This window comes from Nerophis ophidion, unplaced genomic scaffold (genome assembly GCF_033978795.1).
Source record: "Nerophis ophidion isolate RoL-2023_Sa unplaced genomic scaffold, RoL_Noph_v1.0 HiC_scaffold_58, whole genome shotgun sequence".
NCBI classification, from domain to species: domain Eukaryota; kingdom Metazoa; phylum Chordata; class Actinopteri; order Syngnathiformes; family Syngnathidae; genus Nerophis; species Nerophis ophidion.
The window spans coordinates 167996-240084 of NW_026906980.1; the positions used below are offsets into that span (position 1 = coordinate 167996).

General features: G+C 40.2%; 1 protein-coding gene across 7 annotated transcripts; it reads right to left on the reverse strand.

Moving 5' to 3' along the window:
* Positions 1-11326: 11326 nt before the first annotated feature.
* LOC133547075 (histone deacetylase 9-B-like) lies at positions 11327-57491 on the reverse strand. 7 transcript variants are annotated; one of them, XM_061892867.1, is made up of 12 exons: positions 57083-57482; positions 56864-56993; positions 47707-47948; positions 47291-47485; positions 44313-44443; positions 44100-44221; positions 26427-26558; positions 23838-23953; positions 20751-20873; positions 20182-20359; positions 19885-20102; positions 11327-14564 (listed from the first exon to the last, which is right to left on the reverse strand). In XM_061892867.1, the coding sequence occupies exons 3-12, from the start codon at positions 47875-47877 to the stop codon at positions 14247-14249; spliced, it is 1704 nt and encodes a 567-aa protein (XP_061748851.1). In that variant the 5' UTR covers positions 47878-47948; positions 56864-56993; positions 57083-57482; the 3' UTR covers positions 11327-14246. The 7 variants fall into 7 exon arrangements, with proteins under 7 accessions (XP_061748851.1, XP_061748852.1, XP_061748850.1 ...); XM_061892868.1 differs by having other exon boundaries at positions 56833-56993; XM_061892866.1 differs by lacking the exon at positions 56864-56993 and having other exon boundaries at positions 19885-20093; positions 44313-44436; positions 47293-47485; positions 57083-57491.
* Positions 57492-72089: the final 14598 nt, after the last annotated feature.

Below are 72089 nucleotides of genomic sequence, written 5' to 3' on the forward strand. Positions count from 1 at the left end.
TCTAATAGTCATCAATGTCACTGTCACCGATGTCCTACTGGGGTGAGTTTTCCTTGCCTTTATGTGGGCTCTACCGAGGATGTTGTTGTGGTTTGTGTTGTGGTTTGTGCAGCCCTTTGAGACACTGGTGATTTAGGGCTATATAAATAAACATTGATTGATTGATTGATTGATTGATTGATTGATAGTTTGAACACACCTTCCAGTCCCCCTTCTTAAAGAGAGGGACCACCACCCCGAGTATCCTCGAACTCCTCCCATGTCCGAGTTTTTGCCTCTGTGACCGCTGAAGCTGCACCCCGTTTGGCCTGTCGGTACCTGTCCACTGCCTCTGGAGTCCTATAAGCCAAAAGAACCCGATAGGATTCCTTTTTCAGCTTGACGGCATCCCTCACCGCTGGTGTCCACCAACGGGTTCTAGTATTACAGCCCCGACAGGCACCAACTACCTTACGGCCACAGCTCCAATCAGCCGCCCCGACAATAGAGGTGCGGAACATGGTCCACTCGGACTAAATGTCCAGCACCTCCCTCGTGACATGTTCAAAGTTCTTCCGGAGGTGGGAATTGAAACTTTCTCTGCCAGGAGACTCTGCCAGACATTCCCAGCAAACCCTCACAATGCGTTTGGGCCTGCCAGGTCTGTCCGGCATCCTCCCCCACCATCGCAGCCAACTCACCACCAGCTGGTGATCGGTAGAAAGCTCCGCCCCTCTCTTCACACGAGTGTCCAAAACATGAGGCCGCAAATCCGATGACACAACTACAAAGTCGATCATGGAACTGCGGCCTAGGGTTTCCTGGTGCCAAGTGCACATATGGACACCCTTATGTTTGAACATGATGTTCGTTATGGACTAACTGTGACGAGCACAAAAGTCCAATATCAAAACACCACTGGGGTTCAGATCTGGGCGGCCATTCTTCCCAATCACGCCTCTCCAGGTTTCACTGCCATTGCCAACATTAGCGTTGAAGTACCTGAGCAGAACAAACGAATCACCCGAGGGAGCACTCTCCAGTACTCCCTCGAGGGTACCCAAAAATGGTGGCTACTCTGAATTGTTGTTTGGTGCGTAAGCACAAGCAACAGTCAGGACCTGTACCCCCACCCGGAGGCAGAGGGAAGCTACCCTTTCGTCCACTGGGTTGAACTCGAACGTGCAGGCTTTGAGCCCCATGGTTATCAGTATTACCGTCAATCGTTCCATTCCCTAATCAGGGGTATTCAAAGTGTAGCCGGGGGAGCAGTTTTGGACTGAAGCTGTTTTTTTTTTTTATTGGACCCGTTGCACATTGTCCATCCATCCATCCATTTTTTACCGCTTATTCCGTTTGGGGTCGGGGTGGCGCTAGTGCCCATCTCAGCTACAATCAGGCGGAAGGCGGTGTACACCCTGGACAAGTCGCCACCTCATCGCAGGGCCAACACAGACAAACAGACAACATTCGCACTCACATTCACACACTAGGGCCAATTTAGTGTTGTCAATCAACCTATCCCCAGGTGCATGTCTTTGGAGGTGGGAGGGAGCCGGAGTACCCGGAGGGAACCCACACATTCACGGGAAGGACATGCAAACTCCACACAGAAAGATCCCGAGCCCGGGATTGAACCCCAGACTACTCAGGACCTTCGTATTGTGAAGCCCCCGTTGCAGATTGTAGAAAAGAAAAGAAAAAAACCCCTGCAAAAATAGAGAAAAACAAGAACAAGCTGAAATGCAAGTAACACCCATATTTGTCAGAGCAGAATGTTCTTAGCATTTTTAAAAAGTTACATGCACATGCGTCATGGCCAGTCAGGACAGTGCAGAATACGCAATTTTAGGTATCCATTTGTGTTAAAAATAGCTCAATCAATTACTAGTTTGGACACTTAATTAGTGCAAATGTGCTCCTTTAGGGGTCTTTGTTTTGACGCAAGGCCCTGCCTCATTACATGATTGTCATGTCCATGCATCTCAAGGGTGTGTCAGAAAGAAGCGAGACCAGCAGAGCTTCAGCGATGAAGCCAACAATGTACGAGTGCCGTTTGCAAATTGAGAACTGTCATTCTCTGGCAAAGAGTTCTTGAACTGCACGCTGCAGCGAAGCAGATCTCCAACCCTGTGGTCCTTGGGACCCAGAGAAACATTCCACGTCTTTCTTTTGTAGCTCGCACCATGGCTGGGAATGCACAGGATTTATTTGGGAGGCTCCGCTATCAATCAGTAGTCTCCAATGACGAGCGCGGTGTGGTGTCAGTCCAATCATCTGATGGACGTGTTCAAGGGGCCAAATGCTGGAATTCGACATTCTTCCCGACAGACGGCTTCAAAAGCAAGCGTACGTCAGAGATAGAACATTAAGAACCAAGCTTGACGTTTGTGGTTTCAGCTAATAGCTTTGATTTGTCTCAGTAGGAACAAGTCTAAACTGGAGCTTTCTCTAAGAGTTTATTTTCCTCTTTTTTCACTCAAGCGCCTTTGATCTTTTAGTTCATGTATTTGTTTTTTTGGCAAACCTTATTAAATACATGCTTTCATGCATTATTGTTCATGCACATGTCAGTCCCCATGGGAATTTATTGATCATACAACACATTTGTCATCCGTTGGCGTTGATCAGATCTACTTCCTGGTTCTGTCAACAGCCCTAAGCCTTCTGGGTAATGTCCTGTGTAAATAAGTACTTAACCAAGTTTATATGGATTTAATAGGGGTGTACAAAAAGTTGATTTACATCCGAATCGCGATTCTCATTCATCCCGATTTTAAATTGATATCTAGTATTCAAAAATCTTTAAAAAAAATAATATCACCATTTTGTATTTAATTATAATTTATATATTAGAAAAATTTGCTTTCAGGCCATCTTTATGCGACCAGAAGGAGTATTTCTTACCTGTAACCTGTTTTGAAAAAGTTTAATTTTACTGTATTTTCCGGACTATAAGCCGCTAGTTTTTTCCCAAGCTTTAAACCCTGTGGCTTATATGAAGGGGCAGCCAATCAATGGATTTGTTTCCACTAATGGCTAAATAATGAATGGATTAAGCAAAGAAGTCAAACAATGTTCTAAAAAGTTCCACTTTAAGAAATGGTTCAAACTCAAAATTTTGAGTAAGTACTAGGAAGAAGAATTTTTAAAAACATATTGAACCTTTTTAATAAAGGAGAAAATCTTATTCATGTCATAGTGGATGTTTAAAGACATTATTTCCTTTTTTGTTTTGTTTGGCCAGCCGTTTTACTGCCGTGTTACAGGCACAATTTGGAAACAATAAAAGGTATCAAATTAAATATTTTCAAAATCTTTCTATGTGAATAAGTATTACACAATGTACTGGTATATATCAGCGGCTTATAGTCCGGTGCAGTTTATGGCCTCCAAAATACAGTAAGAACTACTATATTTTTCGGACTATAAGTCGCAGTTTTTTTCATAGTTTGGCCAGGGGTGCGACTTTTACACAGGAGCGACTTATGTGTGGAATTACTAACATATTACTGTACAATATCAAATAATATTATTTAGCTCATTAACTTAAAAGACTAGACGTATAAGATTTCATGGGATTTATCGATTAGGAGTGACAGATTGTTTGGTAAATGTATCGCATGTTCTATACGTTATAGTTATTTGAATGACTCTTACCATAATATGTTACGTTAACATACTCAGTTGGTTATTTATGCGTCATATAACATACACTTATCCAGCCTGTGTTTCACTATTCTTTATTTATTTAAAATTGCCTTTCAAATGTATATTCTTGGTGTTGGGTTTTATCAAATACATTTCCCCCAAAAAGGCGACTTATACTCCAGTGCGACTTATAGATGTTTTTTCCTTCTTTATTATGCATTTTCGGCAGGTGCGACTTATTATCCGGAGTGACTTATACTCTGAAAAATGCGGTATACTAAATAATATATTGTGAGAATAAGTTTGAATCGAGAATCGTGTTGAATCGAAAATTGATTGTGAATCGAGAATCGAATCCAAATAAAGCGTCATCCCTTAAATCTGAACTGGATCGAATCGTTAGGGAGCCAAATATTCCCATGACGAGTATTTACATATTCATTCAATCTTTTTTTTTATTATTTAGGGTCAGACGATTTGGGACGTCACAGGTTACATGTTGGAGATGTTGATGTGTGATGATAATCTCTCGCCGTCTCTCATTTACCACCAAATATTAACGCGATAGATGGATCTCAACATTTCACACATGATTGTAATGTGTCGGGGTAATCGTGTTGGAACATAAAATAATGTTTAAGATGGATAAACACTTTTCAAGTGTGAAACAGAGAATGTCTGCAACTTGTGAATGGCAGAACAAAATGGACAATAGGAAGGCCTTTGGTGGTGTTTCTTTCTGTAATTATGATCATTAAAACAGGACAGTAATATAACAATGAGCTCTGAGTGTGTGCTTTTACTGCCATGTCATGTCTCTGTGTTATGATCCGCTGTGCAAATCATATTCTGTTTGGGTTTTTTGGGTCACTTGTGTTTTTCTGTTAGTCTTGGACTCCATTTAGTTCCTGTTTATGCACCTCTGAGTTTGTTACCATAGCAACTTATTACTTTCACCTGCCGCTTGTGCTCCCGACGCTCACCTGTTTGTCATCACTGACATTATTATTTAAGCCTGCCTTTGCCGTTCAGTCGGTCTGGCTTCTTTGTTTTTGCATCACGCGACTGCCACGTAAGTTTGTCTTGTCTCCTAGCCCCTGCTACTTGTCTTAGTCTGTGCTAAGTGTTAGCCTTAGGTTCTGATGCGCTCTGCACCTCATCCAGTCGGTTTGTTTTCTGTTTTTGTACCAGTGTTGTTAATTTTACCATTAAATCAAGTCCTTACCTGCAAGTCCTGTCCGGATTTTCCTTTGCATCCCTGGGAGAAGAAAATCCCGCATCACCATGCGACCCACACGTGACGCTCAGTGTGGTACAAAAAGAGTAAAACATTATCTCTATGTCTTGTGTGTAGTGACAAATAGACAATAAGTGATGTACAATATTTGTTTTCCAATTTATGTTGAAATTCCTGAGTTTTTGCAGTTACAAGGAACACTTAAAACAATGACATCAAATTCTTAGTTTTTCCTAAAATGATTTTATCTATTTTTATGTCTTGATTTTAGTTATTTTAAATCTATTTTTGAATGTATGTTTTTGCTGCATTGCACTTCTGCACTTTGACACATTCATTCTTGTTGTAGATGGCAAATGTTGCAACGACAATAAACATCTATCTATCGATCTAAAAACACAAGTTGATTCAATGTTATTGACAAACAATTAAGCCTAAAAATTAAGCCTTTGTAACTTTTGCCGCAACTTTCCAAAGAAGCACTTTGCATTGAATTGAATAATAATCAAAACACATTAATCAAAAAAAAAAATCCAGACGGGCCGGACATTTCGTCATGAACATTCACCTCCTTCAAGGGCACATTTGGGTCCATTTGGGGGCCCTAAAGACACTGAAGATGGATGTGGTTTTATCAATTAATCTTTGTGAACAAATTATCAGTAGTAAGACATGATGGGTGTTTGTAATTTCCTTACACAGGGACAAAAACACACATGGCCACCTTTCTTCTAGGTGCTGAAGGTTGTAAACTATATTTTATTTATACACCATTGACTTCTCATTAGTGATCATGACTTCTTATCATAGACAGTGTGGATGAAGGATTGTAAAACTGTTCTTTTGATCACTTTATTGCCTTAAACCTTTTGGACATGGAGGTCTTCACAGGTTGTGATAAAAAAAATCCTCTTCAGCCCCTCCATGATGACACCACAGGTGCATGTCAGACCCCTTACACTCTTGCTTCCTCCTCCTTGGAGACGCTCACTTCATTTTCCTCAACTGGACGACTGTCGTCATTATCTTGTCTTCTTGGAGGTTTGTGTTTGACCTCGTTATCATGTTGTAAAACTGACCTGTGGTCCAGTTTTCCAAGAGAGGGTAATCATTGCTTCACTTCTTCAGAATGTCACAGCTGTAGTCATGTTCCCCTCACAAACCATAGCTCCATGATGCTGACCGCACTCATGCAGCCCCAATACCACAGCACGACCACCACTGTGCTTCACTGTAGGTAAGGCACAATAATGGGCCCTTCCACCAAAGCACTGATTGTTTTGCCCAAGAAAATAAAATGTATAAATGCAAAAGATATCATCTGTAAAATATGATTTTTATTAGGCAAGTGTCCTGCCCATTAATGTAATTGCATATTTAATAAATACAATTTAAACTACCATGGATACTGAAAAATAGCATATGCTGCCTGTCCCCACTTCTTAAAATTTGATGAAATATTATTTAAACTTTTTTTTACATACTCTCTATATATATATATATATATATATATATATATATATATATATATATATAGATATAGATATATATATATATATATATACAAATATATATATATTTGTATATATATATTTGTATATATATATATATATATATATATTATATATATATATATTTATTTATATATACATATATATATTTATATATATATATATATACATATATATATATATATATATATATATATAAAATTACAAATCAAACATCAACTCTATATTCTTACTTCAAAAGAAAGAGATTAGAATTGTAAATTATGCGAATTATCATGACCATACCAATGCTCTGTTTATTAAATTAAAAACATTAAAACTGCACTATCTTGTTGACCTCAATACTACTATTGTGACTTACATAGCTCATAAACACATGCTGCCTGCCTGGGTGTCTGCAGGTGAGGTTCAAACCCAGAGAAAATCCCTATGACCTCAGAGGTTCAGCTTTCTTTCAGAAAACAAGAATAAGAACAAGCTTAAAAAGTAGTTGCTGTTAGGGGAGTTCAACTGTGGAACAGCTTGGATGATTCCTTAAAATGTTCCAGTTCCATTCACACATTTTAAATACACTTTAAGACCAATGTCTTGAAAAAATATATCACTCTTGAATCATCATTGTAGTTAATACTATGATTAATGTTAATTAAAAACAAAACGTGGGATATAAATAATAATGGAAGTATAATTGGATATATAGTATATAATTGGTGCAAAGGTTTATTACGTGTGCAAAGATATTTCACATGCCTTTACTGTGTATATAATTGAACTACGTTCATGTTGTGTATAATGTTTATTCATAATATGTTGTGCAAAGGACATTTCATAATTTTCGGAAGGTTTTTTTGTACTCGACATTGTTTATAGGGTTAGGCGCAATAAGTGTTCAACTTCAGCCTAAACCCTTTCAGTCTGCAACATTTTCATTTTCAATCTGCGAATGTACAACTGTTTGTTTGTTTTGTTGACCATTGACCGAAGAACAAAAAACTAAACTAAACTAAACATGGGCTCAGGAACACTTCAGGAAACCACTGTCACTAAATACAGTTTGTCGCTACATCTGTAAGTGCAAGTTAAAGCTCTACTATGCAAAGCGAAAGCCATTTATCAACAACATCCAGAAACGCCGCCGGCTTCTCTGGGCCCGAGATCATCTAAGGTGGACTGATGCAAAGTGAAAAAGTGTTCTGTGGTCTGACGAGTCCACATTTTCAAACTGTTTTTGGAAATATTCGACATCATGTCATCCGGACCAAAGGGGAAGCGAACCATCCAGACTGTTATCGACGCAAAGTTCAAAAGCCAGCATCTGTGATGCTATGGGGGTGCATTAGTGTCCAAGGCATGGGTAATATACACATCTGTGAAGGCACCATTAATGCTGAAAGGTACATACAGGTTTTGGAACAACATATGCTGACATCTAACCGCCGGCTTTTTTATAGACGCCCCTGCTTATTTCAGCAAGACAATGAATGCCAAGCCACATTTAGCACGTGTTACAACAGCGTGGCTTTGTAAAAAAAAGAGTGCGGGTCCTTTCCTGGCCCGCCTGCAGTCCAGACATTAGATTAGATTAGATAGTACTTTATGTACTATCTGTACATAAAGTTTTATTATATTATTTTATATTAGTACTATATGAGACACGTCTCCCATCGAAAATGTGTGGCGCGTTATGAAGCGTAAAACTGTTGAATGACTGAAGCTCTGCATTAAAAAACAAGAATGGGACATAATTCCTCTTTCAAAGCTTCAACATTTAGTTTCTTCAGTTCCCAAACGTTTATTGAGTGTTGTTAAAAGAAAAGGTGATGTAACACAGTGGTGAACATGCCCTTTCCCAACTACTTTGGCACGTGTTGCAGCCATGAAATTCTAAGTTAATTTTTATTTGCAAAAAAAAAATAAAGTTTATGTGTTTGAACATCAAATATCTTGTGTTTTTAGTGCATTCAACTGAATATGGGTTGAAAAGGGTTTGCAAATCATTGTATTTCGTTTATATTTACATCTAACACAATTTCCCAACTCATATGTCAATGGGGTTTGTATATATATATATGTATATATATATATATATATATATTTATACATATATATATATACATACACACTCACACACACACACACACACACACACACACACACACACACCCCTGTAGCCCAGTGCAGCCCACAAGTCAAAAAGTTTTATAGCCTCAATGAGTACTTAGAAAAAATGTATGAAAAAATATTTTATATATATATATATATATATATATATATATATATATATATATATATATATATATATATATCAACAAAAAAATTTAAATCAATACATTTCTGCTGTTTGCTGCGTATTCAAAGTTCCCGCCCCGATTTTTTTAATCCAAATTAGTTACACCCATTAAACGATTAGTCGAAGCAACATTATATAAATCAAAGCTATTTCCAAAAGTTTAATTAGTGTAGTCAAAATATTAATTTTCCAAAAACATTTTGATATGTGGGTTAATCATGATTCATGAAGAAGATCCCCAACGACTACCAGTTGGCTTCCAGATAAACTGGACTCACACAATATGTACAAATCATAATGTTGTCGTTTTTGTTTTTTTCGTTTTACAATTACCTATTGCAGTTAATAGTATATATACTTTATTTGTCGTTATTTATATTTTTAGAATACATTATGTGATAATGTTCATCAGTCAACTCATTGGTGTTCATTTTCAATCTATCAGTATAAAAAAATATATACCAAAATAAAATTAGAGGATGTTATTTATGTAGTTTGATCATTTTCCTCGATTGATGTACACTAACATCCTGTGGTTTATTTTGTAAATATGTAGCATCATCTACAAAGATACAAAGAACTGCTATTGCGACATCCAGTGGACACATTTAGAACAGCTGTTTCTTTCATTAAAAAAATTCTGGTTAATTTTTATACTTGGCAAACTCATCCTGCGGGCCAGATAAAACCTGTTCACGGGCTTGATCTGGCCCTCGGGCCGTACGTTTGACACCCCTCGATTGAGGACTACATAAATACATTCTGATTGAATGATCAATCAAAGTTAATTACTGGCTTATATAATTTAAATTAACAACAAAAACAATATTTAGACACAAATGCAGCTGTATTGTCATTCAGGAACATTTTAAACTGTTTTCCTTGAATGCATGTTATTTATTCCAATGATAAACTTGGTTTTATCTTGTCAATGATATAACAACCTGGGCCACAATTCAGGTTACCTTTAAAGGAGCATGTACGGTCAAAATAAATAGTGTGAATAATTTGTGTTCAAACATTATTATTGCGTTATTTTTATTTATTAATCATCTTGTTATTTTTGACAGCTTTAGAGTTAATCGATTTTCTGCAGCCCTGATTTAAAGAAATTATCCTCTGCATTTGACCCATCCCCATGTTCACCCCCTGGGAGATGAGGGGAGCAGTGAGCAGCAGCGGTGGCCACACTCAGGAATCATTTTGTTGATTTAACCCCCAATTCCAACCCTTGATGCCAAGCGGGGAAACAATGGGTCGCATTTTTATAAGCCTATTACTATTTACCAGAAGTGTGGATGGAACCACAACAGAAAGTAACCATATATTAAAAGTTAATCAATGAGTAGATAATAATAATATTGAGAAAACAATGCAACAATTCATCAGCACCTAAATTAGGAGCCTTTGTAAACTGTTTAGAAATGGGTCTATTATCATTTACATACAATCGTAATATGTGTCTTTAATGCAGGAGGCTGCAATACATATCGCAATTTACAGTTTTGGCCATATTGCCCATCATTATTTTGTTGCTGTCAAAATGTGAGCGTAATGTTAGCACCGGATCGAAATACTATAGCTATGCTAGTGTCGCTAATGTCAGCGTCTTTCCATCCCAATCGTTAACGTTACATTGTTTTATGTTAAAGTTAAAGTACCAATGATTGTCACACACTCACTAGATGTGGTGAGATTATCCTCTGCATTTGCCCCATCACCCTCACCCCCTGAAAGGGGACGGGAGCAGTGAGCAGCAGCGGTGGCTGCGCCCGGGGATAATTTTGGGTGATTTAACCCCCAATTTCAACCCCTTGATGATGACTGCCTCGCAGGGAGGTAATGGGTCCCATTTTTATAGTCTTTGGTATGACTCGGCCGGGGTTTGAATTTACGACCTACCGATCTCGGGGCGGACACACTAACTAACCACTAGGCCTGTGGTTCTCAACCTCTTTTCATTGATGTACCCCCTATGGACATTTTTTTAATTCAAGTACCCCCTAATGAGAGCAAAGCATTTTTAGTTCGAAAAAAAGAGATAAAGAAGTAAAATACAGCACTATGTCATCAGTTTCTGATTTATTAAATTGTATAACAGTGCAAAATATTGCTCATTTGTAGTGGTCTTTCTTGAACTATTTAGAAAAAACGATATAAAAATAACTAAAAACTTGATGAAAAATAAACAAGTGATTCAATTATAAATAAAGATTTCTACACATAGAAGTAATCATCAACTTAAAGTCCCCTCTTTGGGTATTGTAATAGAGATCCATCTGGATTCATGAACTTGATTCTAACAATTTTTTTACAGAAAATACAATCTTTAACATCAATATTTATGGAACATGTCCACAAAAAATCTAGCTGACAACACTGAATATTGCATTGTTGCAATTCTATTCAGTTTATGGACTTACATTCATATTTTGTTGAAGTGTTATTCAATAAATATATTCATAAAGGATTTTTGAATTGTTGCTATTTTTAGAATATTTAAAAAAAAATCTCACGTACCTCTAGGCATACCTTCAAGTACCCCCAGGGGTACGCGTACCCCCATTTGAGAATCACTGCAGTAGGCCACTTAGCAGGTAAATATTTTACAAGCATGTGGTTAAAAATCAAGTCTGTTCACACAAAAATGCAACACACTTGAAGGTAAATTGACTTTTATTAATTTTAAAAAAAAAAAACAACAAAACGTGTCACACAAGGCCAAAGGAAAAAAAAAGACAAACCGCGAGGAACAGAGTTCCAGGACCTTCCCCCCACTCTCCATCCCACCCTCACCATCCATCTGTAACAGTGCAGGAGTTGTCGGCACAGTCCCATCAAGGACAGGACTCACATTGTTGTGGTGTTTACTTTGGCTACGGCACATTGAACCTGGACACCTGACAATAAGACAAGACAGTGGAAAAGAACCACGAGCAGTTGTCCACCTCGTCGACGGTACGAATGAACGGAGAAGGTTTACAGCTATCCAACACGTTTCACTTGAAGACAGACTATACATGTCGCAGTGGGCGCTTTTTCATGAACTAAAAGAAAAGTTTGTTTTTCCTTCCTCGTCAGCGGCCATGAAACAACGCCGCGTGAGGAGGTAGACGCACGCCACTGGGGGATCACAGAGGAAGCCATCTCCCGAGTACAGGACTCCCTCGACCGTATCACTTTGTAATGCGCCAGGACACTAAATCAATTGTGAAGGCGAGCCGAGGCCCTCCTCTCTCGCAAACATTCCAACACACATGAATCACTCCCGACTCCTGGCTCCTAGAAGGCATTTCCTGCCCGGCCCTCTCGCGCTCGCTGTCTGACTCCTCTGCTGAAAGCTGGGCAGGAGCTTTTTTTTTTCTTCATTTGGACCCGCAGGGAGGAGAGCTCTCCAAGAGGCAGGCGCGCAGATGAGGAAGTGTTGGGTGATGCATGTGCGTTCCAGTTTCCACCGCAACCCCGGCATCGGCGTGTCCTCCAATGGCAACATGGCTCCCACACGGGGGAACATCTTCTGTCAGGGTTTACTTTGTACATTCTGGCTAAGACACGTGTTCGCCCCGTAACATTTTTTTTTCCTAGGAACAGCACACCGTAAAGATGAGTGGAAGTGTGCACAAAGGTTGCACACACTGTCTCGTCCACGCCGTGCACCTGCTAACCCCGTCCTCTAGAGCAGTGTTTTTCAACCTTTTTTGAGCCGAGGCTCATTTTGTGCGTTGAAAAAATCCATAGGCACACAACCAGCAGAAAACATTAAAAAAATGAAACTCCGTAGAGATATTGACAGTAAAAAGTCATTGTCGCAAGTGTTAAACCAGGCCTGGGCAATTGTTTTGACTCAGGGGCCACATTGAGAGAAAAAAAATAGTCTGTGGGCCGGTACATCTATTTTTAGGAACACTAATACAAAACCTCACAATAATGTCTGATTGACTGTTAAAAACATTATGACAGACCGCTTTAAAAAACTCAATGGAATTTTACATTTTTCTATGAAGGATAAAACACTGGATATTGACAAAATATGAATGTGACGCCCGCTTACGATCAACATAATTTACAATCAAGTGAAACGCAACAAAAATGCAACAAACAATGAAATATGAACGGGAAGGGAACAAAATAAACCCACCTACAATCTGATACATCTAATATTTGCTGAATTCCCCCCAAGGATCAATAAAATACTTTCTATTCTATTCTATGAAAATCTCCTTCCGCGTCTTTGGAAACGCTTCCCGCCCACACTGCTTGGTGCCTCGTCTGAGCTGCTGTGACAAAGATTACCCTAGTAACTAATTAGATGACCATAGTAACTAATTACATGACCATAGTAACTAATTACATGACCATAGTAACTAATTACATGACCATAGTAACTAATTACATGACCATAGCATCTAGTATATCATCCATAAGCGCAGATTCCAACTATTGAAATACTTTGTATAGTTGAAGACTTACGGTCTTTAGAAAACATGAGTGCACATCAAAAGATCCAAAAAAATTATAGGGGAATGTCCGGCGGGCCAAATCGAAAAGCTCAACGGGCCGTATGTGGCCCCCGGGCCGTAATTTGCCCAGGTCTGCTTTAAACCATAACCAACCATGCATCACTATAGCTCTTGTCTCAAAGTAGGTGTAATGTCATGACCTGTCACCGCCGTGACTTATTTGGAGTTGTTTGCCGTTTTCCTGTGTGCAGTGTTTTAGTTTGTGTCTTGCGCTCCTATTTCGGGGGCTTTTCCTGTTTTGTTGGTGTTTTCCTGTAGCAGTTTCATGTCTTCCTTTGAGCGCTAGTCTCTGCATCTGCTATGTTTTAGCAATCATGACTATTTCAGTTGTTGCTATCCTTTGTGGGGGCATATTTGATTGTCATTTCATGAACGGATGTACATTGTGGACGCCGTCTTTGCTCCACAGTAAGTCTTAGCTGTTGTCCAGCATTCTGTTTTTGTTTACTTTGTATCCAGTTAGGTTCTTTTTTCATTCTGTATAGCCATCTCTAAGCTTCAATACCTTTTCTTGGGTGCACTCATCTTTTGTTTAGTTTTGGTTTAAGCATTAGATACGACGGCAAACCCTCGTCGTCTCACACGACGTGTTCCCGACATCCACAAAGCAATTAGCTACCAGCTGCCACCTACTGATATGTAAGAGTATTACACGGTTACGCTGCCGAGCTCTAGACAACACCGACACTCAATAATAGCACATTATTTGCGAATTACAATTACTGGTTTGCAAAAAATATTTTGAACCCAAATAGGTGAAATTAGACAATCTCCCATGGCACACCAGACTGTATCTCACGGCACACGAGTGTGCCGCGGCACAGTGGTTGAAAAACACTGCTCTGGAGGCGCGCTATGCTTACACAATATATGTACGCTCAAACAACCACAAGCAGCTCTTGGTAATATTTACATCAAAATGTAGCGTTGGGCAGACGGCACGGGAGTCTCAAAGGGATCATTTTTCGTACAGTGCAGTGTGTGTGTGTGCGTGTGTGTGTGTGTGTGTGTGAGGTGTTTATCTGCGAATGTCGGAGTGTGTGACCTCCTCCCCGTCCTCAGATCATGGCTCTTATCACCAGTCTCCCTTTGACCTGGTGAAGATAGGCGCTCCTCTCGGCCGCTAAGCTCTGATTGGCCAGCGCCTCGTCCTCGCTGTCCGCCGGCTCCTCCTTGACCTTGATGACCTCGTAGTGGGCGTCGGGGAGCTCCACGCTGGAGCCGCCGCTGCTGCTGCCGCTGCTGCTGAGCGTGTGCTTCCGGATGACTCCTCCGGGGGGCAGCCTGTCCTCCTGCATGCGCTCCTCTTGCTCCTCCTCAGACTCCTGCAGGTGTGCGCTGGGCTGACGTAACTGCTCGATGGACTTGGACAGCAGCTGTGGAACACATTGACTTACTTTTAGAGGGAAAAAGAAGAATGCACAGTACCGCTGCTGACCAATAGATGGCTCTAATGAGCCCAACTACAACTATGGACAGTAAGTAGGCCTTTTATAAATAACCCCTTTAGCTCGGCCTGCGTAAAGACGCTACAGACTTTTTCCAAATCCCGATCACTTGTGAATTTCCAGCGTTGCCCCCTACTGTTGCAGGCACAGGAGGATGAGCTCCTCTGGGAAATTAATTAGGGCAATGTTTCACTGATCCCTCGCTGTAAACACTCAGGGCTCATCCCTGATTAGTGGCCATTTATAACCTCCGCTTTAAGTGGCTTTTCTCCTGATCTGATTGGGTCGCTGGATCAGAGCTCGGCTTGCTCACGGGACAAACTTCTTTTCACATCCACTTGTGAGTGGCATGTAATCAGGTATGATCTGTTTTTCTTTCATTTCTGTTTCATTGTTTTTCAACCTATTTTGAGCCAAGGCACATTTTTTTCATTGAAAAAATCCCGAGGCACACCACTAGCAAAAAACAAAAAAAATGCAACTCAGCAGCCAATATTGACAATACAAAGTTGTTCTTGCAAGTGTTGGATATGAATTCAAACCATAACCAAGCATGCATGACTATAACTCTTGTCTCAAAGTGCTGTCACAGCACGCCGTGACTTATTTGGAGTTGTTTGGCATCTTCCTGTGTGTAGTGTTGTGCTCCTATGTTGGTGGCTTTTCCTTTTTTGTTGGTATTTTCCCGTAGCAGTTTCATGTCTTCCTTTGAGCACTATTCCCCGCACCTGCTTTGTTTGAGCAGTCAAGACTATTTAAGTTGTCGCTATCATTTGTGGGGACATTGTTGATTGTCATGTCATGTTCGGATGTACTTTGTGTACGACGTCTGCTCCACACGCTGTAAGTCTTTGCTGTCGTCCAGCATTCTGTTTTTGTTTACTTTGCAACCAGTTCAGTTTTAGTTTTGTTTTGCATAGCCTTCCCGAAGCTTCAATGCCTTTTCTTAGCAGCACTTGCCTTTTGTTTATTTTCGGTTTAAGCATTAAATGCCAACCCAAATAGGTGAAATTACATATTCTCCCACGGTACACCAGATTGTATTTCAGGGCACACTAATGTGCCACAGCACAGTGGTTGAAAAACACTGTCATACATAATGAAACAAATGCCATTATTCCTTCCCTGTAAGAATCATTCTGTGTTGGGACATTGCGTCTCTACAGGTTTCAAGTTAAGACATTTTTAAGACAATGATCAAAAAAATTAAGATCCATTTCACATCAAAACTGACAAAAAAGTACAAGTCCATCCCTATATAGTCGAGCAGGTGCTTGTGGCCTTTTTCCATTATCGTTCTATTAACTGCCGCAATGTCAAAAGGGACCTATGATGAATTTCTTCTTGTTACAATGTTGGATACTCCTATTAGACTGAGATAAACTTTATTGATCCACAATGGAAATTTTTCCATAGAGTAGCCCAGTTACAAAGAATGGAAAGGGTAATGATGGAAAGGATAATGTAGGTATTAAGTAGACAAAAAAATGTACCATAGTAGCCATATAAAATATAACTTGTATGTAATATTTACATATTATATATACAGTATATAATATATACTGATATATTATCATATTATCATATTATATTATATTTCATATAGTACATACAATATATAACAAATCCCCATTAGCATGTACAGTATTGCAGTATATGTAACAGCTGCAGAAAAAAAAAAAAAGTAAAAGAAAGGGCAGCATAAAACAGAGAGTAGATCCAGCATAAAATATACATTATAAACAAAGAAGTCATAGTGTCAAATCATAAGGTTCATGCATTTTGGCGTGAGCTAGCACGCAGTTTTGGATGCCTTTTTTCGCTGGGTTTTTCAGTCTACTTATATTGTGACATCACTGCGAGGCGGACGGTGGGGAAGTACTGGTTTCATTTACAATCTGGAAGCGCCTCCAGAATCAAAGATCTTACTTAAAATACAGGTTATAAGTGTGACTAAGAAGAAACATTTGCAACAAAGCATATCCAATATCTTATCTAGATCAGAGTTTTTCAACCACTGTGCTGCGGCACACTATATAGTGTGCTGGGAAATACAGTCAAAATATGTATTTTCACCTATTTGGGTTAAAAATATATTTTGCATTCCAGTAATAATAATCTGCAAATGTGCCATTGTTGAGGGTCTGTGCTGTCTAGAGCTCGGCAGAGTAACCATGTTGTACTCTTCCATACCACTAGGTGGTAGCAAGTAGCTAATTGCTTTGTAGATGTTGGGAACATGGTCTGTTGTCGTGATCACAATATGCAGACGACAACATGCAGGTAAAAAGGCATCTACTGCTCAAACCAAAAATAACAAGGCATGTACCGCTAAAAAAAGCATTGAAGCCTAGGGAAGGCTATGCAAAAAGAAACTCAAACATATCTGGTCACAAAGTAAACAAAAACAGAATTCTGGACAACAGCAAAGACTTACAGCATGTGTAGCAAAGACGGCGTCCACAAAGTACATCCAAACATGACATGACAATCAACATTGTCCCCGCAAAGGGGAGCGACAACTTAAATAGTCTTGATTGCCAAAACATAGCAGGTGTGGGGAATAGCGCTCAAAGGAAGACATGAAACTCCTACAAGAAAAAACCAACAAAACAGGAAATACAACCAAAATAGGAGCGCATGACAACAACTAAAACACTCCACACAGGAAGACGCAAAAACAACTCCAAATAAGTCACAGCGTGATGTGACAGCACTTTGAGACAAGAGCTATAGTCATGGATAGTTGGTTATGGTTTGCATTCATATCTAACACTTGCGAGAACAACTTTTTATCGTCACTGTTAGCTGCTGAGTTTCATTTTTTAATGTTTTCTCCTGGTGGTGTTCCTCGGGATTTTTTCAATGAAGAAAATGTGCCTTGGCTCAAAAAAGGTTAGAAAACACTGATCTAAATCATTAGTTCTTAATTTTGTTGACTGCAGGGCCCAAATGTTTCCACTATGGAAGCCCACTAAAATACTAACTCTGAATTATTTGTCTTACTGTTGATTTTAATCTTGTTCAATAATTAGATCTAACCTACTTACAGTTTCTCAGGCTAAACATTGTCAAATGTTATAAAAGCATGTGTTAAAAAGGGACATTCGGTCCCTAATTACAAACATTATTATCAAGGCTAAGGTCAGGCTGATAACGAAAATAAACACTAACCGAATATACTGCAAAAGAAGGGACTCAAAAACTAATGAAAAATAAATTTACATACAATTATGCAGTGCTAAAATAAATAGATTCTAAACTAAATGAATAAACCATAATATATATATTTCTTAAATAAACTGAGTAAAATTAAAGTGCAAATGTATATAATAATAATAAAGCTTGATCAATTTGGTCATAATTTTTGCGCTTAAAACGTATCGCTGACTTTATTTAGCTCTAGAAAAGTGTATTACAACTGCGGCCCATATGGACCACAGCGCTTGTGGTCCATCGATGGGCCTCGGCCCTATGATTAAAAAAAGTGATTTTTACCATAAGGAAGTGTTTTAAATGTAGATTAAAATCATCGTAGGTCTCTTTAACAAACGCTTCCCTGCCATCCATTGTCTTCAACCATGCATTAACTTGTTTATCCTGAAGTCACAGATGGTTGAATTTACCCATCTTACAGAAATAACTGAGCTTTGCTGTGGGCTTTTTTAATACCGGCTGCTATCTAAGCTAAGCTGTAACATGCCGTAACATAACGTTCATATAATTGTACGACCTTCCTAGTCGGATTCAAGACTTCGAAAGAGACTTTGATAAAGTTTAGGATGTTTTAAGGCCTTAAATTCAAATAATTGAATTTTAGACTTTTTAAAGAACCTACCCTGACACATTAATTTGTGCGCTTACACAATACTGCCTTTGACTGTGTCGTCCACCTTACACACACGTACCCACCAGAATAATTACTCCCTGTGTCTGGCCGGGTGACCTCGGCCGGCTTTCAGAAACACAAATATTGTCGTAGAGGAACAAAATGTATTCTGGGCGCTATTTTGTTTTCCTCCTCCTGTGTTTGAACTGAGCTGAATTGAATTTCACAGCATTAGCATGCGAACAGCACTGACGCCTTAAGTTATGATAACAGAATTAGTGCAGAGGAAGCATTTTTTCCCCTTTTTCTTAGGTCTGTCAGATGCAGAAATGACAGCAGGGAAGAGCAGACTGTAAACTTTAGCAAGCAGTTGCTTTTGCATAAGGGTAAAATTAAATGTATGTGGTTAAATGTTGTTTTAAGGAACTTTTGAAATGATTTTTGAGCCCAGATGAGCACTATGCAGTACAACCTCAATTTATGGGCTTAATTAGATTTGTGACATTGCTCTTAACTCAAAACACTTGTATCTCTTATCAACTCTTCGCAGTCTTTTGATGTTTTTGTTATTGTTTACAAAATCAAGAATAAGTCCAAGGTCACAGGAGGATTTTAAGGGCAAATTTTATCCAGGGATTTACATTTAAGATAATAAGAAATAAGATTAATATTTAATTGATATTGTTACACCGCCATCCTGTGTTTTTTATGATTATAATTATGACCAAAATTTAAACCTTCAATGACCTTGAGAATTTGAAGTATCGATGTCAGAATTGGTGTGATCAATACTGCCTCCGTAACTACCTGGCCAAATTTTAAGTATTGCCAACAATTAATGTAAAGTATCCAAAAAAACAAAACAAAAAACCATTTATTTAAATTAAATAATATTAATGATAAAATACATTCAAAAAATAAATTGATTGATTGAATGAAAAAAGTAAATTATTAAAAAATAAATACCAAACAACAGAAGATTAAGTGCTTATTAAATTTTAACAGAAGTAACCAGATATTAAAGTTTATTAATACGTTTGAGAAAATATTACAACCAGAAATGACGCAATATGTTATTGCATACGTCATCAGCCCAACTAGCAGCTTTTTAATCCGTTCTAAAGTAATTGTATTGTTATTTACATACCAAATATAACGTAATATATATTGTTATCACATGGGGCTGCAATATGTATGGGGTTAACCCAGATTTTAAGCCGTATCACCCATCTCTATGTGCAACTAGAAGTGGTTTTATCATCTCAGCACAGGATAAACCCTGCCTCAACATGTCAAAAAAGCTAGTATGCTTTTGCAAATAGAAAGGGTTAATAAAAGGCCATGTCCAGCTGCATCAGGAAGAAAAGCAATGAAATGTTGCAAAAAGCAACACAACTTGTGATGAAAATATTGACATACCTTATTCATGTGGATCTGCTGCTGGTACTGTTTCTGTTTCTCCAGGAAGTGCTGGTGTTGCTGCTGGATGACTAGTTGGGCCAGCGCATTCTGGGGGAGGGGTGCAGACTGGGTCCTGTTCAAGGGCCGATGTTTGGGTAGTTTGGGGCGGCTGCTAGGAGGGCGATCCTTCATGGCCAAAGGGGACGGAGGGTGGGATGACACGGGGCCTGGCGGTCCTTGGGGATAATAGGAACAACATGAATCATAGGTTTCTCTTTAAATGTAGTCCAAAGTGGGATATATTGTTTGTCGTACCAGCGGAGAGCATCTTTTGCTGCCTCATCTGCTCCTTCTGCAAGAGGTGTTGCAGCAGAGCCTGGTGACTGGGACTCACTTTGGACTCAAGACCTGCGTGAAGGGGAACAGGACCCAGGAGATGTCCCGGAAGTCCATGCTTTATTTCTGCTGATCTGTCCTTCAAGCCCATTGCCGCCTGAGAAGAAAGGACAACAAAACAAACCTAGCTCAGGGAAATGAAAACAGCATCCTATTAATGTTAGAAGGCATTGCCGTTGATGAGCAGACCGCCTTGGAATGTGTCTGAAGTGAATGATGATAAATCAAGTGGCAGGTTATCAAGGGTTGTACTTGAGTGGACTTGGATGTTTTGGGGGTTTTTTAAGTGGTGATAAATGAGGTAAGAGTGGAAGATAAGGGCACGCTTGACACCAGACGCTGCACGACAATATTTATCTAATGGGTGATAAAATCGTTGGAGGTCGCAGGGGTCGGTGACCTGTGGTCATATGGAGGTTGCAGACAGCCACTGATGGCAGATTTTCAAAATGCCCAACTCTTTTATTTGATTATGGAAAGATACTTACATTCAGGGGAGAAGATGCGGCGGAAAGCCCCAAGGAAATGTTGGGTAGGGACGGAGATGTGTACAAACTCAAGACCGACATTGAGTTCTCGGGCCGGAATAATCTTGGCTGTGAAGGCCATCGCTATTCGACACAAGAGAGACAAAAGAGAGAAACATTAGTCTGGGACACATATGAAATTTTCTGTTTTAAAATAAAGACACAATATTTGCCAACTATCCGTCAGCAAGAGACATGGGGGCTACGGGCTTAATATTTGTGTTTTTCTTCAGTGAATAAGCTAACCTAGAATGATGTGGCTCTTAAAATGTGATGTAATCTTAGAATTGTAGCTCAGATAGCTTTGCTAATGTTGCTAATGTTTGTGTCCTCCTGTCTCACTCCCTAACGTTACATTGTTGTATGTGATATATGGCCTAGGGCTGCAACAATTCATCGATTAATTCCATTAGAAAAAAGCTTTGATTTGTATTTTGTTGCTTCAACGGTTTAATAATTAGATATTTATCCAATCCAGACCGCTCCAATACAGCGTGTATCACAGCAATGAACCTATGTTGATATAGGTCGTGCTACAGGTGATGTGGCCTGTGTGTATGTGTAGCGGTGACGGCAGAGTTTCAAGAGAGTTGGTGGAGAACGAGAGCAAAGGGCCCAAAAAAGATGAACGAGTCTGTCAAAGGTTACCACGTTGTGGTTAAATGTTTGCGCTGTCAAACGGAATGCCATTTCCCAATAGCACTTCAGCAATGATACAACATTACCAGAAACATTCCTGCATATTCAACAGCAAACAAACAGAAATAAGGTAACCATTTATTTTGGCAGCTTACGCCATCATATTTTTTTGACATGAATAACAAATATTGTATTCAAACACTTAGGGGCATGTGCGGACATGTTAGTATCAACAGTTTGTATGTTAAGGCTAAATAGTTGTTTGTCAAAAAATAAAAGACCACTCCTCCAATGAATACTTTTTCCATTGTGTATATGATAAATTAGTGAATATATTGACACTCAATGTATCATGCTTTATAAGAGAGTCTTCTTTTTTAGTTTGGTTCTTTATTTATCATTTATTACCTGGTTTTAGGCTATACAGGTTTCTATCTTTTATTTAAGTTTTAATACAAACAGTGAAGCTCCCATGGTAAAACTGCAATTTCAATATTGTGTGCATTTTTAAAGGCAAAAGAATGCAGGTCATAAAAAAAATATTTTTTTATCTAAACTATTTTCTCTAAAAGACGCATTAAGGCTACAAAGTGTGTTTTATTCGATTAATCAATCAAATTATTCGACAGATTATTCGATAATCAAACTAATCGATAGCTATATCCCTATATGGCATCTATTCAAATGGACAAGTGCACAGTATACAGTATGTAAAAAGTGGACAACAGTGCTTCCTGGAGACACATACTCTGTTGGAGACGAGTGTGAATAAACACAGCTCATTAGCATGAACGCTACAGACACACAAAACTGCATGTTCCCTGATAGGCTTACTAAGAGAAAATTGTAATTGTCTAAATTAAAATTTGTCATTTCTGTATTATTTATTTCGCAAACTGCTTCTTTGCTATCACTTTTACCATATTAAATGTACATATCCCATTTGCTGATGTTTTTCTATTGTTGTTGTGTTTGCTCTTGTTGTTTTTGTCTCTGTCTTATCCCCCTTCTGTCCCCAAAATTTCCCCCTCTGTCTTCCTTTTTTTCTCTTTCTATCCCCTCCTGCGCCGGTCCGGCCGCACCAGAGGATAATATAAATGTATTTAATAAAGTCAAATACAAATAAGGCAACAAGAGAAGTATCCTACACTTTTCTTTTGTAAAGTAAATCTGAACAGCCGATATGGGCATCTACATCAACTATATGATTTGCCTGGAAAGGACAAAAAAAAGTCAAAATTTTGGCATTAGGACGAGAACCGAATTGAAAGACCACATTGTTGAATGATACTACAATATGGGACATACAGTAACTCACAACTGTTGGTTTGCTTGGTTGCTTACAGAGGTCTAAAAGTCTGTCTATAGTCTATGAGGACTGAATACTTGTTGGTCCCCGCCCTCAGGCCGCCTCTCTGGGAGGACATCACCACTGGGGCACACTTCCTGTACCCAGCAGAGAAGGGGACCAGCATGTGGTTTTGGAACAGCCTTGTTTATCCTTGCGACCCCTACCAGTACTTGGTGACCTGAACGTGGATATCCGGCCCATATTTGACCTGAGGGACCCATCCCCTCTGAAAAAGGATACCTAATGTAACGATGCATAAACACGTGTTGCTTTTGCAGCAGGCATGAGGTCTACAGGCAGCCCTGCACGCCACCATCCACTTTCCCCAGAGCGCCTGCTTGCAAAGGAACAATAGCAAGCATGTGTTTACATTGCTCGTATGTGGGTGTCTTCTTGGCTACCAGTGCCTGGGATATCAATTAAACGCCGCAGTCAGTTTGTCTCCCGGAGCCCTAACCCTTAGCCTGATGTCAGACTGGCTCTGCCTTCTCTGTCACTGGAGGTCCCCACAAGAGTAAACAGCCATGCGTTGGGAAAACACAGCTGCTTGGTTAGGATTGCAAAGAGATGTGTCATATCTGCCACCCGCTATAATGGTCTTCTTTGTGAGCCGGGTCCAAGGGGAGCCATGGTCCATAACTCAGCCTTAACTCTGTTGGGAAATGCCTCGGAGGAGGCACGGAGCCAAGCCAATGACAGAAATACAATGACAAGCCAACAGCGAAGCTCAGAGCCAAACTTTTTTTGAAAGTATAATTGTGCAGAACATCTGGAGAAATAGCGCAGGCGATAAAAATGAGCAGGATTCTAGCTGTTGTTTGCACTTAAACACTCACGTTTCCTGCAAAATGTGTTGTATTAACACAAGTAAACCCGGCACAGTCGGACATATGGGTCAAGCTGTGCCTCTTTAATGTCAGCGCGGGTAGTCATTTTCACTAGAGGGGAACAGACGCATGGCAAATGGCTGTTTTTATAGCTGCGAGCAGGAGGCTACACTAAGATTGTTGTACAAAATACATGCAAAATACACTGTAAGCTTCATTTGGCTGACGTACCTCAGTTTTTGTGGTGGTAGGCAAAGAGGAAGGTCCGTTTTCAGCCCCCAAGGCACTGGAGGCCCCTATGGGGGAGCTGGGGCCCGAGCCAGGGGCACTGTTTGTGGGCGTAGAATCTACAGAACATCAAGGAGTTAGTTAGTACTCCCAGTCACATACAGTGGACACAAAGACATGGGATATTTTACGTGAGATCAAACTACAACCGAAGATTTTTGCAACGTCAAAACAGCGAGCACATTTTGTGTGTTATTGAGGGCCACATCGAGATTTGAGTTACAAACAGCATTAGTTGTTCAGCAAATGTCACAGTGAACCCTGTAAGATCCGCCCAAAACATCTGCTCTCACTTGGCAGCATTAGCTTATAGATGCTAGAAATGGACATAACTTTGTTATTCCAAGCATGGGAAGGAAGAAAGTGAGTTTTGAAGAACAATTCAATTAAAGAACAAAGTCATTTAAAACTACTTGGCCAAGAAATTCAAGCGAATCACTGCCAGTCTCCACCATACTCAAGCAGAGTGAGTCTAATGCCAGCCGAGAATGTTAAAATTATATTTAAACGACAGATCCATGAAAATATGGAAAAGCGGATAATGGTGTGTTAGATGGAGAAGCAGCTTGAATGAGGTACCGTAAAAGTCCACTCTCAAAAGCAAATGCTATGCATTTTTATTGCATTACTTCATAAAACTAATGTAGTTGTTTGTATCTTTTTTTACAGTATTTCTTATCGAAAAGTTGTTTTTTCTTTTTAAAAGGGACGTTACATGTTAAAACGGTACTTTTTTGAGATATAAGTGTTTTGAGTCTTAGAACTGCGTCAAAAAAACTGATCGTAAGGTGAGGTGCTACAGTACATGAATATAAACTACGTAGCTTTGTTACACAATTTGGATTGGAAATTGTGTGATTTGATTATCATATTTTTTATTAGCTTTGAAATTATGTCAGGGTGACAAGCAGATATTTCAGTATTCATTTTTGTTAACCCAACAATTTGTTGGAATATCGTGCGTTTTGTATATTTTTTGGTGAAAATTGAAAGAGCAAATACCTTTAGCCAGATAGTGTTTTATTGACGCACATACACATTCACTATTCATTAACACTAGCTTTTTATTTGTATTATTGTGTTTATGGTTTGCATGGGTGCAGAACAGATCATACTGACGGCAGTTTCTTTGATTTTAGCTAATCGAGATAAAAGATTCATATAGTATATGTATTATTGTATGATATTGGCGCTTTCCTGCCAAATGATTTTGTGTATGTGCGTAATGTATGTTTGTTATTGTGCCTTTTTATGCCTTGCAAACTAACACCGCTTTGTACTTGAGTCTTTAACGGATAAATACATTTCCTGAATTTAATTGAATTTCACAAAAATATCTATAAATAGGATAATAAAGAACACACATATAAGTATATTGTTAAGTAAATAAATACCGGGTTCAAGGTAAGCTGAGTTTTATTATTTTCGTAATGGCACAAACTTTGACTGATTGATTGATTGATTGAAACTTTTATTAGTAGACTGCACAGTACAGTACATATTCCGTACAATTGACCACTAATTGGTAACACCCAAATAAGTTTTTCAACTTGTTTAAATCAGGGTCCACGTTAATCAACTCATGGTAATAAATTGATTATCATGACGCAGCTCTTGTGTTGGATGTGCCTAATGTTAAGGCCAATTAAAAGGGTTGCCAACACCCAGAAAAAACAATAAAATCTTGTTGGCAGGGTCGTCCAACTTGATTGTCTTCACACCTCCCGGAACAATGAGTTATTTTTTGTAAAACAATTGTTATACTATTTGACCCGAAACTGACTATAATCAGACACAAGCAATTCAAAAATAAATGTAGGGGAGAAAAAAATCAATGTATATGTTTTAGTCCTAAATAAAACCCACACAGTAAAATAACTACCCCACTAGAGTGAAGTTTTCCATAAAATTTCACAGAGCAACTATATTGTATTCCCACAATACAGGACGCATACTTTAGGTTCTAAATTCTCCATGTGATGATTCCGTTTTTCAAGGGACGTTTGGCAACCCTGCTGGTTGATAGATAGATGGACGGATAGATAGATAGATGGATAGATAGATAGATAGATAGATAGATAGATAGATAGATAGATAGATAGATAGATAGATAGATAGATAGATAGATAGATAGATAGATAGAACTTTATTAATTCCTTCAGGAGAGTTCCCTCAGGAAAATTTAAATTCCAGCAGCAGTGTACAGAATTGAGATCAAATTTAAAAAGTAAATAATGGGGGTATAAATTGAAACAAAATAGAAAAATATTACAATAAGAATAAAAATGAAAAGCAACAATGGGAATAAAAATATAACAGTAAAATAAGAATATAACAATAGAAACTAGGCAGTAGTGACCATGTAATGAAAACGTATTGCACAGTTATTGTTTTGCATCCCCTGTCATCCTAGTACCCCCCACACCCCTCCCCAGAGAGGAGTTGTACAGTCTAATGGCGTAGTTTTTTAGTCTATTAGTCCTGCACTTAGGATGAAGCAGATAGTGTATTTTTCAACATGTTCCCACGTACCCATGAGCTCCAGCGCCCTCTTCTTGTAAGGCGTCATGAGGTTGCCGTCTCTCCTTTTGAGCATGGGGCTGCTCCTCCTCTCGGCGACTTTCTGCTTCAGTCTGGACCGCACCTTCAGGTTGGGCTCAGAAGCTAAAAAAATAGGGAGCAGACCTTTCTGTTAGTTTCGCCTCATTCTCTCAGGATGAAAAATGATCTGATTGTGTAAGTGAGTCAGGCTGTGTTCTTTTTTAGCCAGCATAATGAAGCTTGTAAAAGCAAACAGGAGCATCATAAAAAGAAGAGCGCGCCAATCAGCTTAGAAAAATACGAAATATTATCACACTTCAACAATTTAGCTTCCCAGTATAAGTCAAAGCAGCTTTTTGATCAATTAAATGAGTCAGGATCGGGCCTATTTCCACCTCATCTGGACTAAATTAGCCCCAGGAACACTCGGGGGCCGTAAGTGAAATTCTCCGCTACCTGCCGCCGTGGTGACCGCAGTGTGATACAGTAGCAACAGTTAAAATAACACAAAAACATGGCAGATGTTTCAAGCAACCCCCCCCCACCCCCCACACACACACACACAAACACCACACGCGCACTCTTCCTAATGCAAAACAGAAATACCAAAACGTTGAACACACTGCTCAGTTCTTAACCTGATCCAGACATTATCAATCACATTTGATAGAAAGGCTAATATTTTCACCTTTACAGCTTGTTTTTTTTACTTTTAATCTGTGATAATCAATGATTTTGAAAACATTTGTCAAAAATGGAAAAAGTCAATGACGGAGGATTTAGTCAAAAAGTTAAAGTACCAATGATTTTCAAACACACACTAGGTGTGGTGAAATTAACCTCTGCATTTGACCCATCCCCTTGTTCACCTCCTGGGAAGTGAGAAGAGCAGTGAGCAGCAGTGGTGGCCGCGCCTGGGAATCATATTGTTGATTTAACCCCCAATTCTAACCCTTGAGTGCCAAGCAGGGAGGTAATGCGTCCCATTTTCATAGTCTTTGGTATGACTCAGCCGGGGTTTGAACTCACGACCTACTGATCTCAGGGCAGACACTCTAACCACAAGGCCACTGAGCAGGTTACAGGTTAGTGAGGTCAAAGACATGTATAAAGAACATGCTTGTCCACTAACTGATTAACCCTGCAGCTAAAACCTGGAAAAACTAAAGACTGAGCAAAGGACAGCGAGAAGATCCATCTCTTATAAATCCACCCTAAAATCACAACAATTTGAAATTTCCCCAACATTTTGGGGGAAAAATGTACAAAACTTCTGATTTTGAACCGTAGTCAACCATAAAAGATGTTGTTTTCATTATTTTAGTATATAAAATGTTTTAATACTTGCAGCAGCATGATACTTAAAGCGAAACTTCACTTTTTTGGAATCATTTACAATTCCCGGCCGAGTCATACCAAAGACTATAAAAATGGGACCCATTGCCTCCCTGCTTGTCACTTAGCATCAAGGGTTGGAATTAGGGGCTGAATCACCAAATTGATTCCTAGGCGCGGCCACTGCTGCTGCTCACTGTTCCCCTCAACTCCCAGGGGGTGATCAAGGGTGATGGGTCAAATGTAGAGGATAATTTCACCACACCTCGTGTGTGTGTGTGTGTGTGTGTGTGTGTGTGTGACTATCAGTGGTACTTTTTAACTTATGTAAGAACAGAACACAAATGTTTTTCTGACATTATTATGTCAGATCCACTATGGACTGGATTCTCACAATATTATGCTAAATCCACTCGACGTCCATTGCACCGTTTGCCCGAGGGTTGGGTTTTGTCTTGCCCTGATGTGGGCTCTGAGCTGAGGATGTCGTTGTGGCTTGTGCAGCCCTTTGAGACACTCGAGATTTAGGGCTATATAAGTAAACTTTGATTGACTAAATGATTCTTTTATCATGCATTATAATTCACAAAATACGGCAAGTACTAGGTGGCATGAGTCCTACAATTAGGAGGCATCTATTGCGCCCTTAAAGCCCTCTAAAAAAACTTCCAACAATACTTCGTTCACATCTTGTGACCTGAATAATAACCAAATATTAGGGATACTGTTATTATAAGCGCTGCTGCTAACACAGAAACTTTTTTTAGTGGCGCAGGGTTTGCAAAGAGGTAACTATCTTATGAAGCTTTTGATATACCATATTTTTTGGACTATAAGTCACAGTTTTTTTCATGGTTTCATGGGTGCGACATATACTCCGGAGCGACTTACAGTATGTGTGAAATTATTAACACATTACCGTAAAATATCAAATAATATTATTTATTTCGCGGAAGAGACGAAGAAAATGTCAGCAATCGTCACACACACGTCAGCAATCGTCACACACACACACGTCAGCCAATAAGAATTCGGCGGGGGAGGGTCATGGCAGAAGTGCATTGTGGGTTATGGAATGCTAACTGTTATATGCTATATGCTACTGCCATAGCTATTAAAATGGATCATTTCATCGTTGGCGATAACTTATAAAAACTGAGGCTGAACAAAAATGGCACCGAAAAGGAAATCATGTACTGCAGATTACAAGCTGGACGTAGTGAAATATGCAGCAGAAAACGACAAGAGAAAGCGGCGCATACCTTTGGAGTTGGCAGAGTTGTTTAGAAGCGACATCGAGGAAGAAGATTTCATCGGATTTATCGATTAGAAGTGACAGATTGTTTGGTAAACGTATAGCATGTTCTGTATGTTATAGTTATTCGAATGACTCACCATAATATGTTACGTTAACATACCAGGCACCTTCTCAGTTGGTTATTTATGAGTCATATAACATACACTTATTCAGCCTGTTGTTCACTATTCTTTATTTATTTGAAATTGCCTTTCACATGTCTATTCTTGGTGTTGGATTTTATCAAATACATTTCCCCCAAAAATGTGACTTATACTCCAGTACAGGGGTCACCAACCTTTTTGAAACCAAGAGCTACTCCTTGGGTACTGATTTATGCGAAGGGCTACCAGTTTGATACACACCTAAATAAATTGCCAGAAATAGCCATTTTGCTCAATTTACATTTAATAAATAAATCTATATATATAAAAAAATGGGTATTTCTGTCCGTCATTCCGTCGTACATATTTTTTCCTTTTACAGAAGGTTTTTTGTAGAGAATAAATGATGAAAAAAACACTTAATTGAACGGTTTAAAAGAGGAGAAAACACAAAAAAAAAGAAAATTAAATTTTGAAACATAGTTTATCTTCAATTTCGACTCTTTAAAATTCAAATTTCAACCGAAAAAAATGAAGAGAAAAACTAGCTAATTCGAATCTTTTTGAAAAAATTAAAAAAAGAAATTATGGAACAGCATTGGTAATTTTTCCTGATTAAGATTAATTTTAGAATTTTGATGACATGTTTTAAATAGGTTAAAATCGAATATGCACTTTGTTGGAATATATAACAAATTGGACTAAGCTATATTTCTAACAAAGACAAATCATTATTTCTTCTAGATTTTACAGAACAAAAAAATTTAAAGAAATTCAAAAGACTTTGAAATAAGATTTAAATTTGATTCTACAGATTTTCTAGATTTGCAGGAATATTTTTTTTGAATTTTAATCATAATAAGTTTGAAGCAATATTTCACAAATATTCTTTGTCGAAAAAACAGAAGCTAAAATAAAGAATTATATTCAAATGTATTTATTATTCTTTACAATAAAAAAATTTAAAAAATACTTGAACATGGATTTAAATTGTCAGGAAAGAAGAAAGGTAAAAAGGTATATGTGTTTAAAAATCCTAAAATAATTTTTAAGGTTGTATTTTTTCTCTAAAATTGTCTTTCTGAAAGTTATAAGAAGCAAAGTATTTATTTACACAAGTGAAGACCAAGTCTTTCAAATATTTTCCTGGATTTTCAAACTCTATTTGAGTTTTGTCTCTCTTAGAATTAAAAATGTTGAGCAAAGCGAGACCAGCTTGCTAGTAAATAAATACAATTTTAAAAATAGAGGCAGCTCACTGGTAAGTGCTGCTATTTGAGCTATTTTTAGAACAGGCCAGCGGGCGACTCATCTGGTCCTTACGGGCTACCTGGTGCCCGCGGGCACCGCGTTGGTGACCCCTGCTCCAGTGCGATGTATATATGTTTTTTTCCTTCTTTAATATGCATTTTCGGCTGGTGCGACGTATACTCCGGAGCGATTTATAATCCGAAAAATACGGTACTGAGCTGCTGCATCAATAAGACCGCCAACAAAATGCTGCATTCTGAAGAGACGATCAGAAAGAGGTCTGAAAACAGTCTGTAAAACTGAAGTACCACATGCTTTGTAGATCACAAAAAAATGTTTTAAATGTGAAAAAAAATCATAATATGACCCCGTTTAAGTTGCAAGCATAATGAGTTATGAGCCCACTCCATCACCGGGTGGCGTGCCCCTGAGTTGGTAATAGTTAATTATGGATTATAAATCATGCCTCTCACTTGTAGAGTAGAGAGTAGGGCTGTCCCGATGCCAATATTTTGGTACCGGTACCAGAATGCATTTCGACGCTTTTCAAAATAAAGGGGACCCCAAAAAAAATTCGTTATTGGCCTTATTTTCACAGAAAGTCTTATGATACATAAGACTTTCTGATACATAATAAAATAATTGTCATAAAATACCCCAAACTGTGGATATGCCATACCATTACACCTCTAGTTGTTAACTAGTAAACCCAGGTAATAATGTTTCCTCTTACGTAAAACATTGCCTCTACAGTTAAGCGGTTATTATATGGTGACAGTTTACTTCACACATGAATATTTAAATTGTTTTGTTTGTTGTTTGTTTTATTTCTTTGTCCATGGTCTGTGCTTATGGTTTGCTTGTAATGTGTAATGTCTTGTGATAGATGTATTCGTTTGTATCATGACCTGTTGAATGTTTACAGTATTAACCTGCCTTAGGACAACGGATGAAAATTAGCCAACTCCAACATATTTACATTGTTGTTTACCATGAATTGATTAATGTGGACCCTGACTTAAACAAGTTGAAAAACTTATTTGGGTGTTACCATTTAGTGGTATAATTGTACGGAATATGTAGTGTACCGTGCAATCTACTAATGACAGTTTCAATCAATCAATCAATCAATGCTCAATGTTGATGAATATGCATTGGGGACAGTGTGGCACGGTTGGGAGAGTGACCGTGCCAGCAACCTGTGGGTTCCTGGTTCAATCCCCACCTTCTACCAAGCTAGTCACGTCCGTTGTGTCCTTGAGCAAGACATTTCACCCTTGCTCCTTATGAGTTGTGGTTAGGGCCTTGCTTGGACGCTCCCGCCATCAGTGTGTGAATGTGTGTGTGAATGGGTGAATGTGGAAATAGCGTCAAAGCGCTTTGAGTACCTTGAAGGTAGAAAAGCGCGGTACAAGTATAACCCATTTACCATTGTCGTAATTCAAATAAATTATAAATAAATGGAGTGTAATTGTTGATGATATTTGGACATTCTGTGAAATGTTACAGTGGCCAACAATATAAAATACACTATTTGTAATTAATATTTAGGCCTACTACTGTATTTTAATGCCAGTCATTATTTTGGTACTTCGAGAGCCAAGTATTTTCTGAGTTGGTACGTTTGAGAATCACCGATCTTTATGAAAGTAGCTGCAATCACACTGGCCCACCTCCGGTGAAGATGAATAAGCATATTACTGCATTGAAGTTATGTAAACCTGTTACACAATAGACGGACGGTTTTAATTATTCAGGTTGTGAATCAATATTTGAAGAGACTTTCTGTGTGCACAAAGTGTAGAACATGCGGCTGAACATGGGGAAGCGGGCCATGACGTGACTGCAAGGGAGGATGGGTGCGGGGGTGGTGTTGGGAGGGTGGATGGGGCACAGTGGGCCAGATGCTGCTATTTCTGGCATTTGTCGAAGGCAGCCAAAGCCTCATCCCTAATACGTGGCGCGGACCTCTAATCCTGTGGGCGTGAGGATGAATGAAAGCATGAGGAAGAAGGGAGGCAGGAGAAAAAGGAATGGAAAAGAGAGAAAGGGCTGCTGGGAGTCCTGTGAATCTGCTTTACGCCCCGCTGCCTTGATTGCTTTCTATTTATACACACCGCTGCCACCAAACCACGTATCCCAATTGGTCGCCACGGGAACGCCAGACGGCAGCATGGGAAGGAACACTTTCTCACCGATCTCCGTGGAAGGAATAAAAAATCCTGGGGCTTAATGCTACAAGTAGGAAATGATGGAAGCCGCAAAGTGCAGTGGAACCTTTAAAGTAGAAGGCTTAACATAATTTGATCTCATTTGAAGAACAGGGGGGTATAGTTTTAAATCAAATATTACATAAACAAATCTCATTGTGCAATACCTCTTGTGAAACATGTTTTGTAATACCTGGTTTCAACTAACACTGCCATCAGGGCACTAGCGGTGGTAATATGCGTTTTAAAGGGCCCATGTTATTATTAGTAACATTCTATGGTGTTTAAATACATCTAAGTGGTCCTGTAATAGTGTATTGGAAATGTTCCTACATGCTGGAATTTAAACATTTTTAAAGTGATTTTAATAATGCCCATCCATCCATTTTCTACCACTTGTCCCTTTTGTGGTTGCGGGGGGTGCTGTAATCGGGCGGAAGGCAGTGTACACCCTGGACAAGTCGCCACCTCATCACTGGGCGCTTTTAATAATGTCTACTGAGAATACACTGTTGTGTGTTTGTAGCTTCAACGCTAATAAAGTGTGTTTAACCACACCAGTCCCCAGAAAGCTCTACTCTCCACTTTTTACAAATACATTTTCACTCTGCTCTTACTGTGCGTACATAATGCATGACATAGATACCATGTATCATAGAGTGTCCGCCCTGAGATCGGTAGGTCGTCAGTTCAAACCCTGCCCGAGTCATACCAGACTATAATAATGGGACTCATTACCTCCCTGCTTGGCACTCAGCATCAATGGTTGGTATTGGGGGATGAATCACCAAAAATTATTCCCGGGCACTGCCACCACTGCTGTTTACTGCTCCCCTCACCTCCCAGAGGGTGAGGGTGATGGGTCAAATGCAGAGGAAAATCTCACCACACCTAGTGTGTGTGTGACAATCATTGGTACTTTAACTTCAACATACAAAAATGTAACGACAACGAGTGGGACAGAAAGATGCTGACATTAGCGACACTAGCATAGCTATAGTATTTTGCTACAGTGCTAACATTATTCTCACATTTTAACATCATAAATATAATGATAGGAAATGTGACCAAAATTCTAAATTGCGATATATATTGCAGCCTCCAGCAATAAAGTGATAATATGATAATAGAGTCATTTCAAAACAGTTTACAAAGGCTCCTAATTTAGCTGCTGATGAATTATTGTATTGTTTTCCTCAATATTATTATAATCTACTTGTTTATTTACTGTTCATATACGGTTACTTTCTGTTGTGGTTCCATCTACACTTATATTAAATAGTAATCGGCATTTATTCTTCTGTTGTTTGGATACTTTACATTAGTTTTGGGCGATACTACAAATTTGGGTACCAAAGTGGTTACTGAGTAGTTGCAGGGGCCGTATTTCTCATACCAATTCTGATACTGATTCTTTAACTTCAAGATCATTAAATGATTACATTTTAATCACAATTATCATCAGACAAAAATATAGGATGGCAACAAATATTTTAATTATTTCATATTATGAGTGCTGATTTAAATCCTTGGTTTTTGCCCCAAAGCCCTCCTAATAACAAAAATGTCTATTTAACTACTATAGTATCGACCATATACTGATACTATTCTTGGTATCGTTATTATGGAGGTTTATATCGACGCGGCCACCTTTGTTTACATTCAAGAGCTCCAGCTTGCGGTTAGCAGTTAGCATATGCTCATAAAATCTGTAGTGTAGCACGTTTTGCTATTCCCCGTCCTCCAGAAGTAACTTTGCTTGTAAGAAATATAGTTCATTTGTCGCGATGGAGGCGGGGATTGCCGACTTAGATGTGGCTTTACACTGTGGAGGGAGGTTAGCTGCTAGCCAGAATGCTACAATGTGTTGAGGAAACGTTCATTCTATTGTCAAATTGTCAAATTTGCTGGACACAGCTAGAATGTGACATCAAAATGCATTAAGGCGATAGTATTAAAAGCTATGTTGTCGGCTAACTTTATATAATTTACATCGTAAATCGTCTATATCGCGCAACTCTACTATGTTAGCCTATTTGCTAGATACAACTTCCATGTTGTCGCTACACCATCGGTACCTGAAGACCAGATCATTCCATCCATGCTCCAAGACTATGTCACTTCCTGTCAACCTATTTTACGGCATTTATGCTTGTTCACAGTGTCAATGTTACGATTGTTTTATTTTTAAAAATAAATAGTAAACTTTATTTCAATAACAATGTAGTGTAAAACATTACATACAAAACCATGCGGATCTGCACGAAATCCCGAACAATATTTTTGACTACTTTATTTACAATAAATTCTACCAATTGCAAGGTCTACTTTTTGTTAGTTGACCTATAAATATCTAAATTAAGTGTCTCTTTTGAAAAATCTTGTTGGAATTGCGCTTATGTGCGTCATTCAGTGCAATGACTACTAGTTCCTTGAATTGCCGCCGGGTATATAGTATGCGCCTGCCTAGAATTACTGCCGGATCAAACTCGTTTCGCAAAACAATTAGAGCATGCATAGCATTACCGCCGGCTCAGGATTAACGCCGGGTCAAACTCGTTTTGCAAAATATAATTTTTATCAGCACATGTCTAGAATTTCCCCCGGGTCAAACTCGTTTCGCAAAATAATTAGCATATGCCTAGAATTTCCGCCGGTTCAAACTCGTCACGTCACAAGTGACACTTCACCTGTCATCATTTTCAAAATGGAGGAGGCTGATTTCAATAATTTTAAATCGCATAAAGGGAAGAAGGTTAAGAGCTATTCAGTAGGATTTAAGGTCCATTATATTGAATATGCTAAAAAGAACAGTAAGCAGCTATGTTTTATTAATATACTGTAGCTGCGTGTGTCAAATATGAGTCATTAAGTGACTCCCGCCTCCTGGTGGTAGAGGGCGCTAGTGATCCTTCTTGCGACTACTCAGCTGCAGAAGTGAAAACAAGCAGCAAGAGTGAGCAGCGATTGTTTATTTTTTCCTCTCGCTTGCACTTTTAACATGGAAAATTACATATCTAAAATAAAACCGTTTTCTAAACTGGACTTTCAATCGAAGCAGGAGGTAATAAAGAAAGATCTCCAGAGAGACAGAGAGACTTTTAAAACTGAAGAAAGATAAGGAAGACTTCTATAAACAAGTTATCGATGCTTTCGATCAGAAGGAGCTGCGCATGGACTTCATTTATAAGTAAACGTAAGACCATGATAACTGTTTTTTTATTAAAAGTGCTTTTCATGATGGTATCCTTACATCACACTCAAATTTATAAGCGCAGGCCTAAATTTACCGCATGCCTTTGGTAAACGCCGGAGTGAGAAGAGGTTTTAAATTAGTTAGCACCCTGGCGGCAAATCAAGGAAATAAGGATACCCCCTCGTTCATTTTTATATTATTGTTCTCTTTTCCTATTATGTAATCTTTTTGTCGTACACAAAAAATGAATAAAAGTACCATCCTCACCTATGGTCATGAGCTTTATGTCATGACCGAAAGGATAAGATCACGGGTACAAGCGGCCGAAATGAGTTTCCTCCGCCGGATGGCGGGGCTCTCCCTTAGAGATAGGGTGAGAAGCTCTGCCATCCGGGAGGAACTCAAAGTAAAGCCGCTGCTCCTCCACATCGAGAGGAGCCAGATGAGGTGGTTCGGGCATCTGGTCAGGATGCCACCCGAACGCTTCCCTAGGAAGGTGTTTCGGGCACGTCCAACCGGTAGGAGGCCACGGGGAAGAACCAGGACACGTTGGGAAGACTGTCTCCCGGCTGGCCTGGGAACGCCTCGGGATCCACCGGGAAGAGCTAGACGAAGTGGCTGGGGAGAGGGAAGTCTGGGTATCCCTGTTTAGGCTGCTGCCCCCGCAACCCGACCTCGGATAAGCGGAATATGATGGATGGAAGGATGGATATCACAGGTTGTGTCGTCGCAGAAGCTATGTGGTAAAATGTGTGAGGAATGAAGTGACAAAGTCTTTATGCAAGCATGGACCAATCGTGTGCTCCACTACAGATTGTGTAGCCATACAAGTCTTTAGCGGACTACAAAAATGTCCTCCATGAAGAGTTGGACGTATACACAGGAAATGCTCCTCTAGCTCGCGGCATACTTGTCAACCCTCCCGATTTTCCCGGGAGACTCCTAAATTTCAGTGCCCCTCCCGAAAATCTCCCGGAGCAACCATTCTCTCGAATTTTTCCCCATTTCCACCCAGACAACAATATTGGAGGCGTGCCTTAAAGGCAATGCCTTTGGCGTCCTCTCTCACCTGAAAAAGAGACTATTATATATGTCTCCGTTATCCATACAGTAGGTATATCTACAACCCATAAAGTAGGTAGGCACGGAGCTATTTCTCAGCATGTGTTTATTCCAGCCGGCACACTAATACACTGACACACAACATCCGGATTCCCATCATGCATTGCTTCAAAACTACGGCAAGTAATAATGTCCAAAAACATAACAAAGACGAAGCAGAAGAACGAAGAAGAGACATGGCGACGACGAGTAAGAAGAAGTACGCTTGCAAGTTCCAAAATGATTGGAAAAAATAACTTCAGTTCATCCAGGACAGCTCGAAGGGGAAGGTGTATGCTGCCCGCAAATTTTGTAGATCAAACTTCTCCATTGAACACGGTGGCCGAACGGATATACTCATTCATGAATGGATTATTTATATTTATATTTATATATATATATATATATATATATATATATATATAAGAAATACTTGTACGTATATACACCCCGCGCTACCCCTCTGACCCCCCCAAATTCGGAGATCTTTAGGTGAGCAAGTATGGCTCAGGGCAGGTCACAGGCTAGTATGTATTTTTTCTATTGATACCGTCATGAAAACCCATAACTTGAAAAGCGACTGAGCACGTCTCCTCTTAAAAGTGGAGCAAAACAAGTGAGGGAGATGATAGATTTTTTTTCAGGTTTGATGTTCATAAACAGACCCCAGAGAAACATATTACTGTTAGAGCGTTATTAACAAATCAATTTATTAAGGTTCTTTGGCTTTTAGTGTGAAGTCGTGAATTTGAAGTCCCACTTACGTTCTTATTTATTGCCTTCAGCAAGGAGGTAGTAATTATTTATTACCTTTGCCAAGGAGGCCATAAATTAGTGCTTGCTTTTGCAGATTTGTATAAAAAACGACGACTGTTTTTCATGAAACTTTGAGCAGTGGTGCACTGTGATCCAAGCAAGAAATCCTGCAGTTCTGATTTGACACAGGACTTTTTTTCTTATTTTCATTTCAATGTACACAACAACAGACTTTAAAACTCAATGTAAACGTAATACGGAGTGTTTAGCTTTAGTGGAAGTCTGGGATCTACTGCAGTGGTTTTCAAATGGGGGTACGCAAACCCCTGGGGGTACTTGAAGGTATGCCAAGGGGTACGTGAGATTTTTTTTTTAATATTCTAAAAACAGCAACAATTCAAAAATCCTTTATAAATATATTTATTGAATTATACTTCAACTAAATATGAATGTAAGTTCATGAACTGTGAAAAGAAATGCAACAATGCAATATTCAGTGTTCACAGCTAGATTTTTTGTGCACATGTTCCATAAATATTGATGCTAAAGTTTTTTTTTTTTGTGAAGAAATGTTTAATTAAGTTCATGAATCCAGATGGATTTCTATTACAATCCTCAAAGAGGGCACTTTAAGTTGATGATTACTTCTATGTGTAGAAATCTTTATTTATAATTGAATCACTTGTTTATTTTTCAACAAGTTTTTAGTTATCTTTTTTCCAAATAGTTCAAAAAAGACCACTACAAATGAGCAATATTTTGCACTGTTATACAATTTAATAAATCAGAAACTGATGACATAGTGCTGTATTTTACTTCTTTATCTCTTTTTCTCAACCAAAAATGCTTTGCTCTGATTAGGGGGTACTTGAATTAAAAAATGTTTACAGGGGGTACATCACTGAAAAAAGGTTGAGAACCACTGATCTACTGAGTGTCATTGTGGTGTATGAGTTTCACAATTTTTCCTGAACACTATTGTGGCCTTGAGAGAAATAGTCACGTGTCGTTCAGGGAATATTTGGCCGCACTGTTTCCTGTTAAACTTGGAATGGGAAGCTGTTTACTGGATTTGTAAGAAAACCAAGGCTGTTGGAAAGAAGTATATGTGACAAAATATATATTACTGACAAATCTGATTATGAACCTCAACCAGAATAAACATTAGCCTTTGCCCTTTGGCCGAACGACACAGTCGGGTGTCTCCTAAAGAGCACTTGAGTCATCTCCACCTTGTTTTGAAAGAGCTATCTTTTCTTAAACCAACAATCTTGTAGAGGTCCATCCCGCCTTTGCCAGGCTGACCTCAGCAACACCTGCCAATCAGCCATCAGTGGCAGCGAGTGCCTGGGAACAACACTACCTCTTTGTGCCGGCCTCGCGTGCCACGTTCTCTCAGAGGGCTCTAATGAAGACAGACAGGAAGTGGGGGAGGAAGGACCGGGCAGGAAATGACCACATATAGATTCAGGAATCCAAGGGCCAACAAGTAGTTTTATCAGTGTGAGAGACGGGCTCACTGAGCTCTCATGTTTCTGCAGACTGCCTTTTATCCTCATTTGCAGTAAGCCTTAAAAAGGTACAATGGGTTGTGAAATAGTGCTTTATTGCTTTGCAACAAGCTAGTTATTCTTACTGGAAAGTGATTTTATCCTAAAAGTTGCACTTTTGCGTGGTATCTAAACTGCATACATCATGACAGGCCTGTCGTGAAACAACTCGACAAGTAGGACTCTTTAGGGGAGAAATTAAAGAGACACGGAGGGGAAAAGAACAAAATGTAATTTGGTGAGCTCATTGCTGAATTATGAGTTTTTTAGCTTGGCCAACATTTGTGCTCATGAAATAAAGGGGACAGGAATTACTTTTATTTATATAGCCTTCCCCAAAGGACTCCTCAAGCATTAAACCAACAAACCTAAGCTTTTTGCCTTTTGGTGGGAACCTGTGTGCAGTCAAAATACTTTCTAAAACTCATACCTTGGGAGAAGTAACCTGCTCTAATGTTCTCATTAATATTAATATTAATAATACTAATGGATTAGATTTATATCGCACTTTCCTATTATTAGATACTCAAAGCGCTCACAGAGAAGTGGGAACCCATCATTCTTTCACACCTGGTGGCGGTAAGCTACAACCGTAGCCACAGCTGCCCTGGGGTAGACTGACTGAAGCGAGGCTGCCAGTTTGCGCCTACAGCCCCTCCGACCACTACCTATCATTCATTCATCATTCATTCACCAATGTGAGCGGCACCGGGGGCAAGGGTGAAGTGTCCTGCCCAAGGACACAACGGCAGCGATTTGGATGTCAATAGGCTCCCCCCAGCGAACCTCAACCCTTAGGTTTCTGGCACGGCCGCTATATCCACTACGCCATGCCACCCCAATTATAGCAATGTATCGTAAGTAAAAACTAGTGCTGTCAAATGATAAAATGTTTAAATTTGATTAATAACGGTATTAAAGGCCTACTGAAACCCACTACGACCAACCACGCAGTCTGATAGTTTATATAACAATGATGAAATCTTAACATTGCAACACATGCCAATACTGCCGCTTTAGTTTACTAATTTACAATTTGAAATTTCCCGCAGAGTTTCTTGTTGAAAACGTCGCGGAATGATGACACGTATGATGACGCGTGCGCGTGACGTTATTGGCTGGAGGGGACATATTAGCCCAACACCACTTACGACTAAAAGTCGTCTCTTTTCATCGCATAATTACACAGTAATTTGGACATCTGTGTTGCTGAATCTTTTGCAATTTGTTCAATTAATAATTGAGACTATAAAGAATAATGCTGTTGGTGGAAAGCGGTGGATTGCAGCTGCCTTTAGTAACCGAGACACAGCCTGTGTTTCTTTGTTTGTTGTGAAGCTTTAACTCAGAGCGGTCAAGCGAACATGTTTTCTACGTCAACCAGCAAGTTTTTGGATGGGAAAATTGTGATATTAAGTCGGCTCTTACCGGAGACTTCAGTGGATTATGGGACTTCCTCCTGCAGCTTAAAAAGGCAGCTGTGATCTTGGCTCCTCCATCGGCTTCTCTGAGAGACACTGGTGTTCACCGCAGCCATCTGACTTTCAGGTATGTCTTTACAATCTCACTAAAACACTATTAAAACAATAAGCAGATAAGGGATCTTCCAGAATTATCCTAGTAAATGTGTGTAAATTACATCTGAAACGGTCCCACTGGAGCCGTCGTTTTTTGTTTTTTTCACAAATCTTTCATCCTCGCCCAAATTAATGGGGAAATTGTCGCTTTCTCGGTCCAAATAGCTCTTGCTGCTGGAGGCTCACATTATAAACAATGTGAGGATGTGAGGATCCCTCACACCGGTGATGTCACGCGCACATCCTCTGCTACTTTCGGTAAAGGCAAGGCTTTTTTATTAGCGACCAAAGGTTGCGAACTTTATCGTCGATGTTCTCTACTAAATCCTTTCAGCAAAAATATGGCAATATCGCGAAGTGATCAAGTATGACATATAGAATGGACCTACTATCCCCGTTTGAATAAGAAAATCTCATTTCAGTAGGCCTTTAAATTTTGATCAATCGTGATTAGGGATTTCAGAAGTGGGGGACGTAAACATTTCTCAATAATTGATTTTCTTTATGAAATAACAATTTAACAGTCTAATGTTTACCTTGTATATTCTGGCTGGAATAAAACCATCGCCGCTAGAACAAACGACTGATACTAAAGCCATGGTGTATTCATTTTGCTGTGTGGAGGCCAACCCACGCTTTTTCTCGCATCTGACAGCTGATTAGTCAGCTGTCGCATGCTGTCAATCGTTGTCACGTTGGCAAAAAAGGCAGCCCCAGTAAGCCAATCAATGAGCTTGTGGGCAGTCTAAAAGAGACAAGCGTTAACCTGAGTGGTGTTTTCCACCTGGCGCTAGTGTTTGACTTGTCTCCATTCAATTTCATTATTTTTGGACGTTTAAAAGCGCAGGCGAGCAACTAGGGCTGCTTTTTTGAAAAACTGAAGTGGACTTGTTCCCTTTTGTCACTAATATATGTAAAAAAGAAAAATAACACTTGCGGTGATGCAGTGCGCTTGAACGCCTCCTCATGTAAAAAAGGGCCTGCAAACAGCGCAGCATGCACCCTGCTTATTGATCTTGCACAGAGAGGAAAAAAGAGGTGGGCGCAAAATAGTTTAATGTTCTCTGTGCGTTATATAAGTAAGTATAATCATTATGTAGTGCATTAAGAGTGTTTGTTCTTAATATTTCCTTTTTTTACTGTTTTGTGTGCTAATCTTCCGTGGTGGCGCTGTGCCAAATTAGTGCATTTTCTGAGCTAAGCGCTTACTATATGTGCACTTACTAATGTTTCTCATTTAGCGGTTTACCTGTGGCTCATTCCGTCGTGCAGGTAACAGTCCTACTCCTGCACACTTAAAAGCAATTCATTATTTAGGTCGGTTTACTCGGCTCACATGTGTTTTATGTGCAAAAGTTATTTCGCACAACCCGTCAATACATGTTGTCTGCGAAAATATTAGGAAAAATAGAGATAAATATTAATATGACATCAGGGACACCCCCGCCCGAACAGTGACCAACAGACCCACCAACAGGCACATTTTTTAACTCCTGACCAGGCTGCACACCTGTGCCTCTCTCTCTTCAGCCTCACATCCTGCCGCTCTCCACACCGCAGCCACAGCCCCCAAGCACCGCCGTACACTACACCCACCCGTCTTGCAAACGCGCGCACAAAAATCATGGAGCTGCAAGAATGCATTCAGGCTGACTGTTACAACGCATTGGACATTTTCCAGCACCTAACATCGAACCACTCTTTCCTCAAGCATGATCATTATCGCTCACCTGTTAGGGGTCGCTAACAAGCCAAACACTAGAATTCGTGAACATTGCTCCAAGTACGGATTTTGTGTTGAGTTATTGTGAATACAAAAGTATACACTGACATGTGCAAAGGTAGTAATATATGATAAAACAAAGCAGCAGCTCAAAGAAGGACTTCCCCGTTAATCCACTCTTTATCACACAGGAAAAAAACGCAACGGGAACAGCTAATTCGACTACTTGAGGCGCTGATGTAAGACAACCATGTGACTCGCGCCCCATATGTGACCATATAATGAACAAAACAGTGCGGTACTAAGTCTTTAGTGGCCATAAATAGTTAGCTTCTACAGCAAGGGTTCCCAAAGTACAGGAAAGGGTCCAACTGTGGCCCGTGACTCGTTTGTAATTGGCCCTAGGCACAGCAAAAATATATATATATATATATATAATATATATATATATATATAGCTTGTGTGTGTGTGTGAATATATATATATGTGTATATATATATACACACACACACACACATATATACACACATGTATATATATAAATATATATATTATGTATATGTATATAAATATATATACATATGTGTAAATGTATGTTTATATACATATATAGGTATATATATATGTATATATATATATAAATATATATACATATGTGTAAATGTATGTTTATATACATATATAGGTATATATATATATATATATATATATATATATATATATATATATGTATGTATTTATTTATTTATTGTGAATAAACAAGTATACATCTGTTTTTTGGCTGAGACCTGGGATCTTGGGCTCAAAAAGGTTGGTGACCACAGGATTAAGATGTACAAAAACTCTACAGACCGTGCTTTCATCAAACAACGCGGTTGGTATCGCAGCTCATACGAGTTTGTGAATTTTACCACAGCTGGATGAGTCAACAGATATGGCGGACATGGCACAGGTCCCGGCGCAGGGACATAGAAGTATTAAATAATGAATTGCTTTTAATTGTGCAGGAGTAGGACATGGCTTCAGATGAAATATCTAAAGGGTTAGGGGACTGTTAAAAGTTTGGTTACCACTGCCCTGGAGGGACGAGTGAGAGGCAGAGGTTTTAATGAGCCTGACTGACGTTATTAGCAGGTCATCAGCAAGCCCAGGAAACCACTGAATGGCTCTGCCGACCTCTTGATTGACATGGGGTCAAAAAGAACCTCACTGTATTATCAATGACTGTCAGATATAAGGGGGAGTCCATTTTTGTGCCTCAAGGCACTCTCTAATGTTCCCCTTAGGACTCACGACTGGACTCAAAAGTACTATTTCCTGTGCCAAACACATACAGTTCCCAAGCTGCAATAGCTACAAAAGCAGCCCACTATTCTTGAACTCCTTAAGGTACAAGGCATGATCCCAGTGTGCAGAAATGAACACAAGCAAGTACTGTAGGAGCCTATCCATCCATCCATCCATCCATTTTCTAACGCTTGTGCCTTTCGGGGTCGCGGGGTGTGCTGGAGCCTATCACAGCATGTAAATGTATGTGTGTGCCACAAAATGCAAATATGCAAACCTGTCTTCCTCAAGGGGAAGTCGTCCTTGCTGTCAATGGGTGATGGCAGAGTGTAGTGGCAGGTAGGGGACATGCCGCCCAGGGGGGGAGAGCTTTGGTCCAGGGATGTGTGATGGGAGGACCTGACCACACAAAGCATTGAGTAAATATTCATGCAATGTGTTTGAGTGATGTACATTTCCCATACCAGAAAAAAAAAGACATAATAGTTACCTGTACCAGAGCTTAGAGTGGTGAATGAACGAATGATTGCCGCCATTACTGGCAGGGTCCTTTGCTGATTTGCTTAACAGAAACTCTTGGAGTTTCTGCTTCACCTCCGTACTGGCCACTGCACCTGCGAGACCAAAAGATGAAAAAACAAGGATTGGGGTTACCCTACGGATGTCTTGACTCAATACAGTGCTGTAATTTCCTCACAATGCCCTGAAATACGACACATTTTACTTCCTCTGAGTGGGCAGACACAACTCATGAAGGGACATCTCCCCCTAGTGGCTTAAGAGCGTTAGATGCCCCCTCCCCCCCAAAAAATTAAAAAACCCCAGCTACTGCTTAAAGAACCCTGTTACATATTGGAGGCCGACAGTTCCAGGGCACCGTTTCAAATTACCTGAGCTGACAAAGTCATAAGTTATCTCCTCTAATAATAGACAGGATGTAAAAACATAAATGTAACCCTAGACACTGAGCTATTTTTTTACAGTGCTATTTTCAACAAATGTTTTCAACAAAATGTGAGGATGACATTGCATTGGGCAACTTCAAATTCACCATTGTGAGGCATGTGCCATTATAGTCTTTAGCATTGTCATCGCCCTGAAATGGTCTATTTTATTGCTGTAACTGAAGTATATAGGTAGTATATAGGTATATATAGTTCTCATTGTATCCCATTGGGTTGAGTTTTTTCTTGCCCTGAGCCGAGGATGTCGTTGTGGCTTGTACAGCCCTTTGAGACACTTGTGATTAAGGGCTACACAAATAAACTTTGATTGATTGATTGATATATTGTACAGATTTACAACAGTTAAAATAAATTCGATTAAATTGTATGGAGCAAAATATACACTGTCCATCTGGGGCTACAACTGTGGATTATTTCAGTAAACTCTCAATTTGTGTGTTCGATTAATCGCGTAGTCACATAAATCACACGCTAAAAGCTCAATAAGTAATTTAGGGAATATAGTTCAAACAAGCAACAGCATTTTTTGCTTGCCACAACCTTCATTCTTGTTTTCTAATAAATGCACATCATCAACATTGAAATTGTCCAATTGACATATGTGCACTAGTTATTTTTGTTTTTAATCTCTGCTGTTTGCCACAACACAGATCACTGACCAACACAGTCCTGCTCTCAATTGCACTCTACTGCAGCAAAAACTACCAGAATGTTGTTTAAAGTTCTGGGCATTTCATGCGATGTAGGTTTTTCTAATTGATATTACTTACGCTCATCAAACCATTAATCGAAGCAACAGACTATAAATCTTTTTTTCTTTCTTCTAATCCATTAAACCAGGGGTCCCCAAAATACGGCCCGTGACAAATTCCAAGTTAAAAAAAAACGTTATTATTTTTCTTAAATCTGTCCTTTGTAATCCATTTTCTACCGCTTGTTACTCTCGGTGTCTCCTCGCAGCTCAGGCAAATCATACTGTCGAAAAATGCCTTTTTCCATCGACTTTATATATATACATACACACACATATATATATATATACACAAACATACATATATATATATATACATATATGTAAATGTATGTGTATATATATATAGGTATATATGTATATCTATATATATATATATATATATATACACAGTATATATATATGTATATATATAGTTGTGTGTATATATATATATATCCATCCATCCATCCATCCATTTTCTACCGCTTATTCCCTTTTGCGGGGGGCGCTGGCGCCTATCTCAGCTACAATCGGGCGGAAGGCGGGGTACACCCTGGACAAGTCGCCACCTCATCGCACGGCCAACACAGATAGACGGACTACATTCACACTCACATTCACACACTAGGGCCAATTTAGTGTTGCCAATCAACCTATCCCCAGGTGCATGTCTTTGGAAGTGGGAGGAAGCCGGAGTACCCGGAGGGAACCCACGCATTCACAGGGAGAACATGCAAACTCCACACAGGAAGATCCCGAGGCTGGATTTGAACCCAGGACTGCCGTATTGTGAGGCAGACGCACTAACATTTCTGCCACCATGAAGCTATATATATATATATATATATATATATATATATATATATATATATATATATATATATATATATATATATATATATATATATATATATATATACATTATATATGTATATATATATATATACACACACACATATATATATATATATATTATATATGTATATATGTATATATATATATATATATATATATATATACATATATATATATATATATAGCTATAGCTTCATGGTGGCAGAAAGGTTAGTGCGTCTGCCTCACAATACGAAAGTCCTGCAGTCCTGGGTTCAAATCCAGCCTCGGGATCTTCCTGTGTGGAGTTTGCGTGTTCTCCCCATGAATGCATGGGTTCCCTCCAGGTACTCAGGCTTCCTCCCACTTCCAAAGACCTGGGGATAGGTTGATTGGCAACACTAAATTGGCCCTAGTGTGTGAATGTGAGTATGAATGTTGTCTGTCTATCTGTGTTGGCCCTGCGATGAGATGGCGACCTGTCCAGGGTGTACACCGCCTTCCGCCCGGTTGTAGCTGAGATAGGCACCAGCGCCCCCCGTGACCCCAAAGGGAATAAGCGGTAGAAAATGGATGGATGGATGGTTGGATATGTATACCTGTATACGGCTCTGCCCCCGGCCAAATTTTTTTAAACCCAATGCGGCCACCGAGTCAAAAAGTTTGGGACCCCTACATTAAACGTTGCAGACCTATGTCCAATGTTTACATTATTGCATATGGCCACACTGCTTATGAAATGACTACTGTAGTTATTAAAGAAAATACAATTTACAGTAACAAAATAGGATTAAACTTTTCAACAAAAATAATAGCAGCACAATACACTTTCTCTTAGGTTATGAATGAAAAAATACCAAGTATTGTAATTTTGGAATCCTCATGGTTCCTTTTGCCCCCTAAATGACTCATTGTCCCCCTTGGTGTCGAGCTCTTACTCTCTCTGGCGCGCTCTTTGGCCCGAAGGCTCAAGCAGGAGATGTGCTGCTCTCGCCGATGTCTCTCCAGCTCTTTCTCCTGCTGGTTCTGCTGCTGGTTCTGTTGGAGCTGTTGATTCTGCTGCTGCTCCAGACGCCGCTCCTTCTCTGCAAGCTCCTGCTGCTGTTTCATGGACTGGAGCTCCTGCTGAAGCTGAGGGCCCAGCACACCATGGATCAGTAAAGCATGAATGATGAGCAGTTATTTAGCTTGGCTTAGTGTGCTGCTGTGATGGACAATTTGACGTTTGTCTCTAAAAACACTACATTATTGAGCTGTCTCTTTTTCCCCCCACCTCAATGTTCTAGTATTTCATGCTGTTTTGTTTTGAGGGCTCTGATGTGCCGCACACCACTCTGCCACTAAACGCCCACCTTGAGGTGCTCTTGGAGCTGAGCCTGGTGTTGACGAGTTAACTTCTCGTGCTGCTTCTGGAACTCGCTGATGAGTAGCTGCTTCTGGATCTGCTGCTGCTTCTGGATAAGCAGGAGCTCCTGCTGGAGCTGCCTCTCCCAGAGCCCCGGGTCCGAGCCTGGCCCCAGCATCCTCAGGTCTGTTCGTAGGTCCAACGGAGACAGAGGTTCCACTACCAGCGGCACTTCAGACTTTATCTCCACTGGGTTGCAAAGAAAGAGAATAAAGAACAGGAAGTCACTACCAGTCATGTGACACAGCTGAAGTGAAGTGAATTATATTTATATAGCGCTTTTCTCTAGTGACTCAAAGCACTTTTACGTAGTGAAACACAATATCTGTGTTACATTTAAACCAGTGTGGGTGGCACTGGGAGCAGGTGGGTAAAGTGTCTTGCCCAAGGACACAACGGCAGTGACTAGGATGGCGAAAGCGGGGATCGAACCTGTAACCCTCAAGTTGCTGGCATGGCCACGCTACCAACTGAGCTTTACCGCCTAGTATACTATTTTTAGTATTCCACCGGTGGTGGAATACTAAAACTGAACGTAAGGATGGATGTATGGATTAAACTACAACAAGTATCAACAAGAGCAGGGGTGTCAAACTAATCTTTAATCGGGGGCCACATAGAGAAAAATGTACTCCCAAATGGGCCGGACTGGTAAATCACAGCACGACAACTTAAAAATAAAGACAACTTCCGATTTTTTTTTTTGTTTAAATATAGAACAAGGACATTCTGAAATTGTACAAATTCTAATGTTGTTAGGTTTTTTTTACACTTACATGTTGCGGTTAATAGTATTCTATTTTTATTTGTTGTTATTTATATTTTCTGAATAAATTATGTGACAAAGTTCATCAGTCAACTCATTGGTGTTAATTTTCAATCTATCAAGATTAAAAAAAAAATTTATATCAAAATCAAATTACAGTATGTTATTTATGTAGGTTGATAATTTTTTTCGACTAATCATGTGGGGTTTTTTTGTACATATGTAGCATCATCTACAACGATAACAAGAATTGCAATTGGGACATCTAGTGGACACATTTAAAACAGCTGTTTCTTTCATTCAAACATTTCAGGTTCATTTTTATACTTAGCAAACTCATCCCGGGGCTGGATAAAATGGTAAATGGGTTATACTTGTATTGCGCTTTTCTACCTTCAAGGTACTCAAAGCGCTTTGACACTATTTCCACATTCACCCATTCACACACACATTCACACACTGATGGCGGGAGCAGCCATGCAAGCCCCTAACCATGACCCATCAGGAGCAAGTGTCTTGCTCAAGGACAAAACCTCTTCACAGGCCTGATCCGGCCCTCGGGCCATACGTTTGACACCCCTGAACTAGAGGGAGGAATAGGAGGAGAGGAGTAAGAACTGAGAGGCACAGCTTTGTCTCATGTGAACCTGCAATTATAATGGTTTCTAAAAACAAACACTGGATCGCATCCGGCAGCATCTACTGGGAGCAGCTCTAGTGGACCCAAAGGACGCTTGGCACGGAGCGGCGGCGTGGTCATTTTGAATTATTTCTTTAAATACCATCTTCTCTCTGTTTTAATAAACAAATGACATCCAGCCCAAGTCTGTGGAAGTTTAATCATAACAAGATCTGTTAGTCATTGTTGGTATTTTTCAAAGAGACAACGCCTCCTTTTGATCTGATACAGTAGCTCTCTATATCCTCCTGAGGATGGACATGTGTGTGACCACTGCAGAGGATATGATGCTCCCATGAGGATATAGTCTGGTTTAAAACACCGTTCCCTTACTTCAGCCCCACAGAATAATCAGTACTTGCATAAAATCGGTTTTGAAATCGTCCGAGGTAAAAATCTGCCTCTGATCTTTGACCAGAAAACGTACGGTTCAACGGGAATTTGAGCATGGGAGTCACCACTGATCGGCTTTGTCCAAAACGTCCTGCCAGATTGATTTCTGTGCGTTAGCAAAAGTGATGGTGAAGTAACCGCCAATGAAGGGTACACACACGCACAAACACACACACACATGCACACACAGCCTGGGCTGCTGCACAGTGTTTTGACGCAGGAGAAACATTCAAACCTACTTGAAATTCCGGAAGCTGTGGGGAGATTTATAGAGTGCATTCATCGCCCTAATGTTCTACAGGCAGGAGGTGGCAAACACACACACACACAAACAGTAAAGTCTATCACCTGTTCACTGGAGCTAAGGGAGAAATTTGACACGACTGCCTTTTTACATCCTTGTTGCAATGCCGTTATCCGGCATCGTACATTTTAATGAAGCTTTTAAAGCTGTCAAGTAGGCAGCATCTGTCCATAACAGCCGTCGGTAATCGGCAGCAACGCCCTCATGCTCCCTGGGACTGTGAGGCATCGGTTTGTTTTGTTTTTCTCCTACACCGCCACCATTTCGTGCGTATGCGGCGGGCGCTGATTATAAATAGCAACATAAAAGCAAGTGGCGCAATCCTGGTCTGTGACAACCCCCACACCTTAGTATCCACCACCCTAACTTGCTGCTGTCATGGCAACGCCAGCTACGTAATTACACCCCGCCACCGCCACCCCATCTTGCAGATACGGCATCTCGCCGCGTGTATTCTCCTGCCTGCTGTGGCAATGTGACACACGGATTATTATATCAGCGCTTATAAAAGAGCGGCGTCCCCAGCACGGAGAGGCACGATTAAAAAAGATGACAAAAACCAAACACATGAGAGAATGGTGAGTGATAACTAGACTTAAAAGGAGGTTCAAAAGACTGAAGACAGCCAGCAGGGACTCCTGAGCTGTGGTGTTCTATAAACAGCTCCAGAGAAATGACAGCGGAGGGCAGCAGCTCAGTAGGCATGGGAATAGGTACCTGTGGATCAGACTCCTCTCCGATGACAAGGAATATTCATCTTGGCGTGTAAGTGCTTGACAAAAGGACTCCCATGTAACAGGCACTGTTCCTGGAACAGCCATGAACCTGTGAATCGTTCAAGGACTCGGCCTGACGCCGCCGGTGCTACTTCTGCCTAATGGTGCTAAAAATAGCAACAAAAATACCTGCTGGCTGGGAGGACTCGAAACTGTGATATCTAATTAATCTCATATTTCATTCCCTGCCCTGACTGCTAATGACATTAAGAATCTCCCCTTTGATTGCCGCGTTAAACAGAGCCTCCATCACTATTTCTCAGATAAGAGAGGAAGACGGAGGCGGGAGTGTGAAGGCTTGAGGCCACATTTGATAACCGAGGCTGAGCGAAATGGCCCTTGAGGAAACCACAACAGCCTCATGCACCCTGTTCTATTCTCGTACACACTACGTCCACAGAAATAGCACCGAGTGGAGCTGCAAAACTTGAGAGAAAATGAGAGCTTTAAGGTACTGTGTGATGAGTTTTGAACATGTTTTATGACTGAGATGCTTCACCGGGCGCTGTTTGATGAAAAAAGCACACACACGCATTGCCACCACCTGCAACTAAAATCCGCGGCTTCTGTCAAAGGAAAAGAATCCGTAGGCAGACAAGAATACCGGAGCGGCAGTTAACAGGGTTAAATATAAACGCTTTTCTGAGCACAGGCTTAATATAGACAAAGTGCGAAAGACTGCCGCATTTGTGAGGCACCCAGCTTAATTTAACGCAAGCAAAAATAAAAACGCTGTGTCGCATGTAATGTTCAGTTCATTAGTACCAAGTCTAATGCTCCGAAATTGGTACAATTCGGAGTCCAACCACAATGTTTTCAAAGACAAAACAATGCCAGCAAATCTTGCAAGACTTCAGCTCATTAATTAGAATTGTCTTGCGCTTATTTTTTACGTCAGCCCAGAAGAGTACCAGTGACTACAGCAGGGGTCGGGAACTTTTTTGGCTGAGAGAGTCATGAAAGCCAAATATTTCAAAATGTATTTCCGTGAGAGACATATAATATTTTTTAACACTGAATACAATTAAATGCGTGAATTTTTAAGTAAGATCAACATTTTTAGAGTATAATAAGTCTCTTATTCTTTTTAATAACAATGTTATTCTAAAGCTAACCAATAATAAATATAATACTTATTTCCATTAATGCGACTTCTTGAACAGGTGCGATAGAAAATGGATGGTTGGATAAAAATGCATGAGAATGTTTTATAATTTGAACGTTATTTTTAACACTGTGATTACCAGCGGAATTAATAATTACTTACCGTGTTAAGCAATGTCAACTAAGATTTATCTGAGATTCAGATGCAGTCATCAAAATAGCCACATCTGCCTCGAGAGCCATAGGTTCCCTACCACTGGACTACAGCTTCCTAAATAATTAATAAGGGACATCTTGTCAGCTCACTTGTCTTCACCCTTCACCCATAGTGACTTTTGTTGGTTTTTTTTTACTTTTTTTTTTTCATTTATTTCAATAGTACTTTGTACTAGTTTACTTGATTCATGATTTGGAGTAGTACGAATACATGCGTAACACATCCATCCATCCATCCATTTTCTGCCGCTTATTCCCGTTCGGGGTCGCGGGGGCCGCTGGCGCCTATCTCAGCTTCAATCGGGCGGAAGGCGGGGTACACCCTGGACAAGTCGCCACCTCATCGCAGGGCCAACACAGATAGACAGACAACATTCACACTCACATTCACACACTAGGGCCAATTTTAGTGTTGCCAATCAACCTATCCCCAGGTGCATGTCTTTGGAAGTGGGAGGAAGCCGGAGTACCCGGAGGGAACCCACGCATTCACGGGGAGAACATGCAAACTCCACACAGAAAGATCCCGAGCCTGGATTTGAACCCAGGACTTCAAGACCTTCGTATTGGCTCTATTGTCATGTCTTTCATAAGGATTGTGAGCGATAGGCCAAATAAATAAAAAAGTGCAGGTCCCCTTTAATAAAACCATTGGAGTTGTTAGTAGTACAATCTATTGTACTGTTTTTCAACAATATGTTTTATCAAAGAATTTGTTTTTCATTTGAAATGGCAAGTTACACATTGTTCAGTAATTATTTTTTCTGCGGATCGAACCCTCGCCCTCTGCCACAAAAGGAAGAAGACTGTAGCATTGTGCAAACATGAATGAATAATAGAATAGTAAACATTTTTTAATTCTGCTATTTTGTACTACTTACCATGAATTGATTAACGTGGACCCCGACTTAAACAAGTTGAAAAACTTATTCGAGTGTTACCATTTAGTGGTCAGTTGTACGGAATATGTACTGTACTGTGCAATCTACTAATAAAAGTTTCAATCAATCAATCATTGGTGACAGAGTAATGTAATAGATTTGGTGTAAAATTGACATTTTATTAACTATGTTTGATTGTCACCTTAAAATAAACAAAGTGATTCCTTTTTAGACTCAATCAATCAAAATGTATTCATACAGCCCTTAATCACGAGTGTCTCACACTCACAGTGACATCCCCTAATCTAAACCCACATCTAGGCAAGAGCAAACTCAAAAGACCCCAGCTGGGGAAAAAAGAAGAAACCTGGAGAAGAAACAGCAGCTGTAGGGACCCCACTACAGGATGATCGGCTGCAATGGATGTCGAGTGGGTACAATTCTAAAATTGTTAAATTAGTAGACAATGTGAGAGTCTAGTCCATCGAGAACCCAACAGATTGAGGGATATTCTTCTGGGCTCCAAATTTTTGTTACTAAATACGAATCCGTTTTTCAAAGGAAGTTTGGCAACCCTACTAATGACAGTAAAGCGGAAGTGTGATAATAAATCAATCAATCAATCAATGTTTACTTATATAGCCCTAAATCACTAGTGTCTCAAAGGGCTGCACAAACCACTACGACATCCTCGGTAGGCCCACATAAGGGCAAGGAAAAATTCACACCCAGTGGGACGTCGGTGACAATGATGACTATGAGAACCTTGGAGAGGAGGAAAGCAATGGATGTCGAGCGGGTCTAACATGATACTGTGAAAGTTCAAGTTCAATAAAGAGATATGGAACAACATAGCTTCAAAGTTGATTAAATATCAATTACATATACATATTCCTTTTACAGAGTCAATGTAAATATTAGCAGCTAAAATGTGAAATATAAAGAATTGAAAATCTACACAAACAAACGGCACATGATTACTGTCTTCTAGATTAACCTAAGTTAGGTTACTTTATTGCAAAGTACAACTTGTTTGGCAACCAACAGGATTTGGACATCCGTTAAACATAATGGAACAAGTAAGATCTTAAACATGCAATACAAAGACTTCCAGTAAAAACATTAGGTAAGATTATAAAATGTAAATGTACTCAAAGTTACCCATGAAAAGGATCAGATATAAAGTCACAATCAAATGAATTTAGGCCAGGTCTGAGTAAAATACTACAAATAAAATAATAAATTGCACAAAATGGTATTGTGCGTTGTTAAGTTCTATTATAGCAGCTGGGACCAAACTGTATCTGTTTTTGCTGTTATTGTTCCTAACACTCTATTACAATTACAAATGTCGGTACTGAACTAATAAAGTGAGTACTTTTCCTTTTTAGTAGTTTTATTTTGTTTTATCATACAGTGGTCAACTTCTCGTTACAATTTGTCGTCAGAAAACTGATTGTGTTGGACTTTGGGGGCCATAATGACTATAAATGTTTTGCCGGATTAGAATGAGGCGCCTCCAGGTTGGCTGGAAACACCTGCACATGAAGCGCTGGTAAACAAGATATTTATGAATGACAGCCCCTAAATGTGTTTTTAGCACCAGTGGGAGACAAGCACCCAGGCCCATGCCCAAATTCCTCCCTGAGCGGCGATTGGGTGACTCACAGCCCTTGACCGCTGCAGTGTGAACTGCCAGTGTCCTGAAAGTGTTTATTTCTCTAGTCCGTTTGCGTAGCGTCAGTCTTGCTCTTGGTTACAGCGACAATCACGGCCCTAATTTGAGATGGCAGCCTGAAATAAAAGGGGCTTAGCCTGAGAAACAAGCCATTCATAATATAAATATCCCACACTGAATAGAAAATGCAAAGCTCTTTTCAAACTTTCAGTTTGCCCTTGTGTCATTAAATGAAGGGATAAAAAAAGTATATGCACATGGAGAAACAAGTAACAAGTAGTGTTCAGAATGATGGTATTTTTTTTACAAGAACACTATTCAGCAAATCAATTACAGTCGCAATTTAAATGAATGTTTTTCAACGTAATCCCTAACAACTTTCAGACCAATATCACACCAGTTGCATTGCTTTTAGGCACATTTTACCCAACTTGGATGTTTTAATCATCATTTTAGCTCCCTTTGTCTTGTATCTTGCCTGAGATGTTTACCGATCTAAATCTGACTATATAAATAGAAGCAAAGACAGAAGATGTTCGACACGGGGGAAAAATAAGCTGATCCTTGGGCCTGCAATGTGGCACTGCATCTCTAATTAAGTGCCTTGTTATTTTCAGCAACTGGCAAGTCTAAAGCAGGAAACGGCACTTTATTTTTAAGACACAGGCTTGTCCTTGCAGCTGAGCCAGATTTGAGACTTACAGGCTGTTTGTTAACAAAGAGAAGTGACCCAAATCCCCTCACTCGAGACAAGAGTCTGGTCATCTCCTGTTCTGCTGTCAACAAACAACAACTCACAATGGCCCGTCCCTTTAGTATTAATGCAAGAGGAATGCAAAACTCAGAGAGTCTTTGACAGTGAAAATAATTTGTAAAGTCTTCTAAACATATTCCATCGGGTCATGCTCATAGATGAATCACCAAAAATCTATCATACCTGAAAAAGAGTACACTACTCTTTACTAGCATCCTTTGAAAATGAAGTCAAAAATGGCAAAAACTAATGAAAAATACTCCTGATTAAGTCGTGAACACTTCAAACACACTGCGATGAAACATGACGAGCCACACAAGGAGGCTTGTTAGGAAGACTCTTTATTGTCTGCAAGGTTCCTATTGATGTAGGCTTGAATGATATTTTGTGCCGGGCGACTGAGCTAATTAGTTTCCTACAGTATGTGGAGAGCTCATTTGGTTGAGTTTTTCCTGACGTTGCGAACACACATGCCCTTTTATTTTTCATAAAAGGTTATGGTGATTTCCTTGAAACAACAGACCTCTTACTCAACTGACCCCAAACACCTGGGACAATGTCCACTGACCTAAAATTCAGAGCACATGACCCTCAAGCCCGTATTAAATCCGCCCAGACTAATTAAAGCAACACCTTCTGAACCCCAGATTTATTTTTCTCCACACGTTTGCCATTAAGCGAGAAGGACAAACTCAACAGACAAATGAGAGAATTCTATAAATATATGTTCCAAAGCACTGTTATATCAGGAGCACGCCAAGATGGAATGATAACGCACAGACCGCCTAATCTTAGCAGGCTAATGCCATAAGCCGAAAATAACTCACCTAAGAATAGCTGACCCACAGAATAAGCAAGGAGGCTGAATTCAGTTGCTCTGTGCAGCCGTTGTTTTCCTCACAGGCCTCGCACACACACAGAAAGACAAGAAGTGTGACAAGGCGTTTTATGGACAGATGGAAATTGTCATCCTCCTGTCTTACTTCTAAATTTGTGCAGCTCGTAGCCTGCAGTCAAAACTGTTATTTCATACCAAAACCATAATGTTGTCTATTCGCAGTCTTCTAATCTGGTCCAATTCTTTTAGATGAACTAATCTGCACTTTGTCATGACAATGGTTTCACTTCAACTCCTAACTGCTATTCAAAGGCCATTCAAACATTTCATCAACAGCAAGATGCATGGCAAAGTGACTCATCCATTCACTGAATAGTCATTCAGATTTGAGTCAGCCATTGTACGTTTATGATGTATGTTACTGGCAGAGCAAAAAATAGAACTGTCTGTGGTAAATGTCCTGAGAGAAACCTTTGAGATGTCCCCTCACAGCATTCCTGTCACACTATTTCCACTTCCCTAAAAAAAGTGCACAAAAACACAACAAGCCGTTCGTGTTCTCTCTGACTCATTTCTGCCGGCTCGAGCACAGCAATGGTGGCAGAACACTTCCTCCTTGTATTGTTTGGTAGAAAAACAACATCGTATCTGACACACTTTGTTACGAGACACACGATTAAATACCTGGAATCTGGAAGAAGTGGCTGCTTCCTACCTCTTAGCTCAGCTGAGAGTTGTCTTTGCACACGCAGAACGAGAGACTGGCTGAGTCCAGAGTTGAGAGTGTGAAAGAGAGGGAGCGAGGGAGAGAGGCAAACACACGGAGGATGGACGAGCGTGTGAGGCTGGAATGCACCAGCAGGAAAAGGGGTGGGAAATAATACAATCAAAGGCTGAGATTCCCCCGGGCTGCACAACTAAAAAGGCTGCTCACCTGAGTTGTTCACGTTGTGCATCCTGCTCTGGTTGGGGAGCGTCTGGGCTCCAATGCGGTCGTCCGTTGTGGAGAAACTTGACTCGCTCTCGTAAATCGTCTGCAGCATACTCCACTTAGCGCTCAGGTCGCATGGCACGCCGTCACAGAAAGAGCCACCCCTACTGCCACTCGGGGGAGCGACCGCCGCCACAGCCTTCCTCCGCCTCCTCCTCCGAGAACAACGCTCTCACTGGAAAGCAGGAGCCCCGCGTTCTACGCAGAGGACTGTTTGCCGTCTCTTCTCAGCAAAGAGTCAGAGAGGAAGGAGCCCGCAAAGGCGAAGAAGAGTTGCCTGGCAAAGTGTACACTGAGCGTCTCGCAAAAGGGAGCGATGCAAGCCGGGGAGGGCGTGAGCTTCATTTGCATGTGAATCAACAACTGCGTGGCCCACAGGTGACAGAAATAGAACAATAGCCAGCCCTGGCTAAAAATAGGTCAGGCAAGGCGCGGGGATTGGAGCAGCATTGATGCGTTTAAAAATACCACACCAAACACAGCTGTCTTCTGCAGCTCCCGCCAGAAGGCATGTCTCTTGACTCCCCTCTCTGCAGATGGAGGCTTGATTCCTCCTCCCTTTCTCTCCTTTTTTTCTGTTACTTGAGTTGTTCGGCATGTTTCACTCGCTCCCTATTTCTGTCTTCATTTGTTCTTGCAGGTACCAGAGAGACTGGATCCCGTGTTCATGTGTTCATCAAGTGGTTCATACAGCTGCGTCTTTCATTTGATTCATAAAAATACAGGTTTTATATTTAAACAGTGTGTTTTTCTTTCCCCGGTCCATATCGGTTCATAGAGAACTCAAGAGCGCTCTCTGCTCCAATTATCAGTGTTGGATGTAAGAATGCAAACAGGAAGAAGTGTTGCTGTATGGAGTGGTGAGTATAACTATCCTTTGTCAAAACGGTGGGTTAAATTTGCCAAGACAAATTACCAGACCACTGGCTCACGAAAAGACGTGTTCTGAAGCTCAATACACACATGCAGATGATTGAGACAATTTGGTGCTGGGGTTTCATCTCTCCGACCAAAGTCAGCAAACGCTTGAATATCTGATGTCATTTAAGAATATCCTGACCGATTATCTTGTGGTTTGAGTAGGGAGGTAACAATATGAAAGTTGCATATCACGGTTATTGTGACCAAATTGATCACGGTTCTCATTATTATCACTGTAAGATTACAGTTGGTACAAAAAAAACCTCTGTGGGCTATAGTGAAGTGAATTAAATTTATATAGCGCTTTTTCTCTAGTGACTCAAAGCGCTTTACATAGTGAAACCCAATAACACATTTTTACATTTAGACCAGTGTGGGTGGCACTGGGAGCAGGTGGGTAAAGTGTCTTGCCCAAGGACACAACGGCAGTGACTAGGATGGCGGAAGCGGGGATCGAATCTGCAACCCTCAAGTTGTTGGCACGGCCGCTCTACCAACCGAGCTATACCACCCTATACTATAGAGCGTTTTATATTCGGGCTCCAGTACTCTGGAATGCCCTACCGGTAACAGTTTGGCATGCTACCTCAGTAGAAACATAGAACTCATATGCATACTCTAGTCTTTAAATAGACCTCCCTTTCAGAACAGTTGATCTGCCGTCTCTTTTCTGCACAGATTAGGTGACAACAGACGACGCGCTAGCTGTTCATAGTCAGGACCTGGGGTGGAGGGGTGGTCCCCACAGCTGCGGTTCCCTCCAAAGTTTCTCATTGTAGCCCATTGTGTTGAGTTTTTCTTTGCCGTGATGTGGGGTCGTTGTAGCTTGTGCAGCCCTTTGAGACACTCATGATTTAGGGCTGTATAAATAAACTTTGCTGTGATGAGGTGGCGACTTGTCCAGGGTGTATCCCGCTTTCCGCCCGATTGTAGCTGAGATAGGCTCCAGCGCTTAGCGAGTATTTTTATAGAGAAGAAACATTACTTTTACTCCGCTCCATTTATCTACATTCAGCTCACTACTCGCTACTGATTTTTATCAATCTGTTAATACACGTTTTTTTTGTTTTGGTTAGTCCGACATAGCTTCAAAGTAGAATCTATCGCATGCCTGCGTTTCACCAATCAAATGCAGTCACTGGTGACGTTTGACTCCATTTCACCAATCAAACAGAGCCAGGCGGTCACATGATTAACTGCCCAAAAAGTTTCAGTGGCAAACAACAAAAACAATGGCAGAGACAACAACGAACGCAAACACCCCTGGCCTCACATAAAATGGATGTTCACGCTTCAGACAACCAAAAAAACAGTCATGTAAGGCGTTGTCGTATGTGTCTCCCCAAACAAGTGGACATTTTCAGCTTACATGAACTCAACGTCAAATTTGAGGAAGCACATCACGGTAAGTAACGTTAGTAGATATTTTGGCTGTCACCGCGGGCTAATATTTGCTTCCCTGCTATTTGCTTCCCTGCTATGAATCACTGTCAAATGAACATAGTTTGGGTATAATCTATTAACAAACTGCAGCCTCATAGACAGACAGAGACACACACACTCACGCATGCATACAAACACCAAACAGAAGTGCACATGTGTTCCCAGGTGCAGCCCACACCTATTAATGATTTGCGTAAAGGCTAACTTGTTATTTTCCTTTGTAAATCTCTGCCTACTGAGCCTATAGTGCTGTTACATTATTGTGGCTCAATTTGCCTTAATTGTTTTTATTTTAATGTATTATTACTTAATATGTTTTATTATGATATTATATTAATAATATCCATCCATCCATCCATCCATCCATCTTCTTCCGCTTATCCAAGGTCGGGTCGCGGAGGCAGCAGCCTAAGCAGGAAAGCCCAGACTTCCCTCTCCCCAGCCACTTCGTCCAGCTCCTCCCGGGAGATCCCGAGGCGTTCCCAGGCCAGTCGGAAACATAGTCTTCCCAAACTGGTCCTGGGTCTTCCCTGTGGCCTCCCTAGGGAGGCGTTAGGGTGGCATCCTTACCATATGTCCGAACGAACTCATCTGGCTCCTCTCGATGTGGAGCTTTACAGTGGCTTTACTTTGAGCTCCTCCCGGATGACAGAGCTTCTCACCCTATCTCTAAGGGAGAGCCCCACCACCCGGCGGAGGAAACTCATTTCAGTCGCTTGTACCCGTGATCTTGTCCTTTTGGTCATGACCCAAAGCTCATGACCATAGGTGAGAATGGGAACCTAGATCGACAGGTAAATTGAGAGCTTTGCCGTCCAGCTCAGCTCCTTCTTCACCACAACGGATCGGTTCAACGTCCGCATTACTGAAGACGCCGCACCGATCCGCCTGTCGATCTCCCGACCCACTCTTCCCTCACTCGTGAACAAGACTCTGAGGTACTTGATTGATGTAATTAATAATAACATTTGTAAAATAATATATTTTTCCCTTCGGGGATTATTAAAGTATTTCTGATTTCTGATTCTGAAATATCATTGTTTTAGTTGCTTAAGAGATATTCCTGGCTCTGAATTTGTTCATTGCTATTCTTATGTTTTTGTGCATTATTTTTTGCCGTCATCATTAAACGAACAGGTTACTCATCAGTTACTCTGTACTTGAGTAGTTTTTTCACAACATACTTTTTACTTTTACTCAAGTAAATATTTGGGTGACTACTCCTTACTTTTACTTGAGTAATAAATCTCTCAAGTAACAGTACTCTTACTTGAGTACAATTTCTGGCTACTCTACCCACCTCTGCTACCTGTAGTGCTAACACTTGTTGATGTCGTTATTTGCGGTAAGCTGTTTCTGTTGGCTGGTTCCTATAGCTATTTACAGTTTGCTGTCTCCTAGCTCCTTTGTGTTTTCCTGTTAGCCAGATTCTGCTAGCCGTTAGCTATTTACAGTTTTTATGTTTTCCGGTTCCTGTTCCCAGTTTCTGGTTTGTTTGTTTTTTCTTTATTGTGGACATTAAATTATGTTTTCCTGCACCAAACCTGCCTTCTCTGCATCTTGGGGTTCGTCACCCACAACCTGTGACCCATGTCGTATTATGCTCCTTCCAATGCTATTGTTTTTAGTTTTGAGTTTGTATCCAATTAGAATTCCGCTAGCTGATGTTGCCATGCTGTACCAAATCTGCCAGGTGCCTCCAGAATCAACAATACGGGTGTCTATGCACTGTAAGTGTACGGACACATTGAGGTGATAGACAATTGGGATAGCCAATCAGATCACCAGTTGTTTTCAGTAAGGCCTTCTAGCTGGCTTAGCGCTGTTATTGGATACTCACTTGGGTGTCCCAAGTAAGTATCCAATCACAAGTTGCGAAAACAGTAAGTGGTACCGGAAACATACGAGCCATAGAAAGCCATAGAAAAGTCATTGGTACAATAACCACAAAGATAAAGTGTTTGCCTTACAGTTATTCAGAAGAAACTTAGCAATGCAAGTTTAGCGAGCTGTGCGCGCTCCCGCAAAGGGAAAACATTTTTGGCAGGCAATCACATTTTGGCACAACACCGACAGTGAAATGGTTTGTCCGCCACTTTCACACAAATCAGCCGACTACGACGGTACCACTGGCTTATACGACGTTCAAATATTTACTTTCTTTATTTGTTCATGTGTCATTTGTCTTATAAAATTATTTTAATTTTGTTTTAATTTCTGAAGCGGGTTTATTCAATGTTAAATGTGCCGAAAAATAGACCATTTTGTACACTGTTAAGGAGATTCTCTGCAGTGACGTGCCGTGAACTAAACACCAGGTGAGGCATACATACTTTTTTTTCTACTTCATGTGTGCAGCTCTAGTCATTGTTAATTTAGGTTGCACATTAGAGTTACAGGAAAAAAGGGGAGTTTTTTTGCTTTCATAAAAACGTTATCATAATTATATTATGATATGATAAATGGGTCAAAAAAGTATTTGATAAAGTTGTTATTAAATACTTTTTGGTCTCATTTGCTTTTAACAAAATAAATCAAGTATTGTGGGTGTATATTACCTTTCTGTATTTGTATCTGAAGCAGCAATAGCTATCCTCCATGAAAACATACTTTGTATGATCGCATTCATTTTGTCTTAAAGTCCAGTTTAGAGAAGTATTTAATTTTGGATACAGTATATAATCCTACATATTGGCAGAAACATTCATTTAATTCAATTTCATTCTAAGAAATTAAACAATATATTTGCATCTGACAAAAAACACCCACAAACGCTGGCTTACTCTAATAAAAATGCCATGTTTGTTATCAATACAGTTTAAAAAAAAGAAAAGAAAAAAATGCCGGCTTCCACTGGAGAGACCTGTGTCTGCTAGCTTGAGCGTCCCCACTTCTCCCAGTGTGGCGAGTCAGAGTACTGCTGAGGCATTGAACTGCAAGTTGACAATATATCGGCCCCTACCTTGAGGCAGAGGTACATGCTGCCTCATGACCTGCCTTTTCCACGTGGCAACAAACATGCGCCCACACGTCCAATACACACTGTGTGTAGCCGTGGAGGCACCGACTGTGTCTGCCTCACTTCTCATCTGCTGCATTGTTTTGATCAGGAAACATGGAATTTACGCGATTTTGACCATGAAAATTATCAAAATATACAGGAATTACATCAAAATCACATAGAAAGCATAAACCAAAAGAGAAATATTAAAACTTATTTTATTTTATTACTTTGTTTTGGAACATCTCATGGTTAAGCCACCTGGTGGCAGGTGAGGCACTGTCTCCTGACAGCAAGTCACTGATTCTCTGTAAAGTATCTCCAGCCCATGTCCATGTGGAGACATAAATTACAGTATTTTGAGAGGTGAAGTCGGACTAAGTAGAACATCACTGAAGGCCTAGGTGAGAAATGAACAGCCCGCCACTGATCCACGATCTGCTCCAAAAATAGTTGCGAACAATAATTGTGAAAGTCTAACGTTAATTACGATCAAAAATCTTGTGACATGGATTGGAGCTGAAGCCTGATACCTCAGTAGAAGCATTTAAGTCTCATCTTAAAAGCCTACTGAAACCCACTACTACTGACCACACAGTCTGATAGTTTATATATCAATCAATCAATCAATGTTTATTTATATAGCCCCAAATCACAAATGTCTCAAAGGACTGCACAAATCAATGATGAAATATTAACATTGCAACACATGCCAATACGGCCGGTTTAGTTTACTCAATTGCAATTTTAAATTTCCCGCGGAGTTTCCTGTTGAAAACGTCGTGGAATGATGACGCGATGATGACGCGTGTTTGTGACGTTATTGGTTGGAGGGGACATAATAGCCCACCACCACTTATGGCTAAAAGTCGTCTCTTTTCATCGCGAAATTACACAGTATTTTGGACATCTGTGTTGCTCAATCTTTTGCAATTTGTTCAATTAATAATGGAAAAGTCAAAGTAGAAAGATGGAGGTGGGAAGCTATTAGCCTTTAGCCACACAAACAAACGGTGTTTCCTTGTTTAAAATTCCCGGAGGTAAAGCTTTACTATGGATCAGAGCAGTCAAGCGAACATGGATCTGACTATATGTCAACCGGCAGTTTTCGGTGAGAAAATTGTGGAAATAAGTCACCTCTTAGAGGAGATCAGCAGAGCCAGCGACTTCCTGCAGCTGTCGTGACTTCTCTCAGAGACTCTGGCGTCAAAACACCCGTGGCCACACCCCTCTGACTTTAAGGTACTATTTAACTTACTAAAACACTAGCAACACGATAAGACGATAAGGGATTTTACAGAATTATCCTCGTAAAAGTGTCTACTAACATCTGAACCGCTCTCACTGCAATCGCCTTTTATTTATTCTTTAAAACTTTTTTTTTTACTTTTTTTTTCCTAGTCCTTCACTCTAAATTACTTCATCCACAAATCTTTCATCCTCATTCAATTTAATGGGGAAATTGTCGCTTTCTCGGTCCTAATGGCTCTAGCTGCTGCTGGCTATGATTGTAAACAATGTGAGGATGTGAGGAGCCCTACAACCCGTGGCGTCACACGGACATTGTCTGCTACTTCCGGTACAGGCAAGGCTTTTTTATTAGCGACCTAAAGTTGCGAAATTTATCGTCGATGTTCTCTACTAAATCCTTTCAGCAAAAATATGGCAATATCGCAAAATGATCAAGTATGACACATAGAATGGACCTGCTATCCCCGTTTACATAGGAAAATCTCATTACGCCTTTAAAACTCATTTGTGTACTCTAGCCTTTAAATAGACCCCTTTTTTAGACCAGTTGATCTGCTGTTTCTTTTCTTTTCTCCTCTGCCCCCCTCTCCCTTGTGGAAGGCGGTAGGGAACACAGGTCCGGTGGGCATGGATGAAGTGCTGGTTGTCCAGAGTCGGGACCCGGGGTGGACCGCTCGCCTGTGCATCGGTTGGGGACATCTCTGTGCTGCCGACCCGTCTCCACTTGGGATGGTCTTCTGCTGGCCCCACTATGGACTGGACTCTCATTATTATGTTAGATCCACTATGGACTGGACCCTCACTATTATCTTAGATCCACTAAAGACTGGACTTTCACAATATTATGTTAGACCGACTCAACATCCATTGCTTTCAGTGTCCCTGAGGGAGGGAATTTCCACATTTCCATTGTAGTCCGTGTGTAAGTTTTCAAGGCCGGTAGTCGCTCTGTGCATGGCACCTACACGGCGCCGCCATTCTGCAGCCCTGCACTAAATATATGCAGAGCTTCTATTTTTATCTCAGCACGGCTGATCAACTCGGCAAAAATTAGCTTGTGTGGGACAAAAAGTCAAGTACAGGCACAACACAGTTTTTGTTTTTGTTTTTATTCTTTACACACTTTGTGTCCATGGCAGGGCGTATTTTTTCACCTTGAAACGTCATAATGGGCGGGGACAGAACGGAATTAAACTTGTGAACTCTTTCAGACGTTATTTCGCCTTGTCAACACGATTGATAAGGAGATGCTGTTTCTGGAGGTCCAAAATTAAAGAGTCACGTTACAGGCAAAGTTTGGACAGCTATTATGGGGGCCTGTGTCAAGTACGATCCGACACGAGGACATAAGAAGCAGGAGATGCAGGATTTGAATAACAAATGTGGTTGTGCCAGCGATGTTGTTGCTTTCCACAAATACAAAAAATACACAAAGTGGTGGTTCTGCAAGGAAAAGCTGTTGTCATTTCGCCAAGTCAAGTCAGTGCCACTACGGATGGTGATGGGCAGCGAAGCACGGAGACGTTCTGCTGCACAGCCGTTCAGCAGCAGCTACGCATCTTTTGAAAATCTGAGGTAACAGGCTGTTGTAGCACGCAACACCAGCGTGATCAAAGCTCTGGCCGACAAACATCAAGGGAGTTTGGATGCTCATTTAAAGATGTTGGTGATCGAAGAAGCAAAGTCATCCAACTGTCCAGCCAAATATCCATCCATCCATCCATTATCTACTGCTTATTCCCTTTGGGGTTGTGGGGGGCGCTGGTGCCTATCTCAGCTACAATCGGGCGGAAGGCGGTGTACACCCTGGACAAGTCGCCACCTCATCGCAGGGCCAACACAGATAGACAGACAACATTCACACACTAGGGTCAATTTAGTGTTGCCAATCAACCTATCCCCAGGTGCATGTTTTTGGAAGTGGGAGGAAGCCGGAGTACCCGAGGGAACCCACGCAGTCACGGGGAGAACATGCAAACTCCACACAGAAAGATCCCGAGCCCGGGATTGAACCCAGGACTACTCAGGACTTTCGTATTGTGAGGCAGACGCACTAACCCCTGTGTCACCGTGAAGCCCCCAGCCAAATGTATAAATAATAAAATATGATGAATTAAATATTATTCAACTGGTAATGCAAATATAATTCCATCCATCCATTTTCTACCGCGTGTCCCTTTTTGGGGTCGCTGGATCCTGGACAAGTCCCCACCTCATCGCAGGGCCAACACATATAGACAGACAACATTCACACTCACACACTAGGTTCAATTTAGTCTTGCCAATCAATCTATCCCCAGGTGCATGTTTTTGAAGGTGAGATGAAGCCGGAGGGAACCCACGCAGTCACGGGGAGCACATACAAACTCCACACAGAAAGATCCCGAGCCCTAGATTGAGCCCAGGACTACTCAGGACCTTCATATTGTGAGGCAGATGCACTAACCCAACTTCCACTGTGCTGCCCGCAAATATAATTACGAAAAGCATTAATTTTGTCTTTCACTGAAATAGCGGGTCTGTCTCATATTCAGGACGGTCTTCTAGTTGGGTAATATGGTAAAAGCAAAAGGCTCGTGTGATTGGTTAGTACAAACCAGGTATGTCAAAGGTACGGCTCGAGGGCCGGATCAGGCCCGCGAATAGGTTTTGTGTTTGCCGAGGAATTTGCTAAGTATAAAAATCAACCTGGAATTTTTGAATGAACGAAACCGCTGTTCTAAATGTGTCCAGTGGATGTCGCAATAGCAATTTTTTGTATCTTTGTAGATGATGCTACATATGTACAAAATAAACCACATGATGTTAGTACATCAGTCGGGGAAAATGATCAAACTACATAAAAAAACATCCTCTAATTTGATTTTGATATAATTTTTTTATCTTGATACATTGAAAATTAACACCAATGAGTTGACTGATGAATATTATCACATAATTTATTCAGAAAGTATAATTAACGACTATTAAAGATAGAATATTGTTGACCGCAACATGTGTAAAAAAACAACAACAACAACATTATGATTTGTACAATTTCAAAATCTGCTCGTTCTTTTTTTAAACGACGAAAACGATCTGAAGTTGTCTTTATTTTTAAGTTATCATGCCGTGATTAAACCAGTCCGGCCCACTTTGGAGTAGATTGTACTCCATGTGGCCCCTGATCCAAAATTAGTTTAAAAACACTGGTAAAAAAAATTAAAATGGAATGGACTTCAGCCACTAGGACTAATTAGTACATCGCGGAAAATAAAGTTTTTCTTTAAATTTTATTTATTATGTCAGGCAGGTGCTCTTCAGCACATTTCTGCCTCTCACAGGTCATTTTAGGTACTACATCTGAGCTTTGATTGTCAGTGAACTGTACAGTAGGAAGGGGATTCAATTGCCCCTTTCATCACGGTTTACCTGACAACAGTAAAGGGTTGAATATCTTAAAATATGTTTTTTGCAATTCCACCTTTGACCACAGTGTGAGTTGTGATATAGAGAGGTGCTTTCCATCATTTGCAGCAGACTGCAGTTCAAAATGATTAACCACCCCTCTTTCTCTCACACGAAATCCACCCAGGAATGAGGCCATATAAATCCCTTCCCTATTATAGTATGATAGTGATTTTCATGCCCCAAACTTTTCGTAAGGTTTAGTTTTTTCATAAAAATGTCATCACAAATATGCGTTATTTTTATGTACCGTTACAAACCGGTCAGTTTGCTCTAGGGTTGTATGGTATACCGGTATTAGTATAGTACCCCGATACTAATGAATCATATTCGGTACTATACCGCCTCTAAAAAGTACCGGTACCCCACGTCGTCACGTCTTGTCATGCAGACGAGAATGTTCACCAACGCACACTCACGTAGTACTTACAAGCAGATACAGTGTGTAGACAGAAAAGGGAGAACGGAAGAATTTTGACTTAAAAACTAACGATGAAGGTGATGTAATAACACTGAAAAGCCTTCAGCAATAGGTGCTATAAAACATGGTTAGCTAGCTAGCATTTAATATCTGTCTTCGGTGTTTAAAATACTTCAAAAATCACTAATCCTTGTCTCTATGGAGACATATCATAATACATGCTTCACTATACACCGCAGCACACCGGAATCATGACAACGGATATGTCATTTATAGTCTATAGTTGACAAAGTCTAAACAAGAGTTCATTATGCCCGATCATGAACCATTAAGACGATCATCTTGACTTTGAACACACTACATACAACTGAATGAAAGGCGTACTTGGTCAACAGCCATATATGTCACACTAAGGGTGGTCGTATGAACAACGCCAACACTGTCATAAATATGTGCTATATGGTGAAACGCAGTGGCGGGCCGTGCGTTTCACAGCTAGACATTCAGTGATGTACCACTTCAATAATTACCTCTCAAAATACTATAACTGATGTCACCACATGACCATTGCTTAAGAAATACTATACAGAAACACATTTACGCACTACTGGCTATTGAACAAAACGCAATATTTTCTGGCGCATCCAAATATCAATAAACCCGCATCAGCAATTAAAACACACCTTACTGTCAAAATTTAAAATTGCAAAAAACATCATAAACGTTAAAAAATAAAGAAATAAAACGCACATTTCATCGACAGCTGAGCGAGCTTCTGGAGTTGGCCGAGATGGTCTCACAAGCATACTTGTCAACCCTCCCGATTTTTCCAGGAGACTCCCGAATTTCAGTGCCCCTCCTGAAAATCTCCCGGGGCAACCATTTTCCCGAATTTCTCCCGATTTCCACCCGAACATCAATATTCTTTAGCGTCCTCTATAACCTGTCATCACGTCCGCTTTTCCTCCATACAAACGGCGTGCCGGCCCAATAACATAATATATACGGCTTACATATACACATACGTGAATGCAATGCATACTTGGTCAACAGCAATACAGGTCACACTGAGGGTGGCTGTATAAACAACTTTAACACTGTTACAAATATGCGCCACACTGTGAACCCACACCAAACATCAATGACAAACACATTTCGGGAGAACATCTGCACCGTTACACAACTAAAAACACAACAGAACAAATACCCAGAACCCCTAGCAGCACTAACTCTTCTGGGACGCTACAATATATACCCCCGCTACCACCAACCCCGCCCCCAGCCCTCCCACCTCAAATCCCCCCCATTTCCCAAATTCGGAGGTCTCAAAGTTGGCAAGTATGCTCACAATATGTAGTTTCTCTTTAAATATCCTTCTTGAAAATGGCCTTGCAAATATAGGTGTTGTCTCGTCTAATCCTAAAAGATGCAGACGAGGCGTGTTGGCTGACATTCAAAAACCTAAACGGGGTTAATGCGCATGCTCTTTACTACTGTGGCAAACTGGGTAATGGAGTTGTTGTGTTACCTAGTTCATAACATCACTATATATCTGCCTTAGTCCAGCTAGAAGGCTTTACTGACAACAACTCGTGATCTGATTGGCTATTGCAACTGTCCGTCAAATATTAGTGTGCATTCACTTACAGTGCATAGACGCCTGCATTGTTGATTCTGAAGGCTTCTGGCAGATTTGGTGCAGCATGACAACATAAGCTAGCTGAATTCTGATTGGATAAAAACTCTATAAACTAAAAACAACAGCCTTTGAAGGAGCATAATATAACATGATGAGAATATGAATACGTTTGGATATTTAGAGAAAGTAAATAATTAATACTTTTGTCTTTAATTATGATCATGATTTCTGGTTATGTTAGGCCAGCAGAGAAGGCCTTGCTGGGCCTGACGGCGCACCACTGGTGAAACGCCACTAAACAACAATGGCAAACACATCTTGGGAGAATATTTGCACCACAACACCACATAAACACTACAGAACATATTCCCAGAATTTCCTGCAGCACCAAATATAAACAAACACCAATGGTGGATCTTCACCTAACATCCACTGTAATGATACCAAGTAGAGGAGCGTATCTAGTCGATACTACTATGATTACATTGACATTTTTTAGAATCATGAAATCTTCTTTTGTTTTTTTAAAATGTATATTATGTTTATAAACTCCATCGAGCGCTGCGTCTTTGTCGCTTTTCAAAGTCCCATTTGAAATATTTTGAAAGATTTTTGAAGCGCTGTGTGTTACGTTTTATATTCTCAATGCATTATTTACAGTGTTGGGTTGGTTACTGAAAACCAGTAACTAGTTACAGTTAGTAGTTACTTTATTTCAAAAGTAACTCAGATACTAACTCAGTTACTTACACCAAAAAGTAATGCGTTACTGTGAAGAGTAACTATTTAGTTACTTCTTTTTTTCTTCTTTTTTGAAAGGCTCCCATAAATGCCTTTTTAGCCTTCATTTCTGTATTGTTATTGCACTGGACAATAATACAATCTGTTGATCAACTTGACATGCATTTGCATCACTGAACTCTGCTAAGCAATGTGGTTTTTTGGTTGTTTGATTGAAACTTTTAATAGTAGATTGCACAGTACAGTACATATTCCGTACAGTTGACCACTAAATGGTAACACCCGAATAAGTTTTTCAACTTGCTTAAGTCGGGGTCCACGTTAATCACTTCATGGTCTACATACAACACACAAACACAAAGATATGTTTCAAAGGGCCAATTTATTTCAGGCCAGAACAAATTGACAAAACAATTTTAGATAGCTGCAACATAACTAAATTGGCCCTAGTGTGTGAATGTGAGTGTGAATGTTGTCTGTCTATCTGTGTTGGCCCTGTGATAAGGTACCAACTTGTCCAGGGTGTACCCCATCCTCCGCCCAAATGCAGCTGAGATAGGCTCCGGCACCCCCACGACCCCAAAAGGGACAAGCGGTAGAAAATGGATAAAACTCATGAAATATGCCCCTGGACACATGAGGACTTTGAATATGACCAATGTCTGATCCTGGAACTACTTGGTATTAGATTGATACTAAAATGTGTGGTATTATCCAAAACTAATATAAACTTTCAAACAACAGAAGAATAAGTGATTATTAAATTTTAACAGAAGTGTTGATGGAACATGTTAAAAGAGAAAGTAAGCAGTGTTTAGGGAAGATGTTGGGTTTGTGCCCTCGCTTTGTTTGATCCAAGCCAGTGCTGTAACTCGGGAAGCATGCTTCCAGCTTGCCAGGGAAGCCAACTGGAAGATGCCGTAACAGCACGATGATAATTACATAAACCAAATGGGTGTGAGAAGACGCAAACACATTACACGTCTTAAAAACCTGAACCCTGAGAAAAGTAAATATAACATTTTAGGAGTTTTCTATTAGAATGTCTTCCAAAGCCAGCCAAAGTCCATTGTTGATATAATCGGACTCCCTCCCATAAAAGTCAAATCAAACCTGACCACTAAGGCAGCCCTTGGCTTGGTGGCCGAGCAGCCTGTGCCTTTAAATTTTTCATCTTCCTTCATAATTTGACCTGTCCCCAAGCCAGGGGCGTGGAGCCAGCGCTGCTATTTTTAGGTGCTGAGCTCTGACGACTGGCTGCAGACACACGTACACACACAAAGAAGGAGTTTTACTGTGTTGTTTCAGCTGGACAAACATTTAACCCCTGCATCCTTTAATCGCCACACAGTCGAGGAAGTAAAGAAGACAATGCTCAATGCCAATTAGGAAAATAAGCATTGACAGTCTAAAATGTGGATTGCATACAGGTGTTCCGCCTCAAATAAAGAAACAGCTCCTATCGCTCGGGTGACACATTTACCGATTTAAGAAGCTCCTAATCTTTATCACGGATATGTCCGGTATGCGAGATAATTTACAAGTCTTCAAGTCCAAGGTAATGGCGACTAAAGGACTCAGAACTCCCATCTGTCGCGGCATCTGTCAGACCAGGAGAGTGTTGACCCCGCAGGCTGACCTCCAAAAAGACCAGTCATAGTTGATCAAAAAAGGGAAGCGTGTCCATCACATGAATGATATGAGAATAGAGGCTCTATTAATATGAGCAATGTGCTAAAATTATTCAGTTGAATCACATGTTGCAGCATGACATACTAAAGTTTCTCTATCTAATTATTAAACACAAGTTGAGCTCGTTTATTTATAATAGGGACATTTTTAATGTAGTATTTTTGTAGTGTTTGTTCTGTTTGTTCCATGAGAGTGCTTTCCGAGACTAATTTACAGGGAATTGAGGTGAACAATCAGTTCTGAGCATTAGCTTGAAATATATGTTAGTAGTGATTAACCTACAATGTGTATTTGTATCTTGCTTCCTGGGGCTGATGAGGGATTGCGGGATTGTAAATAGCTCAGTCCAATTGCTGGGGCCCAGTAAACCGGCAATGTGGCGCGACTATTATAG

Bases quoted from the DNA above. Each gene is read 5' to 3' on its own strand.
- LOC133547075 (XM_061892862.1), bottom strand. From the start codon at position 57,191: ATGCTGCAGACGATTTACGAGAGCGAGTCAAGTTTCTCCACAACGGAC. The intron at 47,486-47,706 runs GTGGGCGTTTAG...CTGGGCCCTCAG, and splicing joins AGCTCCAAGAGCACCTCAAG to CTTCAGCAGGAGCTCCAGTC. The intron at 20,360-20,750 runs GTAAGTATCTTT...CTTTCTTCTCAG, and splicing joins CCGCATCTTCTCCCCTGAAT to GCGGCAATGGGCTTGAAGGA.